General features: G+C 50.7%; 1 protein-coding gene across 2 annotated transcripts; it reads left to right on the top strand.

Moving 5' to 3' along the window:
• Positions 1-31,887: 31,887 nt before the first annotated feature.
• On the top strand, positions 31,888-52,249 carry LOC100286045 (kelch motif family protein). 2 transcript variants are annotated; one of them, NM_001414377.1, is made up of 8 exons: positions 31,888-32,173; positions 33,098-33,277; positions 39,995-40,224; positions 40,544-40,714; positions 40,937-41,042; positions 50,918-51,124; positions 51,750-51,875; positions 52,012-52,249. In NM_001414377.1, exons 1-8 carry the CDS (start codon positions 31,982-31,984, stop codon positions 52,075-52,077), a joined length of 1,278 nt encoding a protein of 425 aa, NP_001401306.1. In that variant the 5' UTR covers positions 31,888-31,981; the 3' UTR covers positions 52,078-52,249. The 2 variants fall into 2 exon arrangements, with proteins under 2 accessions (NP_001401306.1, NP_001152405.1); NM_001158933.2 differs by having other exon boundaries at positions 51,750-52,249.
• Positions 52,250-71,769: the final 19,520 nt, after the last annotated feature.

Below are 71,769 nucleotides of genomic sequence, written 5' to 3'. Positions count from 1 at the left end.
CAAGGGAGTAACTACTTGTTCTAGATTAGTTAATTTTTGTGAGCATTACTCTTTTGTCTCTTCTATTGAGCCTTTCAGGGTAGAAGAGGCCTTGCTAGATCCGAATTGGGTGTTGGCCATGCAAGAGGAGCTCAACAACTTCAAGAGAAATGAAGTTTGGACGCTGGTGCCTCGTCCCAAGCAAAACGTTGTGGGAACCAAGTGGGTGTTCCGCAACAAACAAGACGAGACACGGGGTGGTGACAAGGAACAAGGCACGACTTGTGGCAAAAGGTTATGCCCAAGTCGCAGGTTTGGACTTTGAGGAGACTGTTGCTCCTATGGCTAGGCTAGAGTCAATTCGCATATTGTTAGCCTATGCTACTCACCATTCTTTCAGGTTGTTCCAAATGGATGTGAAGAGCGCTTTCCTCAACGGGCCAGTCAAGGAGGAGGTGTACGTGGAGCAACCCCCTGGCTTTGAGGATGAACGGTACCCCGACCACGTGTGTAAGCTCTCTAAGGCGCTCTATGGACTTAAGCAAGCCCCAAGAGCATGGTATGAATGCCTTAGAGACTTTTTAATTGCTAATGCTTTCAAGGTTGGGAAAGCCGATCCAACTATGTTTACTAAGACTTGTGATGGTGATCTTTTCGTGTGCCAAATTTATGTCGATGACATAATATTTGGTTCTACTAACCAAAAGTCTTGTGAAGAGTTTAGCAGGGTGATGACTCAAAAGTTTGAGATGTCGATGATGGGCGAGTTAAGCTATTTCCTTGGGTTCCAAGTGAAGCAACTCAAGGATGGGACCTTCATCTCCCAAACGAAGTACACGCAAGACTTGATCAAGCGGTTTGGGATGAAGGACGCCAAGCCCGCAAAGACTCCAATGGGAACCGACGGACACACCGACCTCAACAAAGGAGGTAAGTCCGTTGATCAAAAGGCATACCGGTCTATGATAGGGTCTTTACTTTATTTATGTGCTAGTAGACCGGATATTATGCTCAGTGTATGCATGTGTGCTAGATTTCAATCCGATCCAAGGGAGTGTCACTTAGTGGCCGTAAAGCGAATTCTTAGATATTTAGTCGCTACGCCTTGCTTCGGGATCTGGTATCCAAAGGGGTCTACCTTTGACTTGATTGGATATTCAGACTCCGACTATGCTGGATGTAAGGTCGATAGGAAGAGTACATCAGGGACGTGCCAATTCTTAGGAAGGTCCCTAGTGTCGTGGAGCTCTAAGAAACAAACTTCCATTGCCCTATCCACCGCTGAGGCCGGGTATGTTGCTGCAGGACAGTGTTGCGCGCAACTACTTTGGATGAGGCAAACCCTCCGGGACTTTGGCTACAATCTGAGCAAAGTCCCACTCCTGTGTGATAATGAGAGTGCTATCCGCATGGCGGATAATCCTGTTGAACACAGCCGCACAAAGCACATTGACATCCGGCATCACTTTTTGAGAGACCACCAGCAAAAGGGAGATATCGAAGTGTTTCATGTTAGCACCGAGAACCAGCTAGCCGATATCTTTACCAAGCCTCTAGATGAGTCGACCTTTTGCAAGCTGCGTAGTGAGCTAAATGTCTTAGATTCGCGAAACCTAGATTGATTTATAGCATACATGTGTTTTATGCCTTGATCATGTTCCTTAATGCATTTTGTTGTTTATGGTGCTCAAGTTGTACAAGCACTCCCCGGACCTCACAAGTCCATTTGCAAGTGATGCACATATTTAGGGGGAGATGTGCTACAACTTGACCCTTTGAGACTAACTGTGTGCTTGACTTTGCTTAATTCAGTCTCAAAGGAGTTTTGAAAGGGAAAAGGTGGACTTGGACCATGCAAGACTTCCACTGCACTCCGATGAGAGAGTAACTCACTCCAAGTTCATATATGTACTCTTATTGACTTTTTACTCTTAGTTGAAAATTTTGGTGAGGCAATGGGGTTAAAGGGCCAAAATTGATCCCGTTTTGGTGCTTGATGCCAAAGGGGGAGAAAATAAGGCCAAAGCAAGAAATGGATCAGCTACCACTTGAGAATTTTGAAAATAGTAGAGCTAGAGTTTTTGTTTGTCAAAATACTCTTGTTTGTCTCTTATTGTCAAAACATTGATCTCTTGTGAGGAGAAGGCTTGATTATGGGAAAAGGGGGAGTTTTTGAATCTTTGATCAATTTCTCTTGAAATATCTCTCTTTATGTTTCAACAAGTGTGTTTGACTTAGAGATAGGAAATTGAGTTTGATTTGCAAAAACAAACCAAGTGGTGGCAAAGAATGATCCATATATGCCAAATTTGAATCAAAACAATTTGAGTTCTCATTTGGATTGATGTTGCACTTCATTTAGTTGCTTTTTGTTGTGTTGGCATAAATCACCAAAAAGGGGGAGATTGAAAGGGAAATGTGCCCTTGGGCCATTTCTAAGTATTTTGGTGATTGAGTGCCAACACAAGTGGACTTATGTTAATCTATGCGAAGTGATGGACAAAGTGCAAATCAAGTAAAAAGGTATGTTTCTAAGACTTAGTACATTGTTTTGGAGACTAATGTATTGTGTCTAAGTGCTGGAAACAGGAGAAATCAAGTTGGAAAAGAGATGGCTTTGTTCAGCCAAAGACAGCTCGGTCTGGGTGCACCGGACTGTCCGGTGCGCCAGGCCGGCGTCTGTCAACTGGCTGCTCTCGGGAAGCAATTAACGGCGTACGACTATAAATCATCGGATTGTCCGGTGGTGCACCGGACTGTCCGGTGAGCCAACAGTCGGCCGCGGAATCCGCGCGCGACGCGTGGCAAGAGCCAATGATCAGAAGGGGCACCGGACAGTGTCTAGTGCGCCAATGGCTCGGAATCTGCAACGGTCAGCTTCGCCAAATAAGGAAAGAGATCCGCACCGGACAGTGTCCGGTGGTGCACCGGACTGTCCGGTGCGCCATGCGACAGAAGGCAAGAATTGCCTTCTTGAAATGCTCTCAACGGCTTCTAGCTGCCTTGGGGCTATAAAAGGGACCCCTAGGCGCATGGAGGAGAACACCAAGCATTACTTGAGCATTGTTGATCACTCACACTTCATTCTTGCGCACCTGTTTGACATTCTTAGTGATTTGAGCTCCGTTCTAGTGAGAACCTCGAGATATTGTCTTGAGCTCAAGTCTTGATCTTGTGTGTGCGTATTTGCTGTGGATTTGAGTGTGTTGCTTCCCTCCCTTACTCTTGTGCTTCATATTGATTCTTATTGTAAGGGCGAGAGACTCCAAGTTGTGGAGATTCCTCGCAAACGGGGAAGAGTAAAGTAAAGAAGAACACTGTGGTATTCAAGTTGATCATTGGATCACTTGAGAGGAGTTGAGTGCAACTCTCGTCCGTTGGGACGCCGCAACGTGGAGTAGGCAAGTTTTGTACTTGGCCGAACCACGGGATAAATCCTCGTGTCTCTTGTGCTTGTCCTTATTGTGTCTATTGTGCTTCACAAGAGCTCTCCTCTCTACTCACTTGATTTCATTGTTCTAACTCTTAATCAAGTTTGTGGTGTTAAGTTTTAAGTTTTACAGGATCACCTATTCACCCCCACCCTCTAGGTGCTCTCAATAATATCCGGTCGAGATGCACATAAATAGAGTAAAGAACCTATCATCGACCGGTATACCTTTTGATCTACGAATTTACCTCCCGTGTTGAGGTCGAGATGCCCATTGGTTCCCATGGGTGTCTTGATGGGCTTGGCATCCTTCATCCCAAACTTGTTTAGAATGTCTTGAATATACTTTGTTTGGCTAATGAAGGTGCCCTCTTGGAGTTGCTTCACTTGAAATCCCAAGAAGTACTTCAACTCCCCCATCATTGACATCTCGAATTTTTGTGTCATGATCCTACTAAATTCTTCACATGTAGATTCGTTAGTAGACCCAAATATGATATCATCAACATAAATTTGGCATACAAACAAATCATTGTCAAAAGTTTTAGTAAATAAAGTAGGATCGGCCTTTCCAACTTTGAAGCCGTTAGTGATAAGGAAATCTCTTAGGCATTCATACCATGCTCTTGGGGCTTGCTTGAGCCCATAAAGCGCCTTAGAGAGTTTATACACATAGTTAGGATACTCACTATCTTCAAAGCCGGGAGGTTGCTCAACATAGACCTCTTCCTTGATTGATCCGTTGAGGAAGGCACTTTTCACGTCCATTTGATAAAGCTTAAAGCCATGGTAAGTAGCATAGGCAAGTAATATGCGAATTGATTCAAGCCTAGCTATGGGTGCATAGGTTTCACCGAAATCCAAACCTTCGACTTGTGAATATCCTTTGGCCACAAGTCGGGCTTTGTTCCTTGTCACCACACCATGCTCATCTTGCTTGTTGCGGAAGACCCACTTGGTTCCTACAACATTTTGGTTAGGACGTGGAACCAAATGCCATACCTCGTTCCTAGTGAAGTTGTTGAGCTCCTCTTGCATCGCCACCACCCAATCCGAATCTTGAAGTGCTTCCTCTACTTTGTGTGGCTCAATAGAGGAAACAAAAGAGTAATGCTCACAAAAATGTGCAACACGAGATCTAGTGGTTACCCCCTTATGAATGTCGCCGAGGATGGTGTCGACGGGGTGATCTCGTTGGATTGCTTGGTGGACTCTTGGGTGTGGCGGTCTCGGTTCCGCATCCTCTTTGTCTTGATCATTTGCATCTCCCCCTTGATCATTGCTGTCATCTTGAGGTGGCTCATCTTTTTGATCTTCTCCTTCATCAACTTGAGCCTCATCCTCATTTTGAGTTGGTGGAGATGCTTGCGTGGAGGAGGATGGTTGATCTTGTGCATTTGGAGGCTCTTTGGATTCTTTAGGACACACATCCCCAATGGACATGTTCCTTAGCGCGACGCACGGAGCCTCTTCATCACCTATCTCATCAAGATCAACTTGCTCTACTTGAGAGCCGTTAGTCTCATCAAACACAACGTCACAAGAAACTTCAACTTGTCCAGAGGACTTGTTAAAGACTCTATATGCCCTTGTGTTTGAATCATATCCTAGTAAAAAGCCTTCTACAGTCTTAGGAGCAAATTTAGATTTTCTACCTCTTTTAACAAGAATAAAGCATTTGCTACCAAAGACTCTAAAATATGAAATATTGGGCTTTTTACCGATAAGAAGTTCATATGATGTCTTCTTGAGGATTCGGTGTAGATACAACCGGTTGATGGCGTAGCAGGCGGTGTTGACCGCCTCGGCCCAAAACCGATCCGAAGTCTTGTACTCATCAAGCATGGTTCTTGCCATGTCCAATAGAGTTCTATTCTTCCTCTCTACTACACCATTTTGTTGTGGCGTGTAGGGAGAAGAGAACTCATGCTTGATGCCCTCTTCCTCAAGGAAGCCTTCAATTTGAGAGTTCTTGAACTCCGTCCCGTTGTCGCTTCTAATTTTCTTGATCCTTAAGCCGAACTCATTTTGAGCTCGTCTCAAGAATCCATTTAAGTTTCTTGGGTATGAGATTTTTCCTGCAAAAAGAACACCCAAGTGAAGCGAGAATAATCATCCACAATAACTAGACAATACTTACTCCCGCCGATGCTTATGTAAGCTATCGGGCCGAATAGGTCCATGTGTAGGAGCTCGAGTGGCCTGTCAGTCGTCATGATGTTCTTGTGTGGATGATGAACACCAACTTGCTTCCCTGCCTGACATGCGCTACAAATCCTGTCTTTCTCAAAATGAACATTTGTTAGTCCCAAAATGTGTTCTCCCTTTAGAAGTTTGTGAACATTCTTCATTCCAACATGTGCTAGTCGGCGATGCCAGAGCCAGCCCATGTTAGTCTTAGCAATTAAGCAAGTGTCGAGTTCAGCTCTATCAAAATCTACTAAGTATAGCTGACCCTCTAACACTCCCTTAAATGCTATTGAATCATCACTCCTTCTAAAGACAGTAACACCTACATCTGTGAAAAGACAGTTGTAGCCCATTTTGCATAATTGAGAAACGAAAAGCAAATTGTAATCTAAAGAATCTACAAGAAAAACATTGGAAATGGAATGGTCAGGAGATATAGCAATTTTACCCAATCCTTTTACCAAACCTTGATTTCCATCCTCGAATGTGATAGCTCGTTGGGGATCTTGGTTTTTCTCGTAGGAGGAGAACATCTTCTTCTCCCCTGTCATGTGGTTTGTGCACCCGCTATCGATGATCCAACTTGAGCCCCCAGATGCATAAACCTACAAAACAAGTTTAGTTCTTGACTTTAGGTACCCAAATGGTTTTGGGTCCTTTGGCATTAGATACAAGAACTTTGGGTACCCAAACACAAGTCTTTGACCCCTTGTGCTTGCCCCCAACATACTTGGCAACTACATTGCCGGATTTGTTAGTTAAAACATAAGATGCATCAAAAGTTTTAAATGAAATGTTATGATCATTTGATGCACTAGGAGTTTTCTTCTTAGGCAATTTAGCATGGGTTGATTGCCTAGAACTAGATGTCTCACCCTTATACATAAAAGCATGATTAGGGCCAGAGTGAGACTTCCTAGAGTGAATTCTCCTAATTTTGCTCTCGGGATAACCGGCAGGGTAAAAAATGTAACCCTCGTTATCCTGAGGCATGGGAGCCTTGCCCTTAACAAAATTAGACAATCTTTTAGGAGGGGCATTAAGTTTGATATTGTCCCCCTTTTGGAAGCCAATGTCATCCTTGATGCCGGGGCGTCTCCCACTATAGAGCATGCTTCTAGCAAATTTAAACTTTTCATTTTCTAAGTCATGCTCGGCAATTTTAGCATCTAATTTAGCTATATGATCATTTTGTTGTTTAATTAAAGCCATATGATCATGAATAGCATCAATGTTAATGTCTCTACATCTAGTGCAAATAGTGACATGCTCAGTGGTAGATGTAGAGGGTTTGCAAGAATTAAGTTCAACAATCTTAGCACATAAAATGTCATTGTTATCTCTAAGATCGGAAATGGAAGCATTGCAAACATCTAATTCTTTAGCCTTAGCAAGCAATTTTTCATTTTCAATCCTAAGGCTAGCAAGAGATATGTTCAATTCTTCAATCTTAGCAAGTAAATCAACATTATCATTTCTAAGATTGGGAATTGAAACATCACAAGCATTTGAATCAACCTTAGTAATTAATCTAGCATTCTCATTTCTAAGGTTGGCAATTAAATCATGTGATGTGCCTAGCTCACTAGTTAATTTTTCACATTTTTCAACTTCTAGAGCGTAAGCATTTTTAACCTTAACATGCTTTTTGTTTTCCTTGATTAGGAAGTCCTCTTGGGTGTCCAAGAGTTCATCCTTTTCATGGATGGAACTAATTAATTCATTTAATTTTTCTTTTTGTTGCATGTTTAGGTTGGCAAAAAGGGTACACAAATTATCCTCCTCATCACTAGCATAATCATCACTAGAGGACTCATATTTAGTGGAGGATTTGGATTTAACCTTCTTCTTTTTGTCGTCCTTTGCCATGAGTCACTTGTGGCCGACATTGGGGAAGAGGAGTCCCTTGGTGACGGCGATGTTGGCGGCGTCCTCGTCGGAGGAGGAGTCGGTGGAGCTCTCGTCGGAGTCCCACTCCCGGCAAACATGGGCATCGCCGCCCTTCTTCTTGTAGTATCTCTTCTTCTCCTTTCTTCTCCCTTTCTTGTCGTCGCCCCTGTCACTATCACTAGATAATGGACATTTAGAAATGAAATGACCGGGCTTACCACACTTGTAGCACACTTTCTTGGAGCGGGGCTTGTAATCCTTCCCCCTCCTTTGCGTGAGGATTTGGCTGAAGCTCTTGATGATGAGCGTCATTTCCTCGTTGTCGAGCTTGGAGGCGTCGATGGGTGTTCTACTTGATGTAGATTTCTCCTTCTTTTCCTCCGTCGCCTTGAATGCGACCGGTTGTGCTTCGGACGTGGAGGGGCCATCAAGCTCGTTGATTTTCTTTGAGCCTTTGATCATCAACTCAAAGCTCAAAAAATTCCCTATTACTTCCTCGGGGGGTCATTAGTGTATATCTAGGATTACCACGAATTAATTGAACTTGTGTAGGGTTAAGGAAAACAAGTGATCTAAGAATAACCTTAACCATTTCGTGGTCATCCCATTTTTTGCTCCCGAGGTTGCGCACTTGGTTCACCAAGGTTTTGAGCCGGTTGTACATGTCTTGTGGCTCCTCCCCTTGGCGAAGTCGGAAGCGATCGAGCTCCCCCTCGATCGTCTCCCGCTTGGTGATCTTGGTCACCTCGTCTCCTTCGTGCGCGGTCTTTAGCACGTCCCAAATTTCCTTTGCGCTATTCAACCCTTGCACCTTATTATACTCCTCTCGACTTAGAGAGGCTAGGAGTATAGTGGTGGCTTGGGAGTTGAAGTGCATAATTTGGGCTACTTCATCCTCATCATAGTCTTCATCCCCTACGGATGGTACCTATATACCAAACTCAACAACATCCCATATACTTTTGTGGAGTGAGGTTAGGTGATATCGCATCATATCACTCCACCTAGCATAATCTTCACCATCAAACATTGGTGGTTTGCCTAATGGGACGGAAAGTAATGGCGTATGTTTAGGAATGCGAGGGTAGCGTAAGGGGATCTTACTAAACTTTTTGCGCTCATGGCGCTTAGAAGTTACGGACGGCGTGTCGGAGCCGGAGGTGGATGGCGACGAGGAGTCGGTCTCGTAGTAGACCACCTTCCTCATCTTCTTCTTCTTCTTGTCACCGCTCCGACGCGACTTGTGTGAAGGGGATTCCTTTTCCTTCCCCTTCCCTTTGTTGTAGGACTCTCCCGATGGAGCCTCCCCGTGGCTTGTAATGGGCTTCTCGCCGGTCCCCATCTCTTTCTTGGCGTGATCTCCCGACATCACTTCGAGCGGTTAGGCTCTAATGAAGCACCGGGCTTTGATACCAATTGAAAGTCGCCTAGAGGGGGGTGAATAGGGCAAATCTGAAATTTACAAACTTAATCACAACTACAAGCCGGGTTAGCGTTAGAAATAAGAACGAGTCCGAGAGAGAGAGGGTGTAAAACAAATCGCGAGCAAATAACGAGTGTGACACAAGGATTTGTTTTACCGAGGTTCGGTTCTTGCAAACCTACTTCCCGTTGAGGTGGTCACAAAGACAGGGTCTCTTTCAACCCTTTCCCTCTCTCAAACGGTCCCTCGGACCGAGTGAGCTTCTCTTCTCAATCAAATGGGAACCAAACTTCCTGCAAGAACCACCACACAATTGGTGTCTCTTGCCTTGATTACAATTGAGATGATCGCAAGAAAGAATGAGAAAAAGAAGCAATCCAAGCGCAAGAGCTCAAATGAACACAACAAATCTCTCTCACTAATCACTAAAGCTTTGTGTGGAATTGGGAGAGGATTTGATCTCTTTGGTGTGTCTTGTATTGAATGCTAGCTCTTGTAAGGTGTAGAAGAGTGGAAAACTTGGATGCCATTGAATGTGGGGTGGTTGGGGTATTTATAGCCCCAACCACCAAAAATGGTCGTTGGAAGGCTGTAGTCACATGGCGCACCGGACAGTCCGGTGCGCCACCGGACACTGTCCGGTGCGCCCGCCACGTCAGCGGACCGTTGGGGTTCGACCGTTGGAGCTCTGACTTGTGGGGCATTTGGGCTGTCCGGTGGTGCACCGGACAGGTCCTGTAGACTGTCCGGTGCGCCTCCCGCGCGTGCTCTGACTCTAGCGCGCACTGTAGCGCATTTAATGCGGTTGCAGTCGACCGTTGCGCGCGAAGTAGCCGTTGCTCCGCTGGCACACCGGACACTGTCCGGTGAATTATAGCGGAGCGCCCTCTGTCTTTTCCCGAAGGTGAAGAGTTCAGCCTCGAGTGCCCTGGTGCACCGGACACTGTCCGGTGGTGCATCGGACACTGTCCGGTGGCACACCGGACAGTCCGGTGAGCCAGACCAGGGTGCCTTTCGGGTTGTCTTTTGCTCTCTTCATGTGAACCCTTTCTTGGTCTTTTTATTGGCTTATTGTGAACCTTTGGCACCTGTAGAACTTATAGACTAGAGCAAACTAGTTAGTCCAATTATTTGTGTTGGGCAATTCAACCACCAAAATCAATTAGGAAATAGGTGTAAGCCTAATTCCCTTTCAATACCCTACTAACGGAGCAATCGGCTTAAGTCGGCAATGACTTAAGACGGTGCAACATGCTCGCGCTTACTCGACCTAGGGTGGCCACTATACCCTACTAACAGAGCAATCGGTTTAAGTCGGCAATGACTTAAGACGGTGCAACATGCTCGCGCTTACTCGACTTAGGGTGACCACTATACCCTACTAACAGAGCAATCGGCTTAAGCCGACAACAACTTAAGGCGGTGTGACATGCTCACGTCTACTCACCTTAGGGCAACCACTACGCCTTACCAGCCAAGAGATTGGCATAAGTCGGGAAAAAACTCAAAAACCAGCACGCCGCAATTACTTCCGCAATCGTTCAAGATGATTATTACATCCTGACAACAGAAACAAATGTTATAGTTGTCAGCACCAGGGGCACATTTTAGCGCTCTATCCACCAAATATCCAAGCACAATGATCACACACACATATAATTCACAAATGCATTCAGTGTCTTCTAAATACGTCGCTACGGCGAAACATCTCTATTTGGCAATGTCTTTCGCAGGGGCGATTGAGGAAGAAGGGCGACTCAAGGCATCAGGCGCAGCCTTGCCGTCGGCAACAATGTCATCAGGAACAACTACACCAGGCCTTCTCATCAAGATCCGCCCCGCGCGAATGGCTTTTTCCACAGCCTTGTCGCGCTGAGTTTTCAGAATGGCGCAGTTGTCCTCTGCAACTTTGGTAGCCAGTCGAGCGGCCTCTAGCTCCTGGGCGACCGATTTCTTGGAGGCACGCTGTCACACCCAGTTTTAGAAGGCAAACCGAATGCGAACCATGTACGTGCCAGGATCATCAATTCACGTACACAACAGTTACATTAGGACTGGGCATTCGGTTCTTCGGTTCGGTTCGGTTCGGTTCCTCGGTTCTTGTAGAAATTCGGTTCCTTAAAAACTAGAACCGAAATAGCAAGATAAAGAAACCAGAACCGACTAGTTCGGTTCTCGGTTCTTCGGTTCGGTTCCTCGGTTCTAACCGAACTGTAACAGGCACTCTAAAATTCTGAATAACGACAACTTTTGTTAGAAATTTAAGCAACATCTCCCCACAAACAACGACAAGTGCACAATGACCATAATTTCATAGATAATACATTGATGATTAGAGGTTCAACATAAGTCGATAACACAACATCCGAAGTTACAAACACATGTAACAAATTGAATCTAATACTTTTGGGTTTTTCGGTTCTTTCGGTTCTTTCGGTTCTTTGGAGTGCAGAACCGAAAATATCTCATTTATTTCGGTTCTCAAAAAACCAGAACCGAATTTCATAACGGTTCCTTCGGTTCGGTTAGTTCGGTTCCGGTTCTCAGTTATTTCGGTTCGGTTCCTCGGTTCCGGTTCTTTTTGCCCAGGCCTAAGTTACATAACATGGACATCATCACAAAGTGCTCAAATAGTATTAAAAAGGGAAATAGTAGTCGATTACATCATATGTCTGAGACATCCACATAGTCTTTACAAATCATCAAAGTGCGGAAAAGAAACGTAGATAAACGCGGCCTTCACAGGCAGCCGACTGGGGGTTGCCGCTAACCCACGCCTAGAACTCGTCGTAGTCTTGGAACTCCTTGAAGTCTCCTTCCACGGCTTCGCCTTCTCCTGAGCAGGGGTTGCAATGCTGACAACCTGAGGATGGGGGGTTTGGTGTGTAGAGCAAGGGTGAGTACACATCAACATACTCAGCAAGTGTCCTGTGTGGTTGTAGTGGACTAGCTTTATGTGGGGGTAAGTCGAGCAGTTGCTTTTAGTTGGTCAGATTATTATTACTAGTAGAGAAAGCCAAGTTTTAGAGTTAACCCACATTATTAACCCAAACGTACTCCTTTCCAAACGGAAAGAGTACCACTAACCATTACCAGAGTCAAAACCAAGAACCATCAACCTCGTTGCCACCTATAATCCGACCATCTCTGATCAAGTACCACTAATCACTGGAGCTCCCTTGGCCGCTCATAACCGCGAGCACGGCTGATATATCAGTTTCAAACACTCTGCAGAGGTTGTGCACTTTACCCACAAGCCGTGATTTCCTTTCTGTCCGGAGATCATGACTCTCCATTGATCACTACCAAGGTGACCCAGCAGGGTTTCACTACGTAGCCTTTACAAAGATTCCCCGGGGCTGTAGTCACCCGTTAGTTTTCCTAAATGTACCGCACTCCTCCCCAAGGGACAAATCAACCTTGGCAGAGCGAGCCGCATACACCGAGCCCCATTGACGGCACGACGGCGAAGCGAACTACACCCCGAATCCTCTAATTATTCAGCTAAGGGCACCCCATTCCACCCTCATGGTTGCACTGTTTTCCCGGGCGGTCATCCAACGAACAAGTCCTTACGGAGAGGCACTCGAGAAACCGCTCGAGCCCCCTTAAAGGCCACAAGTATAACATCATAATAAGAAGGGGGGAAACAGCGTATCATTGATCATTCTCATCATGTTCATTGATTAGAGTGGAGCAATAGCATAAGACTAAGCAATAATAATCCAACCCAAATAGGTAAACAAGGACATGGATAACAAAGCTAGTCAATCCTTAGGCATAAATGTGTAATGCGGGAGGTGAATTAAAGAATGAATAGGACAGAGATAGGTCAAGGGACACTTGCCTCCACCAACCGACTGCTGCTCAGGGGCTTCTCCTGCGAGTTCTTCGGGCTCCTCGACCGAATCGTTCTCTATGCGAGTGCAGACATACATACATCCATCCATTCAAATTAGGAAACAAACAATACACCATACAAGAGAACAAGTAGATTAAACATGCATAGAATATGACATACGATATTACATTTACCATGGTTAGAAAGAAACGGGGGAAGGTCTCGCAGGGGTTAAAGCTTATGCTCGAGGCGCATTACGGGTAGACGAATAACTAGACGTTACGTGCTCTAGTTCTACTTAGCTCCAATAATAAGGATTAGCTACATGCACTAATAGAAACATGACCACTTTCAGTTGATCAACATTAAATGAGCTAGACGATTAACTATATGAATTAACTAACGTAACCAATTTCCAAATTGAGTTTCCTATTTCATTAATATGAACAACGTGATTAGCGCACATAAAATATACGGGGGAGGGTAGACGAGCACGTCTAGGGGTAGACGAGGGCACGGCGAGCCGTGCCAAGGCACCGCGCGCACCACGCGAGCAGCGCGCGTGCAAGACCGCACACACGCGCCGCGAACTAGCCGTGCAAACGTCGGGGCCGCGCGCCATAGGCACGCTGGGCCGAGCTCGAGGCCGCGCCGGGGCCGTCACGATGCGAGCAGGACATGCCGGGGCGGGCGGGCGGGCACGGGCGGGCGCGCCATGGCCACGTGCCATGGACGGGACGGGGCCGAGGCCGGGCGCGCGCGCAGGGCGGGGCAAGGGCACGCCGCGCGGGCGCCATGGCCGGCGAGGCCGGGGCGGGACGAGCTCGGGGCGGGCGAGCCGAGGCGGGGCACGGCCGCGGCGGGGAGGGCGCCGGTGAGCGCGAGGGTGGGCTGGGGCGAGCGCGCGCGAGCGGGGCGGGGCTCGCCGCGCCGCCATGGCCGGCCACGCCGAGGGGAGGGGCGGGGTCGCTCGCGCTGGGGCGGGGCGGACGGGAGCCGGGCGCCATAGCCGGCGAGCTCGAGGCGGGCGGGGCCAGGCGCGGCCGGGACACAAGAAGGGCGCCGTCGGGCGGGGGAAGGAGGAGGGAGGGGAGAGAGAATAGGAGAGGGGGAGGGAGGGGCTCACCGCGGGCGGGGATCGGCGGCGCCTGCGGTTTCGGGCGAGCAGGGTATCGGGGCGGGCTGGGCAGGGGAGAGAGATTTGGGGGGAGGGGAGGGGGATGACAGGCGGGGCCCGCAGGGGAGTGGAGAGGGATTTGGGGGGAGGGGAGGGGGCGGCTGGGCCCAAAGCGGGGGGCGGGGGAGGCGAGCTGGGATGCCACACCGCCGGCCCACAGCGCGAGACGGGGGGGAAGGGGAGAGGGGGCGTGGCTGGTTGGGCCGGCCGGCTAGCTGGGCCGTGCGCCCAGGGGGGCGGCTGGGCCAAAAAGGGGAGGAGAGGGAGGGGAGAGAAAAGAAAAGATTTTCCCTTTTTTATATCTATTTCCTATATGAATGCTTTCATATTTTCAACAATCAAAAAATGCATGGTTCGGCATGGTGCAGCAAATCAAAGAAATTAACTCTAGGGTTTACCATTATCACATGACTTAAAGTTTTGAAGACGGGTGAGGTTTTACCGAAAAGAAATGGGAAAGAGGGGTAACGCCTGAATTTAGCGAGCGATAGAGAAAAGAAAATATTCAACTCGCTAAATTCGGGGTGTTATAAACCTATCCCCCTTAAAAGAATCTCGCCCTCGAGATTCAGGGTTGGCTAGCAAAGAGCTCAGGGTATTTGGCCATTAGATCGTCTTCACGCTCCCAAGTTGCTTCTTCCTCTGAATGATGATTCCATCTGACTTTGCACATTCTGATGGTCTTCCTTCGGGTGACTCTATCTGCGGTCTCAAGGATTTGTGTTGGCTTCTCAACGTAGGTCAAGTCCTCCTGGACTTCAAGACCTTCAACTGGCAACTGCTCTTCTGGCACACGCAAGCACTTCTTCAATTGAGACACATGAAAGACATCATGCACAGCAGATAAATTTTCTGGTAGGCTGAGCTGATAGGCCACTTCTCCACAAATAGGACAGGGGCGGCCCAAGGCAAGGTGCTTGGTCGAATGTAACCTTTCTCTGACAGCTCATCAGTCTCCTTCTTAAGTTCAACCAACTCTGGTCCAGATATTCTGTAAGCTCTCTTAAAGATGGGGGCGGTTCTAGGAAGAAGCTCTATGGCAAACTCAACTTTCCGCTCTGGTGGCATACCCGGTAAGTCCTTTGGAAACACATCCGGGAACTCGGATACAACCTTGATACTCTCAATTGGGTCTGCTTCACTGCTAACGACAGCCATCTGATAACAACTTCCTTTCTTCGGCTCAGGCGGGACTAACTCGGTCACCACTTCCTCTCCTAGTGGGGACACCAACTTGATTGTCCTCTTATCACAACTGATAATTGCGTGATACTTATCTAGCCAATTCATCCCTAGGATGACATCTATTCCCTGGGTACCCATTACTATGAGGTTAGCGGGAAACGCTATCCCCCTTATTTCCACACATACATTCAAACAAATGCTATCGGCTCGAATTCTACCACCGGCTGAGTCAATTTGAATGGGGGTTGACATGGTAGTTATTGGAAGATTATGTGCTTCTACCCATGATGCAGTAATGAAGGAATGCGTTGCTCCAGTATCAAATAACACTTCTGCAATATGGGAGTCGACTGGGAACATACCTACTATCATGCCGGGGGGTCTCCTGAACTGCTTCAGCCTCCAAGTGGTTCAGTCTCCCATGATTATAGCGTGGCTGAGAGTGGTTGCCTGCTCCAGGCTGAGACACATTCTGCTTTGCTAGGGCATTGGGACCTGACTGCTGCTGGGCTGCCTTCTTCGGACATTGCATCACCCAGTGGCATTGCTCTCCACAGTGGAAACATGCTCTGTTTCCAACTTGAGCTAGTGTTGCCTGACTGTTATGCTGGGTTGCTGGGGCAGGAAGACGAGGTGCCTGCTGATTCTGCCTCTGGAATTGACCTCCTCCTGACTGATTGTTCTGACGATTCTGATACTGGTGCTGAGGATACTGCCTTTGGAACTGCTGATGCTGAGGTGGACGCTGGTTCTGCCTGAACTGCTGAGGTTGATTGCCTGAGAAACGAGGACGATTGCTGCTTCCAGGCTGGGGTCCACTGATCTTGCGCTTACGATCCTCCATCTCTTTACGCTTCCTCTCTGTCATGATTGTCCTGTCAATCAAGTGCTGGAATGTCGGGAAGGTGTGATTCATCAGTTGGTACTGAAGAGGGTCAACCAAGCCTCTCAGGAAACGATACTGTCTCTTGGCGTCGGTGTTGACATCTTCAGGAGCATAGCGAGACAACTGCAGAAACCTGTCCCGGTACTCACTGACAGACGATGACCCTTGCTTGAGGGCCAAGAACTCCTCCTTCTTCACTGTCATCAGACCTGCAGGAACATGGTACTGACGAAAGCTACCTCTGAACTCTTCCCAGGTGATGGTGTCGGGGTTGGCGTGGGTGGCGAGATAAGACTCCCACCATGACTGAGCTGCTCCTCTCAACAGACGGGGACCATACAGGACTTTCTCCCTGTCGTCACACTGAGCGGTATGCAACTCCCGCTCCATAGTGCACAGCCAGTCTTCAGCATCCATGGTGGATGACCTCTCATGAATTCAGCACGCTTGTCCCTGGGCATCTGAGGCATCTGAGGCTGAGGTGGGGCCTGCTGCTGTTGCTGCTGCTGAATGGCGGCCAGAGTCTGACCGATGGCTTGAACTGCCTGAGTCTGCATCAGGAACATCTGCTCGATGGACATCGGGGGCGGGGGCGGTAGTTGCTGTTGCTGAGGCACCTCATCCTGCTGAGCGGCTTGCTCTTGCTAAGCACGCCTTCCTCCTCTGTGTCTGTTCTCTGACATCTGCAGAATGCAATCACACATCAGAACTGATCTTGCAAATCTTGCAGCATAAGAAACGAGTATAGAATTCTCCATAACACTGAACAGATGAGCATCTTCACTGATCTCCAACACAGACCAACACAGCTTCTCAGATAAAGAGGAAAGTGGAGTAAAAGGCTTCCCAACTAGATGACTAACCCCATTAACATAACAGGTAAACCAAAATGCAGGGGATACCCACACTCTGGTACAGTCATTACAAAGATCCAAACCAAACATAGTTCATCATGACAACCATAAATGCACAGGATATAGCAAACTACCCTGTCTAACTAAGACTAACTAAGAGCGAGACTAATGCTAAGACTGAGACTAAGACTAAGACTAAGACTAAAACTTCTATATTAAGCATTTATTACAAGACTCCACACTGACGATCTATGGTTCCAAGTCTATCTTGGTCTTGCAGTCGGGATTGCCATAAGGCTGGTGGGCAGGGGAGGGGAGAGAGATTTGGGGGGAGGGGAGGGGGCGGTTGGGCCGCTCCTGGGCCCAAAGCGGGGGGGCGGGGGAGGCGAGCTGGGCCGCCACACCGCCGGCCCACGGCGCGAGGGGGGGAAGGGGAGAGGGGGCGTGGCCGGTTGGGCCGGCCGGCCAGCTGGGCCGCGCGCCTAGGGGGCGGCTGGGCCAAAAAGGGGAGGGGAGGGAGGGGAGAGAAAAGAAAAGATTTTCCCTTTTTTGATATCTATTTTCTATATGAATGCTTTCACATTTTCAACAATCAAAAAATGCATGGTTCGGCATGGTGCACCAAATCAAAGAAATTAACTCTAGGGTTTACCATTATCACATGACTTAAAGTTTTGAAGACGGGTGAGGTTTTAGCGAAAAGAAATGGGAAAGAGGGGTAACGCCCGAATTTAGCGAGCGATAGAGAAAAGAAAAAATTCAACTCGCTAAATTCGGGGCGTTACACACGCAGATCTTTGACGATGGAGTCCTTTCTTGACACCAACTGTCTAAGCCGCAGGACCTCATCTTGGGACACTTGCAGTTCGCGACGATGATGATCCAGATCTGACATAGTAAAGCGATGGCTTCTCTCCAAAATGGTTAAGGAATTGCTGGCATCACGATACAACCTATCCAGATTGTCACGAGACGCTGCAAGTGCTCGTCTCTCCTCCTACAAATAATAATCAACTATCAAGCATCCAATAAACAGTAAGCACGATAGAGCCAATTAAGTAAGTTTACCTCGTGAGCTGCCCTTTCAGAGTCAAGCTAAGCATTGAGAGAGCAATTCAAAGAATGTGCATCGTCCAAAGAAGCAGAAACCCGAGCCAGGTTGATCTGACCTTGAGAATACTTCTCCTCAAGCTCAGAGTACCGTCGGGTTGAGTCGGCTTGATGTTGAAGATGTTTTTCCTCAAGCTCAGAGTACCGTCGGGCCGTATCTGACAAAAGTAGTTGAAGAAGGAAACACGGTTAAAAACAGGTTGATCAATAATCCAAGGAAGAAACAAAGTTACCAACTAGCATTTGACGCCTTCAAATCAGCTATCTGTTTCTGAAGCAGTAATGGGTTCGACTGCGTGAGAGACAGAGCCCCTTCTGGGATAGTGGCACCGTGTAATCTCAACTGAGCGGACATTCCGTCAACCAAAGCCTGTTATTAAAGACAAATGAGTGCAGAGAAGATGATTTACCAGGAGGAACGACAGAACAAAAGAGCTGAGTTACCTGAAGATTAGAGAAGAATGAGGGTAATCCCAAGTCATGAGAAGTCGCGTTATAGCTCGACGAAGGAAGATCAACCGGAACAATTTGAAAAGCATCATCGGGGGTTGACTCAGTCCCACTAGCAGATATCATAATTCTTGCATCTGGCTCGCCAACCTCCAAGGCGACTTGCTTGCTCGAAGTCAAAGGAGTATGCATCGCCATTACCCCATCAGATCGTGGTGGAGACGACCCGACATGGACATCCATGGAGGTGTGGGAAGGATAGCTCACTTGGACACCCTTGGGGGCTGGGTTGTAGCTCACACCACCCACCAGAGCCGGATCATTACCGGCAACACCCTCGGGGGCTGGGTTGCAGCTCGTGCTACCCACCAGAGCTGGATCACTATTGGCGACACCCTCGGGGGCTGGGTAACCGCCAGCACCACCCTCGGGGGCTGGGTTTTCTGTAACAGCCACCTCTAAGGCTGAAGGATCCTTAGTCACCTCCATGGGAGTCGGGCAATCCTGACCAACTTCTTGACACCGAAGACTGCCTTCCAAAGTCGACGATATGTGAGACACTGCTCGGGATACCTATAATCCCACGTCTGGAATTTCAGAGCAAACATCCATCATGTCGCCTGCAGTCGGCTCTGACAACATATCTTCAAGAACGACATCCTCAAGGGCCTGATCAAAATCAGTTATGGACAATTCTTGAAGGCTGACAAGAGCAGACAGAGCTGGAGAAAGAATATCACTATCCCCCCTACTACCTCTGTAACACCGGCTATTTTTACGAATTAGCGGAACTTCTTCTTCCTCTTCTTCGTCCTCATAAAAAATATGGACAATAGCCGGTGCACGGTCACACCCATTGGGATCAGCTTCTGCACGGTTACACCCATTGGGTTCAGCTTCTGCACGGTCACACCCATTGGGATTAGCTTCTGCACGGTTACACCCATTGGGTTCAGCTTCTACACGGTTACACCCATTGGGGTCAGCTGGTGCACGGTCACACCCTTTGGGGTTAGCTTCAACAGATACACCACCATTGAGATCAGCCTCTGTAAGGACCTCCGCTGGTACTTCTTCACAAACAGGAGCAGAAGGGCCAGCATCCTGGTCCAAGCATGAGAGTCGCCGAAGCCGCCTCTTTTTCTTCTTCTTCTCCTCAACAGGCGCAGTTGGGTGGCTAACTTGGCGAGGACGCTTTGGGCGAATACCCTCAGGATTTTGGGTGTCCACTATTTTGTTAAGCTCTTGTACAACCGTAACAGCCATTGGTTCAGCATGGGCTGAGTCAGAAGATTCTCCAGCCAACATATTGAGTACAACATCTATTTCTGCATCATCTGGACTCGCCGGCATCTCAAAATGAACTTGCCTCTCATCATTGGGAAGATCACAAAGAGGAGCAACCAGAGCCTCAATGTCTTCAGGATAGGGTCGCACTCTAAGACCTAGACCACTTTCACCAGCATGAGGGTTGGACATGAAATTGAAAAAGGACTTAGGAGGTGGCAGATTACAAGCAGAGTAAGCAACAGGAGCACCAATATTTGATACTTTGCCCCTCAGGATCATGTCTAGTCGGCTCACCAGATCCTCAGTAGGAATTTTCCTATTGGTAACGCGAGTCGAGTCAGTAATGCCACTGTACAAGTAAGCTGGGTATGCCCTGTCCTTCAAAGGCTGAATGTTCTTAAAAACAAAGTCAGCAACCATAGCCTCGGCAGTCAGACCTCTTTCCTTCAGCAGACAGATTTCTGCAAGCAGAACCCTAGCTTCTGTTACCTCCAAGGCAGTGGGAGACTCAACCCAACTCGGAGTGCGTACATCTGGCTGTCTCCCCGACCGAGGGGGGAGGGACTTGCCGTGGTTTTCCACAATAAACCACTCAAGGCACCACCCTTTAATGTTGTCCTTGAGAGTAATGTCAAGGTGTTCTGTCTTCCTCCCGCGGCGCATCTCCAGACTTGCACCACCCATGAGCTGGTGCTGCCCCCAGCCATCCTAGGCCGACAGTGATACAAATACTTCCATAATCCGAAATGAGGAAGAATTCCGAGGTAGGCCTCACACAAATGTACAAAGATAGAAATTTGCAAGATGGAATTGGGATTTAGATAGGTCAGGTTTAGATTGTAAAAATCAAGGAGACCACGGAAGAAGGGAGAAATGGGAAGAGCGAGACCGCGGATGAGAAAAGGAACATAGACGACAGACTCATGGGTATCTTCTGCCGGAACAGTGACCCCACGGCAAATCCGCCAAAAACAAAGCTCTTTTGGAGGAAGAACTCCAACATCGACAAGGCAGAGGAGATCTGATTCTGAGACAACTGACATGTGGTTACCTGCGAACGGCAACTCGCTGTTGGGGTCGATGGGAGGAATGACTACCGCAGCAGAATTCTGGTTCTTCCGCTTGGGCGCCATCGCAATCTCACCGGCGGGTTGAACAAGGGCGAAATCAGAGGGAAACAGAGGAGTGGTTTGAGGCAGAAATGTGAAGTTAGGGCTCAGAACTCAGAAGCGCGCATTGTCGTGATATAAATGGGGTTTTCCCGGGTTGGGCACCGTTTCTAAAAAGTGCCAAGTCATCACCCGGGAAAACGAGATTTCCGACATAACTCGGCTGCTACCTCTAAAACGTCGACTACATCAAGCACCACTCGGCGGTTACCTCTAAAACGCCGACAGGGTCAAGCGTAACTCGGTTGTTGCCTCTAAAACACCGACGTCGTGAAGCACCACTCGGCTGCTACCTCTAAAGCACCGATAGTGTCTGTCCTAACTCGGCAGTTGTCTCTAAAACGCCGACGTGGTCTAGCGTAACTCGGTTGTTACCTCTATAACACCAACGTCATCAAGCACCACTCGGCGGTTACTTCTAAAAAACGCTGACAATGTCTGTCATAACTCGGCCGCTTTCTCTAAATAAATGCCGGTAGAACCAAGTACGACTCAACAGTTACCAGTCATTATCTCTAAAAAACGCCAGCAACGCTAGGCATGAAGACAAACTATCAATCGACTATAAAATAAGAACGACAGAAAAGCGAAAGGATGCTCGGAACAAGCGGAAATTTTCTTCAATGTATAGAGGAGGGAAGTTCTTCCACAAACTTAAAGACCAACTCATTATGAGTCAGTCTTTTTTCCCTTTCTCACTGCATTACATTACTACATCACTACACTACTCACACTACACTATACTACTAACTACTACTACATTATTCTACTACTACTAATACTATTCCTGCTACTAATTATCTATACTAGTATTTAAACCAGTGGCGCTTTGCCATTGGCCTTGTTGCTGCCGCCACTGCCCTTGCCGCCGTCGCCGTCACCCTTGCCGATGCTGCCTCTGTCGCCCTTGCCGTCGCCGTCGCCATCATCGCCGCCGTCGCCATCATCGCCGTCATCGCCTCCATCGCCGTCGTCGCCCTCGTCGTCGCCGTCACCGCCGCTCTCCTCCTCGGACGAGTCGGAGGAGTTTTCCTCGCCCTAGGAGATCTCCGACTCATCCGAGCCCTCGAGCCCGGAGCGCTCGATGGCCTGGATGTACGTCCACACCTCGGCAGCGATCCCCTGGGAATTGTCTGAGTCATCGAACGACACCGAGGGAGAGGCGTAGACCGGCGACCCCTCGGACTCGGAGGAAAACTCCTCCTCCGAGTACTCGGAGTCACCAAAGTCCTCCGAGGGGGGACTTGGCTCGCGCTTCCGCTTGTCGTCGGAGTGATGCGACGAACTTCCACCCTCCTTGTTCTTGCCCATGGTTGATTGGAAGAGAAGAGAAAAGTGGGAGAATAAGCAACAAACAGCCAGAAGATGTGTGAAGACACCAGCGAGGCAGGTAGTCTATTTATAGAGGCGGGAGGCAACCGCTCATCTCCTACCACGGTCACTGAACAGTCGCAAGTATTCAATAAGCAATTCAAATTGTATGGAAACAAGTCAGGCGGCAGACGCCGTTTCACGTAACACGACACCATTTGGACTGAGGTCAACTGCTTGGACGATATGATTACACCCCACGGTCACGTCAAGTTACTACTCAAGGGTAGTTTGCTAAACGCTCGGCGTACCAAGCCGTCCCTTGGTTACACCCATTGGGGAGGGGACGTCCAGGAATTTTCAATAGATTTTCCCAAGCAGTTACATCCATATAGTATACGCAATGAATGTATCAAGACAGAAGAAAGATATCGATGGAGATCAGAGGAAAGCCAAATATAGCTACTGAAGTACAAGTCTAATCAACAGAAGCATTGAAGCACAAAGCGAAATGAAGACCAGCCAAGAGCCATCTACCAGACGTCCAATCTGTCGCCGATCAAATAAATTTCAAACCTAACAGGACACGGGCAGATCACGCTGTTATTCTCTAAAACAGGAAACAAAGACAACATGCTGATCTCTAAAGCATAAGCTGATGATATAAGGCTGAGTTCTAAGCATGAGACGAAGATAAGATAATAACTTCTGAAAGCATGAGATGAAGACCTTTGAGTGGATTATTTTCAGTAATCCACTCAAAGCTCGGGGGCTACACCCATTGGGTGCACCTCCGGTGCATCCAATGAATCCTCAACCCCTAAAGACAGAATGCTGATCTCTAAAGCATGGGTCGGTGACGTAATGCTGATTTCTAAGGCATAAGACAAAGATCAACCAATGATTTCTAAAAAAGCATAAAATGAAGACCTTTGAGTGGATTATTTTCAGTAATCCACTCAAAGCTCGGGGGCTACACCCATTGGGTGCACCTCCGGTGCATCCAATGAATCCTCAACCCCTAAAGACAGAATGCTGATCTCTAAAGCATGGGCCGGTGACGTAATGCTGATTTCTAAGGCATAAGACAAAGATCAACCAATGATTTCTAAAAAAGCATAAAATGAAGACCTTTGAGTGGATTATTTTCAGTAATCCACTCAAAGCTCGGGGGCTACACCCATTGGGTGCACCTCCGGTGCACCCAATGAATCCTCAACCCCTAGGTACAAAATGTTGATCTCTAAAGCATAAGTTGGTAACCGAGCACTAGTTTTTGAAGTGTAAAAGTGAAGACCGTTGAAAGAGTTGAGGAAGGATAACAGAAGTTTGTTTTTATCGGATTGATTAGAGTTCAGAAGCAACACTTCGACAGGTGCACTTTCAGAGCATCCACGATCTAAAATCAAAGCTGTAGGCTGGACCTAAAATCTTTGGGCCGATTGTTTCAAAATCAACTCAAAGATTGGGGGCTTGTGGGGAACAGATATCCCCTGGGTCCACTAGAAGGTTAGAAGGCCTCGCGAAAGACTTTGGGCCCATTACTTCGCAAGGCCGTCCCTTTGTGGGCCAGGGGAGGAATCACTGGCAGAATGGATAGGCGCAAGATTGGATAGACTCGAGCCCAGAGGGCTCACTAAGTTTAAACATTATCCACAGTGTTGATCCGATTCTCCAGCGCAATGCCCTCATACGTCGGAACTAAACAAGGATAAGTCGGCATGGTTATAGGAAGATAAGTTCAGTCGGTTCACTATTACTTAGGAGCACGTAGTTATCATACCTGCATGTAACGCCCCACAGTTGAGTATATAAGGCCTAGGGGGCACCCCATCAAAGGACAACTCAATCATTAGCCATCTACTCTGTTCTCTAGCATCCTCCGAACTAGAGAATCCCCCTGTAATCCCACCACATAAAGATCCACACCAGGAAGTAGGATGTTACGCCTCTCCAAGCGGCCCGAACCTATATAAAATTGTCCACCGTCTCTCGTGCGCCCAGCACGAACCATCGAGCTACAGTCGGTAACACCGTCCTACCCAAAAGCACCTCGAGGGGTAACCCCGGGTGCGCGGTCGGGTCCCAAACACCGACATCTGTAAGGAAAATGGACCCTTGGGCCAATTCTATAAATATGGGGCAAGTTAGACTTGCACCAGCCTGCGGTGCACCGGACTGTCCGGTGCCCAAGCTGGCGCGCTCTCGGGAAAAACTTAGCGCTTCGCGACTATAATTCATCGGATTGTTCGGTGTGCATCGGACTGACCGGTGAGCCCACGGCCAACGATCGACTTCACCGCAGGATCCAACAGTCGACTGCCACCACGGTCATAAGCGGTCAGAGAAAGTCAACATGGCCAGGGCACCGGACAGTCTGGGTAACGGTCAGATCCAACGATCGACTTCTACAAACCCCAATGGCCAGCTGACGTGGCAGGCACCAGACAGTGAGTAGTGCCATGTTCGGTATGCACCGGACTGTCCGATGCGCCCGTCGATAGAAAGCTACCGCTTTCTGTCCAAAGGCTATAAATGTGGTGGGGGCTATAAATACAACCACAACCACCTCCATTCAGAACACCCACACATTCAATACATCCACATTCAGTACAAGAGCAAAGAATTCATTCCAAGGCACATTCAAAGCCTCAAATCTCCTCAAGTGCCATAATTAAGACACGTGATTAGTGACTTGAGAGAGTGTGATTCGTGTTTCATTTGTTGTTTGGTTTTTTAATCGTGCTTTCTTCATCTCCTTCTAAACACTCTAAGAGACTTGTAAAGCTAGCAAGAGACACCTAAGTGTGTGGTGATCCTTGTGGGTCTTTGTGATCCGTGAGATTAAGAAGAAGCACTCAATTAGTCTAGGTGATCGATTGAGAGAGGGAAAAGGTTGAAAAAGACCCGGCCTTCGTGGCCTCCTCAATGGGGAGTAGGTTCATTGGAACCGAACCCCGGGAAACAAATCGTTGTGTTCATTTGTGTTTATCATTAACTTGCGATTTGATTCTCCCTCTCCCCTCTCTCTAAAAGTTCTCTTGCTCACAATCCTTTGAGTTAGCTCCCAAAGTTATCCACATTGATTGAGCAACTCATAGCAAGAAGAACTCTCTTCCGCACTTCGTATTCATTATTATTTGTTTCTAATCTTAACCCCGGGTGAAGTGTGTGTTCAAAGTTTATAATTTATAGGTTTCGCCTATTCACCCCCCTCTAAGCGACTTTCACATGCCCAGACCATGAAAGTGGTACCGAAGGGTCTCTAGAAAGCACGATGCTGGATATGTATCCCTGCTAACTAGTGGGACCAGACAAACCTAGCTGCATGGACCTCAGCATTGGGGTCTACAGTGAGCCATACGCCGGAAGGGATGGGGCAATACGTCATACCAGGCATATGTCTACGCATGTTGAGAGGTGACACTAAGGGATGACGGAAGATGAAGCTGTACTGAAGACATCCCTAAACCTCACCTCGAGTTGACTCAGCTAGATCCACCAAGCACCGCTATGTCTATATCAGAACAACTACATGAACCCATTGACGAACAGATGAGATGCGACGGGGGTACGACGACACACGACCCAGCATATGAAACCATAGGGGTTACGAGGCCCAGAAGCAGAAGGTCGAACTCCATCCCAATAGAATACAAGTTTTCATTGTAATGTCTAGCCTTGAGCTCTAAAAGGGAAAGACAACCCCCATCCAAAGATATCCCCAGAGTTTCACACAAGCACCCTACTGTAACACGCTCCAAGCAATACTACTGCCAACACTGCACTGGACTAGGGTTCTGGCCTGAACCACTATAACCCACTCGTCTCATATCCACCCTCGAATCCCCCATAGCTCACCATTCGAAGTGAGCCCGTGCTAGCACCCGTGCCGAACACAAATCTTATTGTCCCCTGGTTCCAGAAACCACGACAGTTGGCGTGCCAGGTAGGGGGTAGGGCGCTCAGCCTGGCCCCTTACCAATGACACTCCGATCACCCAACGACGAGCTCGCTAAGGAGGATTCATCGACATATGGCGAAGGGCGGAAAAGCGACATCTCAAGATGCTCGCCATCGATCTCAAGCGATGCCTCAAAAACCGCACCGACGCCATCAGGAAGAAGGCAGTGGAGATGTCCCCTTTTTGGAGAAGTTTAAGAGGTTATGTGAGTTATCCTTTTATAAAAATATTTTAGTTCAAAATGCTCTTCAAAATAATCTGTCCGACCTTAAATTTAGAAGGAGAATTCTAGGGAGATCGCAAGGTTGCTTGAAAACCTTAAGGGCTCGTTCGCTTTCACAGGAATAAACATGGATTCGTTCCGGCTCGTCAAAATCTATATAAATTAGAGAAGTAATCCGGCTAGGAATCAATCCGGAGCTCTAATCCCTAACAACCGAACAGGGCCTAAATTGCGTTGTGAGAACACCAGGCTATCAAATTCTTCGGATAAGACCATTTGGGCTCTCAGTGCCAAAGGCTTTACTATCAAGTCAGTTTACTCTCAGCTGAGATGCGACTCTATTAAAGTTTCCTTCAGGTTTTTATGGAAAATAAAACTTCCACAAAAGATTAAATTTTTTCTCTGGTTGTCGGTTAGAGACAGAATCCTTACCAAAGAAAATCTTAGAAAATAGGGTGGGTGGGCTCGACAGACTGCTGCTTCTACGACATCTGTGAGTCTGTGCAGCACCTTTTTCGAATGCTCGGTTGCAAGTTACATCTAGAGAATTATTCAAATTGCCTTTAACCTTCATAATATACCAAAGAATATGAACCATCTCTTTGGTAACTGGATCCGTTCTTATAAAAAGATGATCGAAAAATTGATGCTAGTTGGTTGTGGGGTTGTTTTATGGGCTATCTGAAAGACGAGAAACAATTCTTATTTTGATAACAAAATCCTTTCTAATCCCACTAATGTGATTTATCTTTGTTACTTTTGGATGGACTATTGGGCTGTGTTGCAGACCAAGACAACAAGAAAGAGGGTGCTGGAAGGAAGCCATCTGGTCCGAAGGACGGCAAGTGACTTCTTCGACCGGAAAGGACGGCAAGTGACTTCTTCAATCGGGCGAGAGGCTGGGCTCTAGTGGCCAGGAGGATTTTGGCGTATGTCAGATGTTGTAGTTCACAGTTGCTGTCTCAGTTCTAGGCCTTGTGATAGTCTGGCGTTTTCTTTTCTGGCGCATGTGTGGCGCGGTTAGGTTTTAGGGCATGTTTGGTTTGTGCCTAACTACGCCACACTTTGCCTAAGGTTAGTCGTTCAAATTGAAGAACTAACCTTAGGCAGAAAAGTTAGGCAAAGTGTGGCAAGTTAGGCAGGGAACCAAACATGCCCTAATGTTCAGTCTTTGACTTTAAGGCTGGTGGTTTTGTTTGTGTATTCTAGGGTTGTGAGGATAGTGTCTCCTCAGCCAACTCATTTGGATGTTCCCATTAGTAACTCTGTTTGTTTCTATTTCGTAATGAAATAGGGGGTCTCCCCTTTCGTAAAAAAAATCAACTAACAAGTAAAAAAAGGTTACTTTAAAATTTTATTTTATAATCTATATATACCTAGAATTGGGCCCTATAGATTTAGGGGCCAGCACCTCTGGCCCACCCTCAGGGTCGACACTGGCCGAGACGAGCCTCTGCCCCACCCTCAGGGTCGTATGCGGGTCCAACCCAAGACGAGGTTCGTGGGCCCCTATTTCGTAACATATAAATAGAGAGGTGTGGGTTGATGGCTCAACACGAGATTCACTTCCGTCTACGTTTCCCCACCTCAACCTTAGACCGACCTCGAGAGGAGGGTGTCAGCAATAGGAAGCTCACCGCCGGCGATATATCTTTCCCGACCATCGCTGATCTAGCGCAGATCTTCACTGATGAACATGACGACGTCGAATCTAATAAGGTACGATCAATGTTTGTGATTTGATCTAGTGATTAGGGTTTTTGGGAGATCCAAAAAAGCTAACAACAAGATGAAAGTAGGTGAGCCCTCTAATGGACAGGAGTAGGCAGATATCACACTCTCTTATCCCTTATAGTCCTTGTGTTTGGTTGTGGTACAGCTAGGACGGGATCGTCCCCTGACGTCCTCTCTCGTCCCTCCAATTTTGAGGGACAACAGGGGACAACACTAGATAGTACTGTCCCAACCCTTGACCCAGAACCAAACAACTTAATTTGAGGGATCGTCCCATCCCATCCCGTCCTGTCATTGCAACCAAACGCACCCTAAAGGAAAGGGGTAGAGTAGCGTATGAAAGGGATTGATCTTGATTCAGAAGATAGCCAGAGACGATCTAGGGACAATTTCGTCTAGATCTCCCTATAACCTAAAAGGGAGGAAGGGCCAGTCAAGGAGACCGGTTGATATGTGGGTTGATATGTGAGCACATAATATTCTTCACATATGCTATCATTAATTCACAATACATGAAGAGGACGTAGGATATTACACATTACAGTCCAAACATCTATAGATCTCATGTGTGCCCTAGGCTCTCTTTGGAACACAAGAATATGAAAACATAGGGAAAGGAAAAACACAAGATTATAGTTGGCTATGAATTGCAATCCTATAGAAATTAAGAACCCATGAAAATTTCTCACCTAGCCTTTGATGCTATGTAGGAATTTGAAGGAGAGATAAGAGTCATAGGAATTTTTCAAGAGGTTAGACCTCTTGTTATTTTCTCTAAAACTTATATGGAGGAAAGAAATCTATAGAGATTTCAAAGGAATTGATGAGATTAAATCTTCTGTTCCAAAGGTTCACGTAGAAAACTTTTCTATAGGAAAATGAATCCTTCCAAAAATTCTCCATATTTTCTTTGTTCCAAAGGGGGCTTTAAGCAATATGTGCCTCTTGCAAAAGTGAGAAGAAAACCGAGATAAAGGTCTAAATTGTCCGCAGTAGATCATGTAAAATAAGTGATTTATAATGCAGATTAAATTATATTGTTTATGTTTAAAATCTCTACTACTTATTAAGTTAGCAATAGTAGTCTGTCTTTTTGTGTTCTGCCATTCTGCGATCTCAGCCGTCCATTCTACCGTTCTACAATCTCAGCCGTCCAATCCCGCACACCAGTTTTCCGCGCGCAGAAAAAAAAATCAAACTATGGCTACCTAGGGATCCTAGCCAACATGACTCATGTTGAATTGTGTACAACTTCAACTAAAACGTCTTTTGTGTTTAACCCACCGTCCACTCTGTATGCTCACTGAGTCTAAAAAAACATTTATAGCTTGGCCCCTGATCTTTCTGGAATTTGGGACGCAGTCCAGGAAATAAAGAAAATAGGGAAAAGGAGTTTAGAAATTGATTTTTAGTTTAAAAATAATTGCAGAAACCCATTTAATTCATGGAAATTTCATATTAAATCCAAATGAGTTCATTCCAATTTCTATAATTCTATATTACTATTTTTATCACATAATACCTCTGTTTTGTCATGAAAACAACAATAAAATTGATTTCCTAATTAATCCTATATCAAATACATAGAAACTTTGGAAATTCGTAACTTCCCCATTTTAATTCCAAATTGAATCGTTCCAGTTATGTTAGTCTCGTATGAATATTTACTACGCAGTAACAACATTGATTATACCATGTTTCATACTTTTATAATTAGATATTTATTTATCTTATGTTAATTGGGTTAATCTATGTCTATTGGATTAATTTATTTAATATATTAATATAGTATTCTAACTTTGTGGTTATATGATGTTTGACCATTAGTCTTGCAAACACACACTTACCTTTTTGTTTAAGCAAAAGCGTATGGTGGTACGTGTCCAAAGACTAACGATGTACGAGAGAATTTCTTCCGGTATGTGTGAAACGTGCTCTCCAGTAATGAGACCATACAAATCGTGATATATATCAAAGTCTGCATGATACTGATGGTTGCAATGTAGTGGTGAAACAGATAGATTATAAATAACAAAATTTATGTATGGCCAGAATCACAAATTGATTATGAAATATTTTCTCATAACGGTATAACACATATTTTGTATATAAGTTATCGTAGTATACTGGTATTATATATTCCCGTTGCAACGCACGGGCATTCAGCTATCATGTATAGAAGTCTGCACGGTACTGTTGGTTGCAATGTAGTGATGAAATAGTTAGATTGAAATAACAAAATTTATGTATGGCTAGGATCACAAATTAATTACGAAACATTTTCACATAACAGTATAACACACATTTGTTCATAAGTTATCATGATATTAAATATTTCCGTTGTAACGCACGGGCACCCACCTATATGTGTTTATGTCTACATCTATGACAGGAAACACATCTACTACATCTCTCTCCAAGCTCACTTGCTACCATTGCACAATGCGTAGTAGTAGATAAGTATCACCGATATTCTTGAATTATATTTTTGGATGGAGGTAATATTATTTAAAGAAGAGCTTTGCATGCTATTTCTTTTGTTTGAATAATGCATTATACTTAAATTCCCTTTTTTGCATATGTCAAATTTTTTGTTCGTAATATTTTTTTTCCATGGATCAGACTTGTGAGTCATTTTCATAAACCAACGCCAAGCATGAATCCATGTTTCCTACTTTAAACCCCGAACAAACTCCATGAGCAGGAGGCATTCTCGTTGTCGTCGCTCATCGATGACGAGAAGAAGCTTGGCGACTGTCAGTTCGACCTCTAAAAGCAGTCTTACGTGGTCGCATGCGCCGCTGTGTACGACAAGCTCCCGCGAAGCCGCCGCTTGGACGCGGTCCAGAGCAGCTGCACCGCGCTGTCCATCGTTAAGCAGGGGGGCCTCATGGTTGTCGCCAACGTCGACGACTCTCGGGTTGTTCTGGACACCGCATCCGACGACGACGCCATCACGCCGTCCAGCTCATCGTCCACCTGAAGCCCAACCTGCCACGTAAGTCGCTACTGACTGGACATGAATTCTTGTGCGCTGGGACGATGGACGTTGCTAACGTTGTGTGAGTGTCCTCGAACATGATGTATGTAGTGGAATAGCGCATTCGGTGGTGCAACGGCCACGGGTACTACCTCGCCGATGAGCCCGGGGTGCACTTCGTTTGGCAGCCCAACCAAGAGTTATCGGTACTCGTCATGTCGCGTGCGTTCGACGACTACTATATCGAGGATTGTGGCGTCGTCTTGGCGCCGGAGGTGACACAGAGGAGGATCGACAACAGTGACCAGTTCGTCATCCTCGCCACCGATAGGATAGCTTTTGTGCCGGCCTGCCTTTAATTCTCTTCGCAAACACATGCACACTTACCTTTTTGTTTAAGCAAGAGCATATGGTGGTGCGTGTCTGATGACTAACGATATACGAGGGAATTTTTCCGGCATGTGTGGAACGTGCTCGCGCTCTCCAATGATGAGACCATACAAATCGTGGCATATATCGAAGTCTGCATGATACTGATGATTGCAATGTAGTGGTGAAATAACTAGATTAAAATAACAAAATTTATGTATGGCTAGGATCACAAATTGATTATGAAACATTTTATCATAACAATATAACACAAATTTTGTATATAAGTTATCATAGTATACTGGTATTATATATTCCCGTTGCAACGCACGGACATCCAGCTAGTAAGGGATAAAAACACGGATGGATTGGTTAAGAAGACGAAGAAATTAGAAATATATAAAGTGTTGACAAACAGTATAGATAGAGATCGCGCCGATCCAACGGGAATGTCACCGACGCGACGCGCTCCAGTCCCCTCCATCGCTGCGTCCACCTTCTGTAGTCCAGTTGTAGCCGCTTGCCGATGGCGCGGCCGGCGGCGAAGGCGCGGGTGCCGAAGCACTTGGTGGCGCTCGCCGTCGTCGCCATCCTCGGCCTCGTACTCGTCGCTGACTACCTCTGGGCTTCGTCCTCCGCGTCGTCCTCGGCCGTCTGGTCCTCCAGGCTTAATCTCCACACCGGACCCGCCGGTTCGACGCCGCCCGTCGCGAAGAAGGTGAAGCCTCCCCTTTCTCACGCCCAATGCTTAGGGATGCGAGATTGCTGCCGGCTTGCCGCTGTGGCTCAAGCGTCAGTCCTCCGTGGTAGGGTTGGGGAGCGTATTACCGACGCGCGTACGGGATTGAAAGGATCTGGTGGGAATCAGGAACGTATTGGGAAACGTATGCACAGCTGAGCTGAGCATACTTTGCTTGATTGGGGAATTTACTCAACCTAATGCAGTCCATTTATGTGCGCGCTTCTTAGGAATGGAAGTACTCTGGCTGTGATCCTTGGGTATAGTAGGCCTTTTTCCTAATGCTACAGCTTCTGCTTGTGGGTTATGTGCATTAGTTTTCAATTAGCATAACACAAACACTTAGCTGCAGATCCGCTTGAGTGATGTAGTATCTATAATTTCTATAGGTTGTCATAGTAACAAATCAATTTTCTTTTTATAAACATATTCAACACTTCTCTGCAATCTAATTTGAAATCGAGGTCCTATGTGTAAAAGTAGAATACACGGGTACACCACCAGAAAATTAAGGGAGTTGTCCTTTCAGTTTTCCATGGTCAGAAATATGTTTGTCCATTCACATTTGTTGTCATACTTTTGCCTAGACGACATTAATTTAGCATAATAACAACTGTAGATAATATCTCGCATATGTCCAATTGACATGAATTTTGCATCACACATTTTTTGCTCGAATCATTCGGTATCATACAGTTGTAAACAATGTGTAAATTTCTGTTACATGCTTGGGTGTTTTGCATTATTTTTGTCTGTAATAACATGCTGTGAGGAATTGTTAGTTATCACTTGGTCTAAAAAGTCTGTTACGTTGGATTCTATTTGCAACTTTATTTTTTTTATTCTTGTCACTTTGCTACAATGCCCTCTCTCAGGACTAGTCATTTTTATAATCTTGTACAGATTAAGGAGGACAAGAAATCTGTAGGTTCGACTGGCATAAATGCAACTTTTGCGGACTTGCCAGCTCCAGAACTGAAATGGGAGGAGATGGCTGAAGCACCTGTGGCCCGTTTGGATGGCGCTGCTATACAGATTAAGAATCTCTTATATGTATTTGCTGGGTATGGCACCATTAACCATGTGAGAAACCTGCCTGATATCTTCCATTATCCTATATCATCATGCTTTGTGTTCCAATATATCTTCTTTTCTACACGTTTTGATATGGAGCAGTTATATTCTCTTGCACATGATGATTTCACTTTATATTTTGGAAGGCATAACAGAAAAAGTATTTGTCAATGTAGATTTGAATGATACCTCATGATAGTTCCTTATATACTCTTGCATTCATTAAAGGACGTATTACCAAGTTGCTAAGTTGTGAAATAGACTGATTGCACTTGTATTATACCCTATTCATTCAATTTTAGTAAGTTACCTGAGTTACTGAGATTGCCAAGCTCTAGCTAGTCCTGACCATTCAGCATGTATTCATGTATGCTCTTACATAATGAAATACACATGAATTACTTGTGGTATATATTAGTTTTTGTTAGAGTATATGTGCTATGTGTCTAGGCCCATGTGGCCCATGTACAACATTTCAACATGGTATCAGCTAGGGTTTCTTTCCTTCCCTCATCTCCTCTGCCCTCCAGCGCCGCCAGACACGTCGCCGCCGCCGGCCTCCGCTCGCGCTAGGGCCCGCGCTGCCGCGGCCGTGCGCCACCTCGCCGGGCCGCCCGTGCGCCGCCCGCCAGGCGCTCGCGGCTGTGCGCCGCTCCGTCCGGCGCCCGCGGCCGTACGCCGCCCCGCCCGGACCCGCGCGCCGCGCCGCCTGGCCCGCCCCGCCACGCGCGCGTCCAGGGCCCCGCGCCAGGGAACCCGCCTGCCCTGCTGCGGCCAGCGCCGCCGCCGCCGCCCTCTACCGACGTGCGCGGCCGCCCTGAACCCATGGCCGGCGACCCCCACTTCCCTCCCCTCTCTTCCTCCTCTTGGGCGCGCGCTGCCGCCCCTGGCGCAGGCGCCGTCGCAGCCGCTGCTGCTCCTCCCGGCCGCGCAGGCGCGGGGTCTGGCGTCCTTGCCGCCGCCGGCGCGGGGGACGCGCGCCCCCCAGCAGCCACCGCTGCCTCCCCTGCCCCTGGTGCGCGGCCCCCTGCAGCCGCCGCTGCCTCTGCGCTCGGGCCGGCGTGGGCAGCAGGGCCTTGTGCCGCTGCTGGGGCCTTCGCCGCCGCGCGCGCCGCCTCTGTCCTTACTGCTGTGGCGGGTGCGGTTCCGGTTGGAGTTGCCGGTCCGGAGGAACCTCCCCCTCCGATCCCCCCTCCGTTGGTCGTCGATCCGCCGCCTCCTCCACCGGCCTCCCACCAGGTTTACACCGTCGCCGCCCTCACCGCTGCCCGTGCGGAACATGCGGCGCGACAGGCCCGTCTGCGGGAAGCGGCCCTCGTGTGGGAGCGCGAGCGTGCGGCCGCTGACGCTATCGCTGCTCAAATTGCCGCGGCGGAACAGCTCCTCGCTTCGCCTGCGGCGTCCGACGGCGGGACCACCTCTTCTGCCACCGTGGGCGGCATGTACGGAACCGAGCCCCGCACCACCACCACGATGCTCTGGCATGACCCGGCTGACCCGCTCGTGGCTCAGCTCCACCTTCAGGCTGGGAGTGTCCAGAACATTCGCCTAATGGTCCCCGTCGTCCTGGAGCCAGAGTCGTCGTCCTACGCACGCTGGCGGGACCTACTCCTCCTCACCCTTCGCCGCTACGCCCTGGATGATCACGTCCTCTCCGACCCCACCGGCGTGGCGCCGACTGCTGCGTGGGTGCGCCTCGACAGTATCGTGCTCACCTGGATCGTGGGGACGATCTCCGTCGACCTCCACAGCCTCCTCCGGAACCTTCCTCACGCTCGGGCTGTTTGGCTGGCCATCGAGGGCCAGTTCCTGGGCAACGCCGAGGCCCGTGCTCTCCGCCTCGACGCGACCTTCCGCACCTTCGTCCAGGGGGACCTCAGTGTCAGTGCGTACTGCCGCAAGATGAAGACCATGGCAGACTCACTTGGTGATCTGGGCTGCCCCGTGGAGGACCGCGTCCTCGTCCTCAACATCCTCCGCGGCCTCAGCGATCGCTACACCCACCTACGGTCATTGATCATGCGCCAGAGGCCCTTCCCTACCTTTCTCCAGGTCTGCGACGACCTCGCCCTGGAGGAGATCACTCTGGGTGCTCAGGCTGCATCGATCTCCGGCCCGGGGTCCTCGTCCTCCTCGACTGCTCTGGCGGCTTTCACCCCGACCCGTCCACCTACTCCGTCACAGTCTGCCCTTGGCCATCGTCCTCCCGGGCCGAGTATGGGCGGCGGGGGTCGAGGTGGCGGAGGTGGGGGCGGTGGTGGTCGTCGACGCCGTGGTGGACGCGGTGGCAGTGGTGGTGGCAGTTCCGGCGGTGGTGCCCGTGGCAACGCACCGGCGTCGGGACCCCTGCAGGGTGCGTCTTGGCCCACTTACCACCACCCATGGTCAGGGCGCATCTCCATGTGGCCGTTCCAGGGGCCAGGTTCTGAGGCTCGTCCCCCGGCGGCCATGTTCGCTGGTGCGCAACCGGGGTTCGCCTTCGCCTCTCCGTCGCCCTGGAGCTCGACGCCTGCCGCTTCAGGTTCTGAGGCTCGTCCCCCGGCGGCCATGTTCGCTGGTGCGCAACCGGGGTTCGCCTTCGCCTCTCCGTCGCCCTGGACCTCGACGCCTGCCGCTTCTTCGTGGACCACGCCGCCGGCTACTCCACCGTCCGGGCTGGTTGGTTGGGACGCGGCCGCCCTGGCTGCCTTCCAGACTCCCACTTTGACTCCGCCGATGGGTCCCGAGTGGATCGCAGACACCGGTGCTACCTACCACACCACTCCCGACCCTGGTATACTGACCTCTATTCGCCCTCCTTCTTCCTCTCTCCCCTCGTCCATCATGGTGGCGAATGGCTCGTGTCTTCCTGTCACATTTATGGGTGCCGCCGGCCCTCCCGGCTCTTTTCGCCTTCCCGATGTCCTTGTCGCTCCTTCTTTGGTCCACAATCTTCTCTCTATTCGTCGTTTTACTGCTGATAATTCTTGTTCTGTCGAGTTTGACTCTTCTGGTCTTACTGTGAAGGACTCGGCAACTCGGCGCCCCCTCCTCCGATGTGACAGCACCGGCCCCCTCTACACCCTTCGGCTTCCGCACGACACATCTTCTTCGTCTTCGTCACCTGACCCAGCTGCTGTTTTTGCTGCCGCCACGTCTTCTACCACCTGGCATCGTCGCCTTGGCCACCCCGGACGCGATGCCTTGATTCAGCTTACTCGTAGTGCCACTATCCCATGTACTAGATCCCATGATGAGCATCTTTGTCATGCGTGCCAGTTAGGCCGCCATGTTCGTCTTCCTTTTTATTCTTCTTCCTCGCATGCTACTCATGCCTTTGATCTTGTACACTGCGATTTGTGGACTTCACCTATTACCAGTATGTCAGGCTACAAATACTATCTTGTGGTGCTTGATGATTTTTCTCATTATGTGTGGACTTTTCCTTTGCGTGCCAAGTCTGAGACTTTCCCCGCCCTCCGCCACTTCTTCGCCTGGGTGTCCACTCAGTTTGGCCTCCCCATTAAGGCCGTTCAGTGTGACAATGGTCGGGAGTTCGATAACTCCACCTCCCGCGACTTCTTTCTCTCCCACGGGATGCAGTTGCGGATGTCTTGCCCGTATACCTCCTCCCAGAACGGCAAGGCTGAGCGCATGATCCGCACAACCAACGACACCATCCGCACTCTCCTTCTCCAGGCGCACCTACCGGCACGTTTCTGGGCTGAGGCCCTCCACACCTCTACCTACCTCCTGAACCGTCTCCCTTCTACTGCGTGCCCTGCCCCCACTCCTCACCAGGCACTCTTCGGTTCCCCTCCGCGCTATGACCACCTCCGTGTCTTCGGGTGTGCTTGCTACCCGAACACCGCTGCCACTGCTCCTCACAAGCTCGCACCCCGTTCCACCCTCTGTGTGTTTCTCGGGTACTCCCCGGACCACAAGGGCTACCGCTGCCTTGACCTCTCCTCTCGCCGGGTCCTCATCTCTCGCCATGTGGTGTTTGATGAGTTCGCATTTCCCTACTCCTCCACCACACCACCCTCCTCCGACCCTGACCTTGACCTCTTCACTCTCTTTCCGACTGACGCGGTGGTCGAGCCACCTATTCTTCCTCTCTCTACAGATACTCGCTCACCGCATGTCGGTTCTCCTCCCGGCCCGGTGCCTTGCCCGGGTCCGGTGGTGTCGCCTACGGTGGTGTCGCCTCTCCGCGGAGCCCCGTCTCCGATCGCCCCCGGGCCGAGCGGGGGTGGTGGGACTGCACCGCCTACGGGGACGTCGGTACCAACCCCTCCGGCTCGCTTCGCGCAGCCGGTGCGGGTCTACCAGCGTCGACTACCGCCGCCGGGGTTCGCCCCTCCACCGCCGCCGTCGCCGCCACCGCCACCGGTGCCTTCTCCTCCGGTGGCACCGCCGGTGGCCCAGTCCCCGCCAGGGACACCTACACCTCCGCCGCGGCCACCCGCGACACGTGTCGAGACGCCGGTGTACCACCCACCGCTCCTTCACCGCGACCCGCGTCACGTCCACCCGATGGTGACGCGGCACGCGGCTGGTACCCTGCCGCCCCGAGTCCTGGCGGCCACGACCGGAGACTCGCAGGTTTCTCCGGTACCCTCCTCCGTCCGCACCGCCCTGCTGGACCCCCACTGGCGTCGGGCGATGGAGGAGGAGTACGCGGCGCTCGTCGCCAACCAGACGTGGGATCTGGTGCCCCGTCCGCCCTGCACCAACGTCGTCACCGGCAAGTGGATCTGGACGCACAAGCGGCGGGCCGATGGTACCCTGGAGCGGTACAAGGCTCGCTGGGTCCTTCGGGGCTTCACTCAGCGCCCCGGAGTCGACTATGATGAGACTTTCAGCCCGGTTGTGAAGCCGGCCACCGTCCGCACGGTGCTCTCGCTGGCCCTTGCTCGCTCCTGGCCAGTTCACCAGCTCGACGTCAAGAATGCCTTCCTGCACGGCGCCCTCACCGAGACCGTCTACTGCTGTCAGCCGGTGGGGTTCGTGGACTCCTCTCGCCCTGACATGGTCTGCCGGCTCAACAGGTCCCTCTACGGCCTCAAGCAGGCCCCCCGGGCGTGGCACTCCAGACTGGCTACGTTCCTGGTGACACTGGGCTTCGTGGAGGCAAAGTCAGACACGTCTCTGTTCGTCCACCACCATGGAGCAGCGACTGCCTACTTGCTCCTCTACGTGGATGACATTGTCCTCACCGCCTCCAGTCAGTCACTTCTTCGCCGCCTCGTCGACGCGCTCCAACGGGAGTTTCCGGTCAAGGATCTGGGCGTGCTTCACCATTTCCTGGGTGTCACTGCTGAGCCTCGGCCCTCAGGACTCCTACTTCACCAGCGCCAGTACACTCTTGACATTCTGGAGCGGGCCAAGATGATTGACTGCAAGCCCTGCTCTACCCCAGTCGACACGCAGGCGAAGCTCTCTGGGGCCACAGGTGACCCTGTCGAGGACCCCACCGGGTACAGGAGCCTTGCCGGTGCCCTTCAGTACCTCACCTTCACTAGGCCGGACATCTCCTACGCCGTGCAGCAGGTCTGTCTCCATATGCACGACCCCCGAGAGCCTCACCTCGCGGCTCTCAAACGCCTCCTTCGCTACCTCCGGGGCACCGTCGACTACGGGCTGCTTCTCCACCGATCTACCTCCTCCGAGCTGGTCGTCTACACCGACGCTGACTGGGCCGTGTGCCCGGACACTCGGCGCTCCACCTCCGGCTACGCCGTCTTCTTAGGCGGCAACCTGGTGTCCTGGTCGTCTCCCGCTCGAGTGCCGAGGCGGAGTACCGTGCTGTGGCCAACGACGTGGCGGAGGCTGCGTGGCTCCGGCAGCTCCTCGCCGAGCTCCACAGTCCCCTCTCCAGGAGCATGTTGGTCTACTGCGACAACGTCAGCGCCGTCTACCTCTCCACCAACCCGGTGCAGCACCAGCAGACCAAGCATGTAGAGATCGATCTACACTTCGTCCGCGATTATGTCGCCGCCGGTGCCGTTCGGGTCCTCCACGTCCCGACCACCTCCCAGTTTGCTGATATCTTCACCAAGGGCCTTCCGTCCTCGACCTTCGCCGAGTTTCGCTCCAGCCTCAACATCAGTAGTGGCTAGTTGCGGCTGTGGGGGGATCCTATGGTGTACTGTACGGTGTGGTTACGTCTTCCTTTTTGAGTCCTGTCTGTGAACTCCGCTGCGACGGAAGTTCAGACAGCGGGGGGGTGTTAGAGTATATGTGCTATGTGTCTAGGCCCATGTGGCCCATGTACAACATTTCAACAGTTTTTGCTCTGATTCCATCTACATAACAAGTAATAACATCGCAAAGGTTCCTTTTCTATGCAATTCTATTATTTGTTATGTAGATGGTATCAGAGTAAAATTAGGGAGGAGGGTTAAACTTGGGGATTTGCTGGTGTGTTTTCTTAGCTTCTTTGGTGATAGGAGCCTAGCTTGGCACCCCTTTGTAAACTATTTCCTTTTCCTTTTCATGTAGGTGACTTGCATGTAAATTTCTTCTTTATTATAGAAATGGCACTATGGCAGTTTCATGCCGTTATAATATACTAACATTGCTGGACTTTTAATTCTATGTAGTAATTGCAGAATATAAATGTCACCCTGGTGTTCTATTCCATGTTTTTTTCTTAATTGAAAAAACTGCATTTAGATGTGAGTTATTTCAATATGTTAAGCAAGTTGCCTTCCTTAAGGAATATTCTTTTCTTTTTTCTTTTAGGTGCATTCTCATGTTGATATATACAATTTCTCGGATAATACATGGGGTGGAAGATTTGACATGCCCGAAGACATGGCACATTCACATTTGGGGATGGTTACTGATGGAAGATTCATCTATGTGGTAACTGGACAGTATGGTCCACAATGTAGGGGACCAACAACTCGAAATTTTGTATTGGACACAGAAACAAAAGAATGGCGTGGCATGCCACCATTGCCAGTTCCTAGGTACTATCTTCTTTTGTTTTTTAAAATTGGGGCATCCATGCATTGTTCATCTATCCATTACTTGCACTTGAAAGTTGTTGGTCCCATGCAGAGTAGGGTGGCACACAGGTACCACCATAGAACAAATTTACTAGAAATTTCCATTTTCACCATATAATGTTGTATTTGTAATAGATGCATAGAAGTTTGCACCACTAGATTTTAACTGTAGCTCTGCCCCTGATCCTGCTATTGCAAATACTGTCTGAATATTTGGTCAACTTGTAGGCTGTAAAGATCTTGAACCAAATATATTTCCAACTAAAATTCTTCTGTTTAGATATGCTCCAGCAACACAACTTTGGAGAGGCAGACTTCATGTGATGGGTGGCAGCAAGGAGGATAGGCATGAACCTGCGCTTGAACACTGGAGTCTCGCGGTAAAGGATGGGAAAGCATTGGAGAAAGAGTGGAGGAGCGAGAAACCAATACCGCGTGGAGGTCCTCATAGGTCTCGAACTTTCCCTTCCTATGTTATCAGCAGTTGTCATTTTCATTGGAAAGCATGCTGCTAGATACCTATGCCCTAGGCTGTCTTGGCAGTTTGGCGCTTTGCACTTCCACTTATGCTCTGGGCAACATTTATGCTTCTAGGAAATGTTTTCTATATTTGGTTGCATCATACTTTATAAGAAGTTGCTGAAGTTATAAAGAAATTGCCTTTTACTTCCAGGGCTTGTGTAGTTGCAAATGATAAACTCCTTGTTATTGGTGGTCAAGAAGGTGATTTCATGGCCAAGCCTGGGTCTCCTATATTTAAATGTGTTAGAAGAAGTGAGGTATGTTGATATGCAACTCATTATAGCTAATTGATGCACATTATGTTGTCCTTATGTTTTAAGATCAACTGAGATCAATTCCCTACGTTAAAGACAACTTAACTGTTATGACTGGAAAGGTATATGTGCGCCGGCCTAAGCAGCCAGAGGAAGATAAGCTCGCTGAGCAGATAAATACTTAGATAAGATAGATAGAGTTTGTTTAGATTTCCTTAAATAAAGGTAGTTTGTTTAGATCCCTTTAAATGGAGGAAGTTCTGTTAGGCCGGGCAAATATATAAGCCCTCTATGGTTTTAGTCTGTAATTAGGAAAGATCAATCAAAGAAGAAGGATTGAGTCTTGCCTTCCATTGTGTTCCCCATTGTCTCATCTGTATTCTACTCCACACCGGCGCTAGCACGACGTTTTCCCAGCCTTCTTCCTCCAAGCCTTTCCCCAGTAGCCACTCATACAATCTTCGCAGCCGGGCCAAGTCTACCAACCTGGTATCGGATATGCCAGCATCTGAGGAAGCCGAGACACGACCTCCGCTGCTCTCCAGCCGTCCCTGACGGCGATCACCACCACGCTCGGTGAAGTGCAATGTCAACTGAGTGACTTCGCCAAGCAAATGTCGTCCATCTCTTCTCGTGTTGCCGCCGTGGAAACAACCACCATGGCGCCAGCAACCACCATGCCACAGGACTTTCCCTACGGCATACCCGGGTACGGCGGTGTTCCCACACTACCGACTGGCATCCCGGGCGCCGCAACATCCTCCACCATAGCAGCCGCAACCATAATTCCCACCTCCACGCCATATTCCCAGACTACATCCACATCTCCCTTACCCATCCATCTGCTACCTGTTCCCCATTTCCCATCTCCTCTTCCATCATTCCCACGAACCAGCCACATGCAGACCACCATCACGGACGCTCCTACTATGGCAGGCGTGCTTAGATTCCATCGCTTGGAATTTGCCACCTTCAGGAAAGGGGGATCCCATCAGCTGGTTGAATAGGTGTGAGTAGTTCTTCATCGACCAACGTACATTGGAAGGTGTGGCTTGCATCCTACCGCATGACGGGCATCGCCCGAACATGGTACTCCCAGCTGCAGCGCGATGAACCTCCTCTATCATGGGCTCGTTTCAAGTTCCTCTGTCAGCAACGCTTTGGACCACCATTACGGAACAATCCACTAGGTGAGTTGGCACACCTTCCTTTTTGTTCCACGGCGGATGATTATCAGGAACGATTTTGGGATCTCCTTGGACACATCACACCTCTCACCCAAGAACAGAGGGTTCGATTGTTCACAGCAGATCTCCTAGAGCATATTAAGATTGATGTGGAACTTATGGCTCCAAAGGATCTTAATCATGCCCTAAGTCTGGCACAGGCGTACGAGAGAAGATATCAGGCTCTGGACAACTACCAGACTGCTCCTCCATTCAAAGGAATGCGTCCACAGCAGTGACCGTCCATCCCTGTCCCAGCTCAACACTCCCAAGTGACAAGCCCAACCCCAACAGCTCCACCACGACAATTCGAGCGTCTCACACCAGCAGAAATGGCAAAGCGACGCAAGCAAGGATTGTGTTATAATTGTGACGAACAATATGTCGGGGACACCACTGTCCTCGAATGTTCTATCTGGAGGTCACGAACTTTGAAGAAGACATAGGAACGAAGGATGAGTCCACACTAGAGAATCCAGCACCCATCATTTCACTCCATGCCTTAACAGGCATCCGCTCAGAGGGCACCATGCAGCTGCAAGTAGCCATTAGGGGATACGCCCTCACAACTCTTCTTGACACGGGCTCCACCCACAATTTTGTCAGCCTCAAAACTACAGATGGGATGCGTCTCACATATAGTTCCAACCAAGGATTTCAGGCCACAGTAGCAAATGGCGAGACAAGATTAACTGCCATCAGATTGCTAACAGTATAGGTATGACCATTGCCGATGAAGAGTTCTTAATGGATGCTTACGCCATCCCCCTGGATTGCTTCCTTTGACATTATATTGGGTGTCACATTTCTATGCACTTTGGGACCTATACTTTGGGATTTGGATGATCTGTGTATGGCATTCTGGAGGAGAGGACAACATATTCTCTGGAAGGGACTGGGTTCGCAGCGCTGGGACATCCCCATTAGACCTGCAGTCCGGTCACTCCAAGCAGACCCCAAACCCATGATGGATTGTCTACTACAGCAGCTTCACGAAGTGTTTGATACACCTAGCGGCCTTCCCCCAGCAAGGCGCTGTGATCACCGGATTCATCTCCTCCCAGGGACAATACCAGTAGCAATACGACCATACAGATATCCACAACTCCAGAAAGCTGAACTTGAAGCCCAATGTAAGGCCATGCTCCAACAAGGCATCATCAGCCACAACACATCGGCTTTCTCGACCCCAGTATTGTTAGTAAAGAAAATTGACAATTCCTGGCGCTTTTGCATCGACTACAGAGCCTTGAATGAGAAGACAGTAAAGGATAAGTATCCTATACCTGTAGTCGACAAATTGTTGGATGAACTTCAGGGTGCAAGATTCTTCACCAAATTGGATCTCCGTTCAGGCTATCACTAGGTCTGTGTTCACCTCGATGATGTGCACAAAAGAGCCTTCCGGACACACCATGGTCATTTTGAATTCTTGGTCATGCCATTTGGTCTCTCCAATGCCCCGGTAACATTCTAGGCCCTCATGAATGAAGTGTTGGGACAGTTCCTTCGGCGATTCGTGCTCATATTTTTTGATGACATTCTCATTTACAATGCATCATGGTCTGACCACCTCATACATGTCAAGGCGGCTTTGGAGTCCCTGAAAGCCAATAGGCTATTTTCTAAGCAGTCTAAGTGCTCCTTTGGAACCACAACCGTCACCTATCTGGGGCATGTCATTTCTGCAGAGGGAGTTGCCATGCATAGCGCCAAGGTGGAGGTTATCACATCCTGGCCACAACCATAGGCACCACGAGGACTGCGGAGATTTCTAGGGTTGGCGGGCTACTATCGCAAATTTATCAAAGGTTTTGGAGTGATCCTTGCACCACTAACAAAACTCCTAAAAAAGAGGGATTCTAGTGGAGCCTAGAGGCAGACGAAGCATTTGAGGCACTGAAAAGAGCTCTCTACAACCCCTGTCTTGCAACTACCAAAATTTGCCAACTCTTTCATTGTTGACTGTGATGCGTCGGCTTAGGTTTTGGCACCGTGTTGCATCAAGATGAGGGACCAATTGCCTTTTTCAGCCGCCCCTTTGCAGCCCGACATGTCAAGCTCGCTGCATATGAGAGAGAACTCATTGGACTGGTTCAAGCACGCCATTGGCGTCCATACTTGTGGGACAGAAAGTTTGTGGTACGTACAGACCATTTGAGCCTCAAGTATATGCTAGATCAACGACTCTCAACTGTACCTCAGCATCAGTGGATTAGTAAGCTATTTGGGTTCGACTTCAAGGTGGAATATAGGGCAGGCCGACTAAATACAATAGAAAATGCTCTCCCACGCAGGGACATCACCAGTGGATCGGTCAATATGATCTCAACACACACCTTTCAACTCTACAAAGACCTCCAACAAGACTGTGCAAGCAACCAAGAGTGTCAGCTCCTGCACAATCAGATCAGTAAGGGGCAGCAGGGTGCGCCATGGCTATCACACCCGGTTTTAGAAGGCAAACCGAATACGAACCATGTACGTGCTAGGATCAGCAATTCACGTACACAACAGTTACATAGTTGGACATCATCACACAGTGCTTAAATAATAACATAAAAGAGTATTAATTTGATTACATCATGATGCCCGAGACATCCGCATAGTCTTAAACATAAATCAAAGTGCGAAAACGAAACGTAGCAATACACGGCCTTCACAGGCAGCCGACTGGGGGTTTGCCGCTAACCCACGCCTAGAACTCATCATAGTCTTGGAACTCCTGGAAATCCTCCATCACGACTTCATCTTCTCCTGAACAGAGGTTGCAATGTGGACAACCTGGTGGTTTTGGTGTTGTAAAGCAAAGGTGAGTACACATCAACGTACTCAGCAAATGTCCCGTTTGACTGAATTGGACTAGCTGTATGTGAGGTGAAACTTAGAGCAATTGCTTTTAGTTGGTCAGATAATTATTACTGGTAGAGAGCCAGGTTTCAGCATTAAACCCAAGTTATTAACCCAAAAGTACTCCTTCCAAACGGAAAGAATACCAGAAACCATAATCATAATCATCACCATCAAAACCATAATTGTCCTCATCATCATCTGTAATCATAGTATCTCTAATCAAAGGAGCTCCCAAGGCCGCTCATAACTGTGAGCACGACTGATATATCAGTTTTATAACACTCTACAGAGGTTGCACACTTTACCCACGAGCCGTGATTCCCTCTCTAGCCCGGGCTTACAAGATCCTTGTTCACTCCCGAGGTGAATGGCTAGGGATTCACTACGAAGCCTTTACAAAGATTTCCTGAGGCTGTAGCCGTCCGTTAGGTTTCCTAAATCTACCGCACTCCTCCCCAAGGGGCAAACCACCCTCGGCAGAGCCAGCCGCATACACCGAACCCCATTGACGGCACGACGACGAAGCAAACTACACCTCAGTTCCTCTAATTAATTAGCTCAGGGCGTCCCTTACCACCCTCATGGCCGTGCTGTTTTCCCGGGTGGTCATCTAACGAACCAGTCCTTACGGAGAGGCACTCGAGAAACCGCTCGATCCCCCTTAAATATCACAATGCCATCATCATTTCCAAAAGTAAACATCGTATCATAAATAATCTCATCATGTTCATTGATTAAAGTAAAGCGTTAGCATAGAGCTAATCCGAAAATGATCCAACCCAAATAGGTGAACAATGACAGGATAAACAAAGACTAGTCAATCCTTAGGTATAAATTATGTAAATGCGGGGAGGTGAATTATAAAATGTATAGAACATAGATAGGTCAGATGACACTTGCATTCACCAAGCAGCTGCTGCTCAGGGTCTTCGCCTGCAACTCCTTCGGACTCCACCAACGGACCGTTATTTATACGAGTTCAAACATACATTCCACATTCTTAACATAGAAAGAATCAATACACCACACAATAAAGTATAACAACTAAACAGACGCGTGGCGCAGGGCTTGGATCTACGACTATGTGAGAAAAGAAACTATGACGGTCGAAGCTACAACCGAGAGACATAGCTCTTTCATTGAACAGTTATGGACTAAAATACTTATCTCACCATAGTCACATCAATTGATATTCGTGCAATGCATAAATAAAATTGGCACTAGGTCCTGATTAGTTTGGTATTCGATTAATCGCCGTTACACTACACACTTAAATTAATATACACAATTCTAGGTGAATTTAAAAAGGATTGTCACACGGCGAAGCGCGCGACACAACGCGTGACTTAAACGGAATTAAAAAGGATTGTCGCGCGGCGAAGCGCTCGACACCACACGTGACTCCAACGGGGTTTAAAATGTTACGACGTGCGTTGGAGTTGCGTGCACGGGGACAGGGCGCGCGCACGGGGACAGGGCGCACACACGGGAACCGGGCCGCGCGCCGGGGGCCGGGGCCACACCGGTGGGGCCGCGCCGACAGGGGGGCACGCTAGGGGTCGAGCCGCCGGGGAGCCGCGCCGGGGGGCCGCGCGCGCCGGGGAGGGGCCGGCCAGGGCGCCGCGCAGGGGGAGGAAGGGAGGAGGGAGAGGGGAGGGAGGAGAGGGTAAGTTCACCATGGGCTCGACGGACGGCATCAACCGCTCACCGGGATCCACCCTAGGGCTGGGAGAGAGGAGGAAGAGGGAGAGGGTGGTTACTCTGCGCGGGAAAGAGAATGGGGGGAGGGGGGCGCCTGGGCCGGGCTGGGCCACGACGTGGGCTGGGCTGGATCGCGGGGCCGATTCTCTCTACTTGATATCGCCTGCTTCTAATCAAGTTATTCCGCGAATCGAAAACCAAAACTAGACGAACGCACGCCTAGGCACAACCTCAGATAGAAATAAATATGCTCCGACATGATGCAGCAACAATATCAACTTAGGGTTTTGTTTACACGCGATACGGACACCAGTCTCTATATTGCTTTGAAAATTGGAGAAAGGAGCGAAACAAGAAGAGAAAAAGAGAGTAATGCCTGAATTTGGTGAATATTGGAGAAGAAAATTTATACCCTCAAATTCAGGGCGTTACAATGGCAGATCAGAGATGGACTCATAATGCATGGCAATCGGATTTTTGTACCACAATCCTCCAGCATACTTCCAGCTATCCTGCACACAGCCCACTCCGCAGGTCACGGCGGCATCCAGAAGACTGCAAAGGTTGAGGGCAGATTTCTTTGTTCATAGACAGAGCATTGATCAGGAATTGAGTCCGTGTGTGTTCAGTTTGCCAGCAAAACAAAACAGAGACACTCCACCTTGGAGGTACCAGCTCAGATTTGGTCAGACATCTCAATGGATTTCATTGAAGCCCTCCCAAAAGTATATGGCAAATCAGTCATTCTTTTCTCGAACACACAGGAGAACTACGTATCATTATATTAAGAAGAAATAGGGGGTGGTCTATAGGAGACCAAAGTACAAAATTGCCTAAAGAGGCAGCCAATAGAGAAAAGGGGGAGGAGGTACAGAATATATAAACCACAAACCCTTAAACTAGGGCCATAACCTTCTAAGGGCTGCCGCTCCTGCTAAACTCCAAGGCTTGACATCTTCACTTCTGCTTTGTAGGATTCTAGACATGCTTGGGGAGGCTTCATCAAAGACACATTCATTCATGTGTTTCCAAAGCCTCCAAGCCACCAGAATCACTAATGAATTGAAACCTTTCCTTTGTTCTTTACTCAATTGGGTCTCAGATTGTCTCCACCATTCCTGAAACACTGTCACTTCCATTCCTGGACTCAGATTTTGCAGCCCCACCTTGGACAATACCTGAAACCAAAGCTCTCTAGCAAAAATACAAGACTGCTGATCACAAAGTAGGCATTTCTCCGGGTGATCCAGACCTCTTCTGGCCAATCTATCAGCTGTCCAGCATCTATTGAGGGTGGCTAGCCAGATGAAAAACTTGCATCGAGGTGGTGCCCAGGTTTTCCATATCCTGCCAGCCGGCTCAAAGTGAATTGAACCCGTGAGAAAACGGTCATATGCAGATTTCGATGAGTATTGTTCAGAGGCTGAAGGCAACCAAATATGTTAATCAGGCACCTCAGTTTGGAGTTGAAAGCCTTGGATTAGGTCCCAGACCAGGAAATATTCTATGAGGGTTTGGGCAGGCAAACTGCCAGATATATCATTAACACATCTGTTATTCACCAATGCTTCCTGGACTGTTCTGCAAATCTGAACTCTTTTGGGAATTCTGCTCACAAGGGCTGGGGCAACCTCAAGGATGGATTTCCCATGAAGCCATCTATCTGTCCAGAATAAGGTCGTGGCCCCATCACCTACCTGGGAACAAATTGACATTGAGAAGAGTGCTGCTGCATTTGGGTGCACTTTAATGTCAACTTCATTCCAGGGTCTATCAGGTTGTGTTTTCCTAAGCCATAACCATCTCATGTTTAAGGCCCAACCCAGCACTTCCAAGTTGTGTATGCCCAGTCCTCCCTGATCTAGGGGCCTACAAACCCTGGCCCATCCAACAGTGCAGTGGCCCCCTTTGATGTTTGTCCTTCCTTTCCATAGGAAACCTCTCCGAATTCTACCAATTGCCTTGATGACCCACTTCGGACATTGGAGGGCTATGAGATGATAAATTGGTATAGCGGTAAGCACAGATTTGACCAAGACTGCTCTCCCCGCAGGATTAATAAGAGCAGCCTTCCATCCTGGGAGATTGTTTGCAATCTTATCAATGAGTTCAAGGAAGGACCTTTTTGGCAGCTTTTTAACAGAGATTGGGAGGCCCAAATACTTACAAGGAAAAGGGATCATATTACTAGGCATTACTTCTTGCGCAACCTCAAGATGTTGGTCACCACACTGAATGGGAGTCATGCTACACTTGTTTAGATTAGTGATCAGCCCTGAATCTTCCCCGAAAACTCTCAGAATTTCCTTTACCACTTCAAATTCTTCAACACTAGGCTGTAAAAACAAAACCACATCATCTGCATAAAGGGAGACCCGCTGCCCATTTCCATGCCTTAGCAGGGGTTGTAACAATCTCAAATCATTGGCCCGAGTAAGTAGGGAATTCAGCACATCCATAACCAAAATCAGTCATTCTTACAGTTGTCGATTGATTCTCCAAATATTCCCACTTCATTCCATTGAGTCATCCATATACAACAGCCACAGTAGCAAGGGCATTCTTTGATGAGATTGTCCGACTACATGGGTTCCCAAGCTATATAGTCAGTGACAGAGATCCAGTGTTCACAGGACACATTTGGCGGGACCTTTTCAAGCTAGCTGGCGTCAAACTAAGGCTCAACTTTTCATCCACAGACTGATGGACAGTCCAAAGTGGTCAACAAAACGATCGCCATGTACCTACGATGCATCACAGGAGATCGCCCTAGGGCCTGGGTTGACTGGATTGCTTGGGCTGGATATTGCTACAATACCTCTTATCACTCGGCCCTGAAGACAACCCCGTTTAAAGTGGTCTATGGCAGAGAACCCCCTCCACTCATCCCATACCAGCAAGGAGCAACAGCAACACCAACTACCGAGGAAATGTTTCGCGAACGGGACTGCTTTCTCGCTGAGGTCAGAGACAGACTCCTACAGGCCCTGGAGCATGCTAGGCGATTCTATGATGGCCATCACAGTGATCTTGAGTTCAAGGTGGGCGACTGGGTCTGGCTACGCCTGTTACATCGACAGGCACAATCACTGTTCAACCGACCTGAAGGGAAACTTGGGCCAAGGTATGCAGGGCCTTTCCAAGTTCTGGAACGCATCGGCTCAGTGGCATACCGTCTAGAATTGCCTAAAGGAGCCTACATCCATGACGTGATGCTTTCCATGTGGGACTCCTCAAACCCTTTCAGAGGATCACCTCCTGTTCTACCGCGAGCTCTGCCAATGATGGAGAACGTAGGCTTCTGCCCATACCACAGAAAGTTCTCAAAGCTCAACTTCAGCGTGGTAAATGGCACATCCTGGTCCAGTGGAATGAAGAGCAGCCAGAGCAAGCCACATGGGAGCCCCTACATCAGTTCATATCCACAGTTTCAGCTCGAGGACGAGCTATTCGTCGAGGGAGGGAGATATGTTATGACTGGAAAGGTATATGTGCGCCGGCCTAAGCAGCCAGAGGAAGATAAGCTCGGTTGAGCAGATAAGTACTTAGATAAGATAGATAGAGTTTCTTTAGATTTCCTTAAATAAAAGTAGTTTGTTTAGATCCCCTTAAATGAAGTCATGTTAGGCCGGGCAAATATATAAGCCCTCTATGGTTTTAGTCTGTAATTAGGAAAGATCAATCAAAGAAGAAGGATTGAGTCTTGCCTTCCATTATGTTCCCCATCGTCTCATCTGTATTCTACCCCACACCGGCGCCAGCACGACGTCCTCCCAGCCTTCTTCCATTGAGACATCCATATACACATGCTGCACCTACTTTGTTCAATAATTAATGAACCTAATTTCACCAGAAAATAGATTCGCATCGTCTGCATTGCTTTATTCAAGAAAAAAAAGCAAAAGATAAAGACATTTAGTTTGATTTAACTATGAAGCTATCATATATCATTGCCATGATTGATGGTTTTGAGTTGGTACCAGAATCAATCCAAAAGTACTAGTAGTTTCACTATTTTCTCAGTAACCTTCCTGTTTGCACTATTTGTTTATCCTTGTTATTGCCCCTCTTTTTGAAAATTACATTCTGTTTGGGCAGGTTGTGTATAGTAATGTTTATATGCTTGATGATGGAACGACTTGGAAGGAACTTCCACCTATGCCAAAACCAGATTCACATATAGAATTTGCTTGGGTGAATGTCAACAATTCTCTTGTTATTGCTGGAGGAACGACAGATAAGCACCCAATAACTAAAAAGATGGTGTTGGTTGGTGAAGTATTTCGGTTCAATCTGGGTACGCTGGTATGTATTTTATCCCCTTTGTTTCTGTGTGTTCTGTTTCTTGTAAAGATAATTCAGAAAAGGATGGCAAATTGGAGGAAACTGAGCATGCTCGTTGCAGTTCTATTTCTTGTTTCTTGTCGGTGGGTTTTCATGCTTCTGTTAATAGCATCAGATGGTAGTGCAACAGTATTTTGCTGTCTATTTAACACAAAAGCAACTTAAATCTCGTTAAACTTTCTATTGCTGAAACTTACATTCCATGATGCTTAAAAAGTACATAATTAGGCGGGTAACAGGAGCAACTTAAAGAGACTAGCCAGATCATTTTGTAAAGGTAAATTTAGCTATTATTAGAAGAAAACCGCTTCCAATAGACTTTGTAAATGACTCTTGGAATTTAGTAGCTCTCCATTCATCCACTTTCGCTCTTTCTTTTTGGATAGCCTTTCACCCGTCATTCGGCCTACAGAGTCTGTTGGATTAGCCTACTTTTTTTTGTGAAATCTATTTTAGAGAGTAGCTAAATCAGTAAATTTGGCTAATCTTTTTGACTAATCTCTGGGAGTTGCTCATGTATCAAAATCACATTTTGTAAAACATTGTGGCCCTTGGTATGCCGTCATTATTGAACCTTTATCTGCAGGAATGGAGTGTGATTGGGCGGTTACCTTTCCGAATCAAGACCACATTGGTAGGATACTGGGATGGCTGGCTGTATTTCACTTCTGGGCAACGAGACAAAGGACCAAAAGACCCGTCTCCTAAAAAGGTTGTTGGGTGCATGTGGAGAACTAAATTGCACTTGTGATTTCCTTTAAAAGAACTAAGCCGTTCTTTGGTTTTATGGTTTACAAAACTGTTTCAATCCCCTCATGGGCGAGTTCTTTCTTGGTTATATATCGTAGGTGAAATGGGTGGCGTTGGGGACTGTCTGCCATTGCCACCGGTGTGTTGTATGTTTATTCTTTTAGTTAGGATCACCAACTTTTGCACCATTTTGTACAGAGAGAATCGATCTGTCCAGGTGCTGTCGCAATCTTGTAAGTTGTAGCGTGTACCTTTTTTTTTATTGAGCTCTTACACTCATCTTCTAAAATTAATCACAACTTCAACTTGAGCCATTCTTATGGTTGACTTGGGCTCTCTTTACTTTCGTATCACATGCTTTCTGTTAGTGACGGAAGTATTTCCAGATTCCTGGTACTCCACGTCCGTGTTAATATCATAAAGTAGCTGGGTGATTGGGTTGTCATGCGATCAGATATGCTGGAATTATTGCGGTCCTTGCATTCAACTTGTAACTTGTCTGTGACGTGAAATGCTGGGCTTGTTACTGTTGATGACCACAGATTCCATTCCATGAGTACCTCCACTGACCATGCTCGTATAAGAGTGAAATTTACCCCCGTTTCTGAACTTGTATTGCTGTGCCATTCTGGTCTATCTCTACTACTTATTAAAGCGGTAAGTGGTAGGTTGTCATTCCGTGTTCTGTCATTCCTATTCCCGTACTGTCTTTTCCATTACCCCTCCCCGCACTGTCTTTCTCATTCCACCCTTCCTGCAATTCTCATTCCTACGTGCATCCCACACCTAGCTAAAATTAAATTAAAAAAAACACAAATGTGGCTTCAATGTGATTCAAACCTGCAACCTCTCAAGCAAATGTGCTCGTAGCTACCACTACACCACATGTGTGTTTATGTTAATATTTGTTACAGTAAAAATATATACGACATCTCTCCCGAAGCCCACATGTTACCTTTGCACAATGTGTAGTAGTAGATAATTATCAACGAGATTTCTGAATTATATTTTTGGATAGAGGGAGTAGTATTTAAAAAAGAGCCTTGCATGCAATTTCTTTTGTTTGAATAATGTTTTCTACTTAAATTCTTTTTTATATGTGTGACATTTAGTCTCCGTAATATTTTTCCATGGCTCTGACTTGTGAGTCATTTTCATAAACCAACGGCAAAGATGAATCCATGTTTCTTACTTGGAAACCCCGAACAAACACCACTAGCAGGAGGCGCTTGCGTTGGCGTCGCTCATCGACGACGAAAAGAAGCTTGGCGACTGACAGTTCGACCTCTGGAAGCAGTACTACGTGACCGCATGCGTCGCTGTGTTCGGCAAGCTCCGGCGCAGCCGCTTGGACGCAGTCCAGAGCGGCTGCACCGCGCTGTCCATCTTCAAATAGGGGGACCTCATGGTCGTCGCCAACGCCGGCGACTCTCGGGTTGTTCTGGGCACCGCATCCGACAACGGCGCCATCATACCGTCTAGCTCATCATCCACCTGAAGCTCAACCTCAGTCACTACTGACCGGCCATGAATTCTTGTGCGCTGGGACGATGGTCGTTGCTGACGTTGTGTGAGTGTCCTCGAACAAGATTTATGTAGAGGAGTAGCATATCCGGTGGTGTAACGGCTAGGTGTACTACCTCGCTGATGAGCCCGGGGTGCACTTCGTTTGGCAGCCCAACCAAGAGTCATCAGTACTCGTCATGTCGTGCGCCTTCAACGACTACTATATCAAGGACTATGACGTCATCTTGGCACCAGACGTGACGCAGAGGAGGACCGACAACAATGACCACTCGCCATCGCCGGGGTAGCTTTTGTGCCGGCCTGCCTTTAATTCTCTTCGCAAACACATACACTTGCTTTTTTGTTTAAGCAAGCGTGTATGGTGGTGCGTACCTGATGACTGACAATGTACGAGGGAACTTCTACCGGCAGGTGTGACACGTGCTCTTCAATGATGAGACCATGCAAATCGTGTCATATATCGAAGTCTGCATGATACTGATGGTTGCAATGGAGTAGTGAAACAACTAAATTAAAATAACAAAATTTATGTATGGCTAGGATTACAAATGGATTATGAAATATTTTTTATAACAATATAAGACACATTTTGTATATAAGTTATTATGTTATTATATGTTCCCGTTGCAACGCACGGGTACTCACCTAGTAAACAGTGAAAGTGTGCCACTTAAGTCCTTAATCTGCGTTTGGGTCTCATTAGCCATCCTAACGGGCTTGTACACCGGAGATCCGAGCCACCTGACAATACCGTGGATCGCTCATTTGCAAATAGGCCATCCTTCTAAATTTGGTCGTCCCGTCGTTTAAGCTCCCTATCTGGATGGAGGCGGCGATGGGCGCAGAGAGGGCTTCAAATCTTCGGCGAGTGGAGGTTTTTTGCGGAAGAGAAAAAAGGATGGCCATTGAAAGGAGGCACGTGGACGTATCCCACAAACCACCCTGTTTGGTTTAGCTTATTTGGATGTGGAGAGAATCTGAGTATCTTGAAGATTATATGCGAAGGAAGATAAAAAACCCATAGAATTTAGGATGTAGAAAGTGACGGTTTTCTACTATCTCAACGACTCAACCAACCGATTCTTTGTTCACGTTTATTTTAAACGATTTTGACTAAAGTGATTTTTAAAGAAGCGGGCTGAAAAGCTGGGTGTTTCACAGTCTGCAACAGGGTAAATGAAGGTAGGGCCGCCATTGCAGCGAGAAGGGAAAGTAACCCCCATGTATGGTGAGTTCTTCTGAACTAGTTCTCCGTTTAGGTTTGGGTTGTAAATTGGTAGGGTTGGTGTTTAGGGTAGGCAATATCAGTATGAGATTGAAATGCATCAACTTTTCATTTCATTTAGGGTTAATATCGATCGGTTTTAGTATAGTGTTGTCGTTTTGTGTTTGGTCGGTCAAAAATAGGGAAATTTGCTTTTTTCGGTCGCTTGTCGTTGCCGCTCATCAAAATACCCCGTTATTTATCGCACTCATTCAAAATAGAATACCCCGTTATTTTCCATGGATCTAATAATTTGAAATGTCACTTTTACCCTCTATATGCACATGCCTTCTGTAATATTTGGAGTTCCGATAATGACTAACTAGTCTGTACTACTTATTAAGGCGGTAAGGGGTAGGCTGCCATTCTGTGTTCTGCCATTCCTATTCTCGTACTGTCTTTCCCATTACCCCTCCCCGCACTGTCTTTCTCATTCCCCCTCCCTGCAATTTCTATTCCCACGTGCATCCCACGCCTAGCTAAAATTAAATTAAAAAAACACAAATGTGGCTCCAATGGGATTCGAACCACTACACCACATGTGTGTTTATGTTAATATTTGTTACAGTAAAAATATATACTACATCTCTCCCAAAGCCCACATGCTACCTTTGCACAATGTGTAGTAGTAGATAATTATCAACGAGATTCCTGAATTATATTTTTGGATGGAGGGAGTAGTATTTAAAAAAGAGCCTTGCATGTAATTTCTTTTGTTTGAATAATGTTTTCAACTTAAATTCTTTTTTATATGTGTGACATTTATTCTCTTAATATTTTTCCATGGCTCTGACTTGTGAGTCATTTTCATAAACCAACGCCAAAGATGAATCCATGTTTCTTACTTGGAAACCCCGAACAAACACCACTGGCAGGAGGCGCTCGCGTTGGCGTCGCTCATCGACGACGAAAAGAAGCTTGGCGACTGACAGTTCGACCTCTGGAAGCAGTACTACGTGACCGCATGCGTCGCTGTGTTCGGCAAGCTCTGGCGCAGCTGCCGCTTGGACGCGGTCCAGAGCGGCTGCACCGCGCTGTCCATCTTCAAATAGGGGGACCTCATGGTCTTCGCCAACGCCGGCGACTCTCGGGTTGTTCTGGGCACCGCATCCGACAATGACGCCATCACACCGTCTAGCTCATCATCCACCTGAAGCTCAACCTCCCATGTAAGTCACTACTGACCGGCCATGAATTCTTGTGCGCTGGACGATGGTCGTTGCTGACGTTGTGTGAGTGTCGTCGAACAAGATTTATATAGAGGAGTAGCACATCCGGTGGTGCAACGGCTAGGTGTACTACCTCGCTGATGAGCCCGGGGTGCACTTCATTTGGCAGCCCAACCAAGAGTCATCAGTACTCACCATGTCGTGTGCCTTCAATGACTACTATATCAAGGACTATGGCGTCATCTTGGCACCAGAGGTGACGCAGAGGAGGACCGACAACAATGACCACTCGCCATCGTCGGTGTAGCTTTTGTGCCGGCCTGCCTTTAATTCTCTTCGCAAACACATACACTTGCTTTTTTGTTTAAGCAAGCGTGTATGGTGGTGCGTACCTGATGACTGACAATGTACGAGTGAACTTCTACCGGCAGGTGTGACACGTGCTCTTCAATGATGAGACCATGCAAATCGTGGCATATATCGAAGTCTGCATGATACTGATGGTTGCAATGGAGTAGTGAAACAACTAAATTAAAGTAACAAAATTTATGTATGGCTAGGATTACAAATGGATTATGAAATATTTTTAATAACAATATAAGACACATTTTGTATATAAGTTATTATGTTATTATATGTTCCCGTTGCAACGCACGGGTACTCACCTAGTAAATAGTGAAAGTGTGCCACTTAAGTCCTTAATCCGCGTTTGGGTTTAATTAGCCATCCTAACGGGCTTGTACACCGGAGATCTGAGCCACCTGGACAATACCGTGGATCGCTCATTTGCAAATAGGCCATCCTTCTAAATTTGGTCGTCCTGTCGTTTAAGCTCCCTATCTGGATGGAGGCGACGATGGGCGCAGAGAGGGCTTCTAATCTTCGGCGAGTGGAGGTTTTTTGCGGAAGAGAAAAATGGATGGCCATTGAAAGGAGGCGCGTGGACGTATCCCACAAACTGCCCTGTTTGGTTTAGCTTATTTGGATGTGGAGAGAATCTGAGTATCTTGAAGGTTATATGCGGAGGAAGATAAAAAACCCATAGAATTTAGGATGTAGAAAGTGACAGTTTTCTACTATCTCAACGACTCAACCAACCGATTCTTTGTTCACGTTTATTTTAAACGATTTTGACTAAAGTGATTTTTAAAGAAGCGGGCTGAAAAGCTGGGTGTTTCACAGTCTGCAACAGGGTAAATGAAGGTAGGGCCGCCATTGCAGCGAGAAGGGGAAGTAACCCCCATGTATGGTGAGTTCTTCTAAACTAGTTCTCCGTTTAGGTTTGGGTTGTAAATTGGTAGGGTTGGTGTTTAGGGTAGGCAATATCAGTATGAGATTGAAATGCATCAACTTTTCATTTCATTTAGGGTTAATATCGATCGGTTTTAGTATAGTGTTGTCGTTTTGTGTTTGGTCGGTCAAAAATAGGGAAATTTGCTTTTTCGGTCGCTTGTCGTTGCCGCTCATCAAAATACCCCGTTATTTATCGCACTCATTCAAAATAGAATACCCCGTTATTTTCCATGGATCTAATAATTTGAAATGCCACTTTTACCCTCTATATGCACATGCCTTCTGTAATATTTGGAGTTCTGATAATGACTAACTAGTTAATCCAACCCACAACAGTAATTTACATCTTTAGCTTTGGCATGCCATTGGAATGAAGGCATGCCATTGGAATAAAATTGATGCTCGGTCTGTGACTAGAGGGGCTGAGCAATTCTGAACAGGGTGTACCACACTTTTTGATTCCGAGTAGTTGTGAACCATTGGGGGAGGTGATGAGATTCTCTCTAGATATAACATGAAAAATAGGCCGAGCTGATACAACTGGAATGAGATATTATATTTATGAAGGAAATAAAATAGTAAATGCGATTTTTTGTTTCTATGCATGCAATTCATTTTCTTTCATTGCATATTCTTTCCATCATAAATTCGTGTGCATGCAGTTGGTAACAGATTTTTACACAGTATACCGAATTGCATAATTATCTACACAGTGTAGCATATTTAGTATCAGTATATATCATAAAATGATCATTACGAGTCTAGCTGCATGGCTGTTGCAGCGATCCTAAATTTATAGAGGAAATAAAGCATTTAAAATAAAACTGTCACACATATCTTTCCTAAATTTACGCGCATGCAAGTGAACGTGTTTGACACATGCATGCATATTGCCATAATTTTTGGATTTGTATAACCGCATGCATGCGCCTGCCATGTTTTTCGGATCTGCCATAAAAATAGGATCATAATAACAATCTATTAGAGCTATCAACCTCTCACATTGGCTCGGTATATACGTGTCGGCGTTTCGAGACAGGGGGGTCCCTAAGCCGACGAGTGAGTGTGCTGCGTGCCCCAGCCCAGATGGGTCGAGCGCGTGGGCGAGCGCGAAGGGGGGAGAGGCGAGGTGGCCGGAGTCGAGCGTGAGAGAGGTGGAAGTCCCGCGGCCTTCGTGTTCGTCCCGCGCCCAGGTCAGGTGCGCTTGCAGTAGGGGGGTTACAAGCGTCCACGCGGGTGAGGGAAGCGAGCGGCCCCAAGAGAGCGCCTGTCCCGTCCTCGGTCCCGCGCGGCCAACCCTCTCTAAGAAGGCCCTGGTCCTCCCTTTTATAGTCGCAAGGAGAGGATCCAGGTGTACAATGGGGGGTGTAGCAGAGTGCTACGTGTCTAGCGGAGAGAGAGCTAGCGCCCTAGGTACATGCCAATGTGGCAGCCGGAGAGGTCTTGGCACCTTGCTGGCATGATGTCGTGGCTGTCGGAGGTGCGACGGAGCCTGGCGGAGGGACAGCTGTTGGAGCGGTCGAATCCTTGCTGACGTCGCCCTGCTTCCATAAGAGAGCTGGGGGCCGCCGTCGTCACAGAGCTTGTGGAGCGCCATCATTGCCCATCCGGCAGAGCTGGCCGGATGGGACGCCGGTCTTGTTCTCCGTGACCCGAGTCGATTCGGGGTAGGATGATGATGGCGCTTCCTGTTGACGTGGCGGGTCTGTGCCCTAGGCAGGGTGACGTGGGGGCTCCTCCGAAGCCGAGGTTGAGACTGTCCTCTGTTGCCGAGGCCGAGCCCGAGCCATGGGGTCGGGCGAGGCGGAAGTCGTTCGGCCGAGGGTAGGGCGGAGTCCGAGCCCGGGGGTCGGGCGAGGCGGAGTTTCGTCGTCTTCCGGGTCTTAGCCTGAGTCCGAGCCCTGGGGTCGGGCGGAGCGGAGTTCGCCGTCTTCCGGGTCTTAGCCCGAGTCCGAGCCCTGGGGTCGGGCGGAGCGGAGTTCGCCGTCTTCCGGGTCTTAGCCCGAGTCCGAGCCCTGGGGTCGGGCGGAGCGGAGTTCGCCGTCTTCCGGGTCTTAGCCCGAGTCCGAGCCCTGGGGTCGGGCGGAGCGGAGTTCGCCGTGGCGCCTTTGGCAAGGCCTGACTGCCTGTCAGACTCACTCTGTCGAGTGGCACCGCAGTCGGAGTGGCGCAGGTGGCGCTGTCCTTCTTTGCGTTAAATGCTCCTGCAACTTGGTCAGTCGGTGTGGCGATTTAGTCAGGGTTGCTTCTGAGCGAAGCCAAGGCCTCGGGCGAGCCGGTGATGTGTCCGCCGTAAAAAGGGGGGCCTCGGGCGAGACGGAAGTCTCTCGAGGTCGGCTGCCCTTGGCCGAGGCTAGGCTCGGGTGAAGCGTGATCGAGTCACTCGTGTGGACCGATCCCTGACTTAATCGTACCCATCAGGCCTTTGCAGCTTTATGCTGATGGGGGTTACCAGCTGAGAATTAGGCGTCTTGAGGGTACCCCTAATTATGGTCCCCGACAGTAGCCCCTGAGCCTCGAAGGGAGTGTTAGCACTCGCTTGGAGGCTTTCGTCGCACTTTTTTGCAAGGGGACCAGCCTTTCTCGGTTGCATTTCGTTCCGGTGGGTGCGCGCGAGCGCACCCGCCGGGTGTAGCCCCCGAGGCCTCGGAGGAGTGGTTACATTCCTTCGAGGTCTTAATACCTTGCGTAATGCTTCGGCTGGTCTGGTCGTTCCCTCATGCGAACTGGCCGTAGCCCGGGTGCACGGTCGGGGCCCAAGCTCTCGGGCTGGTATGTTGACGCTGTCAACGGTTCGGCCGGAGCCGGTTTTTGCGAGAGCAGCCCCCGAGCCTCTGCACAGGGCGAGAGGACGATCAGGGACAGACTCGGCTTTTTACATACGCCCCTACGTCGCCTTTCCGCAAGGAGGAGGGGGGGGGGGAGTGCGCCATGTTACCCTCGATGGGCACCGAACATGGTGTCTCCGGCGAGCTGCAAGCGGGTAATCCGAGTGGACGTCCGTGCCCCGTTCGTTGGGGGTCGGCTAGGGGCCCAGAGGCACGCCCAAAAGTACCTGCGGGTGATTTGCCGGACCCGGTCCCCTGGCGACGGGGTCCGAGGGCTCGATGCCTCCCTCCGATGGGATTCTGTTACAAGATCGTTCCCGCTGGTCTCGGAAATGTCCTAGGGTACCTCGGGAGCGCAGCCCGAGCCTCGTTTATGTATCGAACGTACCCCTGGTCATCCCTCGCTCGGTGTCTGAGGCGACTGTGAACCCTTCGGGGGCCAGCCTTCGAACCCCTGATCAGTAATGGGCGCGGAGCCCGAGTAGCCTGAGGCGGCCATGGAACCCTTCGGGGGGCTGGCCTTCGAACCCCTGACCAGTAGTGGGTGTCGGGCCCACGCGATCTGAGGCGACTGTTGAACCCTTCGGAGGGCCAGCCTTCGAACCCCTGATCAGTAGGGGGGGCTCGGAGCCCGGTTCCTTCGCGGAGAAGGATCCTTTTCGGGGTATCCCCCTTTCCCGGTCCCTGTTGCAAGAGATGGAGAAAGAGGAAAAAGGAAAAGGATACGAAATCGAACGACGTGGCGTACCTCTTTTTGACGCGGTTATTACGGCGAAGGCGAAGCGTCGCGCGCTTCTCCCGCCAGAGGCGCCGCGTGTCCCGCCGCGGAGTTAGTGCGACGGGGCGTGTAGTTGGCGGGGAGGCCGTTGCGCGTGCGCAATCCGTTCGAGGAACGGGTCACGGGTGCACCGTCTTCACGCCGTGAGAGGAGGCTCTCTTGTTGTCCCAGGATGAGACGTGAGCCTGGCTGACGACGTGACTGCTGCGCCCGCCCGCCTGCCACCGCCATTACTGCCGGCCCACTTTCGGTCGCTTTGACCGACGCGCCAGGCTAGCGCTGCCGGGTCGCCTCGAGTCGCGGCATAGGCTCCGCAACCGAAGAGGCGCGACGGTGGCACGAGTGGCGGTGCGGTTGCTTGCATGCAGCAACTGGCGCGCCGGTTGCTTGACGCGTGGGCCTGGGCTTCCAAGCTGGCGTGTCAGAAGTCGGAGAAGCGCGTCCACCTGGCGCGGTTGCACGCCGCCTGCATGGCTGCCCGCCCCTTCCGCCCGTTGGTCTGGGCAAAAGTGGGGGGTCGCTTGTAACCGCTGGGCGGTCGTGCGCACCACACGCGGCGGTTTGGCTTCTTCTGCCCTGAGCCGGTTTGCATGACATGCGGGACCCAACCCCCGAGTCGTAGGGGAGGGCCTTGGAGCGTGTTGGAGAAGACTTAGCCCGCGGCGTCTGGGGGCGCACGTAGGGAGAGTTGCCTTTAAAAGGAGGGAGACTCCTTTCAAAAGGCAACCATGTCTTCTTCCTCCCTTATGCGCCGTGTCTTTCCATCTTCCAAGCCTCCGGATGGGGGGTATCCGCTGCCTTTGTGCCTCCTCGTTGGAGGAACGCAACTCCATGGGAGTTGGTACCTCTCAGCCATCGTTCGGCTTCAAGGATTTTCATCAGCCGGCCCGGCCGCACCCCTACGCCGGCGATCACCCAGGATGGTGACCACCAGTTTCTGGGTGGGGAAGAGCAAGCCGGGCTGCGATCTTGGTCCCACCCTCAGCTTCAAGGATGTTCATCATCCTTGCTGGGGTGGGGGCCACGCTGAGCCGGCGCTCTACCTTTCGCGCGGGTCCGCGGGTCACCCTTTTCCGCGGCGTTTGGGGGTGGAGGCGCTTGCTGGCCCTGCGGATGGCGCGGACTTAGACAGCGTGGGGGCTGATCGACGGCGGGCGTCGTCACCTCCAGCGTGTCGGAGTCGTCGGCCGGGCTTCCGGCGGCCCCTCCTGCCGGAGGGCGACCGCCGCGCCGTGTGTACGGGAGGACCACCCACGATGCCGCGCGCTGTTAGGGCGGCGTTCGTGTTCTGGGGTGGTCCTGCTTTTGCACTGGGACGGCGCCCTCGCGCAGAAGCCGATGCCCCACTCGTCTGGGAGGATTTGAGTGGGGATCTGCCGGGGGGCTGGTGTCCCCTGCCGTCGGTGCCGAGGCGGAGGCGGATCGAGAAGTCCTCGTCGCCGACGGGATCACTACCACCACCCGCGCCCCGGGCCACCGTGCCGGCGTGCTTGTCCTCGCCCCTCGAGCGTCGGCGGGAGCGAGGGCAAGATCACAGCAGCGCCGGCCCACTGTCGTCGTAGTCAGAGTGGGCGGCGGCGAGCCGCCCGTCGGTCTTCTGTTGCTCCGCAGGCCTTCCCCATGGAGTGGGGTCGTTCGTACCCGCGGAGGGGGAACCGGAGTTCCGTTTGTAATGGCATCTCGAATGCCAGTGTTTTTTGTTCATTGTGGCTGTCGGGGCCTGAACATGTATGTAATTTCGGCACGGAGCCGTGTTTTTTCCTCATTTTCGAGCACTAAGTCTCGCCTGTTGATTATCTGAACCGCTTTACCAAGCATGAGTCGCTCCGTGTCAAGGTGACGAGTGAGGTATCCGTATCCCGGAGGCGTAGGAATCCCTCGGCCCGTTCGGCCTTGTTGTCTGGGGCTCCTCTAGCTTAGTTAAAGAGACCCCTCGGCCGCCCTTCGATGGACCGAGGCCAGGGGTAGCGATATCAGTATGAACAGAGGCGGAGTTGGCTCGAGAATGGGAACCTGGTTGGCCGGAGCCTAGTCGTGTTGTCCGTCAGCGGAGCCGACACCAAAGTCGATCAGCCGAGGCCTCGGGTCGGGCTGGCGCCCTTGGAAGCCGGTTGGCCGAGGCCCCAGGGGTAACCGGCTGAGCCGCCTGCTCGGGCCGGATTCCCGGAGGAGTCCCTGGAGCGCGTCGCCGTCCGAGGCTGGGTCGGACTTTGCTGAAGACGCCGTCGATGCCGAGGGTGCTACGGCTCCCTTCAGCGTGAAGACCCGAGCCTGCAGGATCAGATCGTCTTGTAGCGTGTGCCTTCTGCGGCCGCCGAGGCCAGAAAACACACCCTCGCCGTGCTTGCGAAGCTGCGTCTTTTTTCCTCTTGTTTCAAGCATCTGGACTCTCTGTCGGTAACAGGGATGTTTGTGCGAGCGAGAGTTGCTTCTCGCGGAAGGGACGAGTGAGGTATCCGTATCCCAGAGGCGTGGGAATCCCTCGGCTCGGTCGGCCTTGCCGCTTACGCGTACTTTCACCCGTCCATGAGGCCCTGTCCCCGACTTAGTCGAGAAAGCTTGAAGGACTGCTTCGGCAGGAGAGCTTCCGAACGTGAAGACTTGTTCGGTCCACGGAGTCGCTTTATCCGAGCGCGAGTTACTTATCGCAGAAGGTGATGAGTGAGGTATCCGTATCCCGGAGGCGTAGGAGTCCCTCGGCTCGGTCAGCCTTGGCTGCTTACGTGTACTCCGTCGTTTCCAGGATCCGCTTTCCGAAGTAGTCAAGAGGCACGAAAGAAATCCTGCTAAAAAGAGATCCTTTTTCGAGGAAAAAATCGACGCAGAGGGGGTCTCCCCCCTTTTAGCCCCCGAGGGAGGGTCGGGCTTTGCCGAGGCTAGGCCGACCCTTCCTTGACGACTAAACTTTGCGTAGGTGCGAGGTATATGAACAACTTGGAAACATCTTAAGGGTAGAAGCGACGTAGCTGTTTGATGTTCCAAGCGTTGCCGAAGATCTCGCCTTGACTTTTGGCCAGCTTGTATGTTCCGGGCTTCAGAACTTTGGCGATGACGAATGGCCCTTCCCAGGGGGGCGTGAGCTTGTGCCTCCCTCGGGCGTCTTGCCGCAGTCGAAGCACCAGATCGCCCACCTGGAGGTCTCGGGACCGGACCCCTCGAGCGTGGTAGCGTCGCAGGGACTGCTGGTACCGCGCCGAGTGTAGCAAGGCCCTGTCCCGAGCCTCCTCCAGCTGGTCCAGCGATTCTTCTCGGCTAGCTTGGTTGCTTTGATCGGTGTAGGCCCTCGTCCTCGGGGAGCCGTATTCCAGGTCAGTGGGCAAGATAGCTTCGGCCCCGTAGACCAGGAAAAACGGCGTGAAACCCGTGGCACGACTCGGCGTCGTCCTTAGGCTCCAAACCACCGAGGGGAGTTCCTTCATCCACCGCTTGCCGAACTTATTGAGGTCGTTGTAGATCCGAGGCTTGAGCCCTTGTAGAATCATGCCGTTGGCACGCTCTACTTGCCCATTCGACATGGGATGAGCCACGGCGGCCCAGTCCACCCAGATATGGTGATCCTCGCAAAAATCCAAGATTTTTTTGCCGGTGAACTGGGTACCGTTGTCGGTGATGATGGAGTTCAGGACCCCGAAGCGATGGATGATGTTGGTGAAGAACGCCACCGCCTGCTCGGACCTGATGCTGTTCAGAGGTCGGACCTCGATCCACTTGGAGAATTTGTCGATGGCGACCAGCAGGTGCGTGTAGCCCCCGGGCGCCTTCTGCGAGGGACCGACGAGGTCCAGACCCCATACAGCGAAGGGCCAGGTGATGGGTATTGTCTACAGAGCCTGAGCGGGCAGGTGGGTCTGCTTCGCATAGAATTGGCACCCTTCGCAGGTGCGGACAATTCTAGTGGCGTCAGCCACCGCCGTTGGCCAGTAGAAGCCTTGTCGGAAAGCATTCCCGACAAGGGCTCGGGGTGCTGCGTGATGGCCGCAAGCCCCCGAGTGTATTTCTTGCAGCAGTTCCCGACCTTCGGCGATGGAGATGCATCGCTGGAGGATGCCCGAGGGGCTGCGATGGTAGAGCTCCTCTTCATCGCCCAGCAAGACGAATGACTTGGCGCGTCGCGCTACCCGCCGAGCCTCGACTTGGTCGGGGGGTAGCTCTCCTCGGCGAAGATACTGCAGGTACGGGGCCTGCCAATCACGATCTGGCGTGGCCTCGCTCTGCTCTTCCTCGACGTCCAGTGCCTCGCCCTCGGGGGCCGAGGGTACCTCGGGCTGTGCCGAGGGTGCCTCGGGCCGAGCCGAGGGTACCTCGGGCTGAGCCGAGGGTACCTCGGGCTCGGGCGCGTCGTCGAGCTTGACAGAGGGTTGATGCAGATCCCGGGAGAAGACGTCCGGGGGGACCGTCGTTCGCCCCGAGGCTATTTTAGCCAGCTCGTCTGCGGTTTCGTTGTAGCGCCGAGCGATGTGGTTGAGCTCGAGCCCGAAGAACTTGTCTTCCAGGCGCCGAACCTCGTCGCAGTAGGCCTCCATCTTCGGGTCGCGGCAGTGGGAGTTCTTCATGACTTGGTCGATGACGAGCTACGAATCACCGCGGGCGTCGAGGCGTCTGACCCCTAGCTCGATGGCGATCCGCAACCCGTTGACCAGAGCTTCGTACTCGGCCACATTGTTGGACGCCGGGAAATGGAGGCGCAACACGTAGCGCAAGTGCTTCCCGAGGGGCGAGATGAAGAGCAGGCCCGCGCCGGCTCCTGTCTTCATCAGCGACCCGTCGAAAAACATGGTCCAGAGCTCCGGTTGGATCAGAGCCGTCGGCAACTGGGTGTCGACCCATTCGGCCACGAAGTCCGCCAACACCTGGGACTTGATGGCCTTCCGAGGGGCGAACGAGATCGTTTCGCCCATGATTTCCACCGCCCACTTTGCGATCCTGCCCGAGGCTTCTCGGCACTGGATGATCTCCCCCAGGGGGAAGGATGACACCACAGTTACCGGGTGAGACTCGAAGTAGTGTCGCAGCTTCCGCCTTGTTAGGATCACAGCATACAGCAGCTTTTGAACTTGTGGGTAGCGGATCTTGGTCTCGGACAGCACTTCGCTGACGAAGTAGACCGGCCTCTGAACGGGCAATGCATGCCCTTCCTCTTGCCTCTCGACCACGATCGCGGCGCTAACCACTTGAGTGGTCGCGGCGACGTAGACCAAGAGGGCTTCTCCATCCGCCGGGGGCACCAAGACAGGCGCCTTCGTAAGGAGCGCCTTCAGGTTGCCGAGGGCTTCCTCGGCCTCAGGGGTCCAAGCGAAACACTCGGCCTTCCTTAAGAGGCGGTACAGAGGCAGACCTCTTTCGCCGAGGCGCGAGATGAAGCGGCTCAGGGCCGCGAGGCATCCCATGACCCTCTGTACACCTTTTAAGTCCTTGATGGGTCCCATGCTGGTGATGGCCGCGATCTTCTCCGGGTTGGCTTCGATGCCTCGCTCGGAGACGATGAACCCTAGGAGCATGCCTCGGGGCACCCCGAAGACACACTTCTCAGGATTGAGCTTGACTCCTTTCGCCTTGAGACATCGGAATGTCACTTCAAGGTCGAAGAGGAGGTCGGAAGCCTTCCTTGTCTTGACTACGATGTCATCGACGTAGGCCTCGACTGTGCGACCGATGTGTTCGCCGAACACATGGTTCATGCACCGCTGGTACGTCGCGCCCGGATTCCTCAAACCGAACGGCATGGTGATGTAGCAGTACATGCCGAACGACGTGATGAAAGAAGTCGCGAGCTGGTCGGACTCTTTCATCCGGATCTGGTGATACCCTGAGTAGGCATCGAGGAAGGACAGGGTTTCGCACCCAACGGTGGAATCCACGATTTGATCGATGCGAGGCAGAGGGTAGGGAACCTTCGGACATGCTTTGTTGAGACCAGTGTAGTCTACACACATCCGCCATTTCCCCCCTTTCTTCCTCACAAGCACAGGGTTGGCAAGCCATTCGGGATGGAATACCTCTTTGATGAACCCTGCTGCCATTAGCTTGTGGATCTCTTCGCCAATCACTCTGCGCTTCTCCTCGTCGAATCGGCGCAGAGGCTGCCTGACGGGTCGGGCTTCGGCCCGAATATCCAGCGAGTGCTCGGCGACGTCCCTCGGTATGCCGGGCATGTCCGAGGGACTCCACGCAAAGACATCGGCGTTTGCGCGGAGAAAGTCGACGAGCACTGCTTCCTATTTGGGGTCGAGCCCGAAACCGATCCGGATCTGCTTGGTGGTGTCGCCACCGGGGTCAAGAGGGACGGCCTTGACCGTCTCCGCTGGCTCGAAGTTGCCGGCATGGCGCTTCACGTCTGGCACCTCCTTGGAGAGGTTCTCCAGGTCGGCGATGAGGGCCTCGGACTCGGCGAGGGCCTCGGCGTACTCCACGCACTCCACGTCGCATTCGAACGCGTGTTTGTACGTGGGGCCGACGGTGATGACCCCGTTGGGGCCCGACATCTTGAGCTTCAGGTAGGTGTAGTTGGGGACGGCCATGAACTTCGCGTAGCATGGCCTCCCTAGTACGGCGTGGTAGGTTCCTCGGAACCCGACCACCTCGAACGTCAGGGTCTCCCTTCGGAAGTTGGAGGGCGTCCCGAAGCAGACGGGGAGGTCGAGTCGCCCGAGGGGCTGGACGCGCTTCCCAGGGATGATCCCGTGGAAGGGCGCAGCGCCTGCTCGGACGGGGGATAGATCGACGCGCAGGAGCTTGAGGGTCTCGGCGTAGATGATGTTGAGGCAGCTGCCCCCATCCATCAGGACCTTGGTGAGCCTGACATTGCCGACAACGGGGTCGACGACGAGCGGGTATTTCCCCGGGCTCGGCACATGGTCGGGGTGGTCGGCCTGGTCGAAGGTGATGGGCTTGTCGGACCAGTCTAGGTAGACTGGCGCCGCCACCTTCACCGAGCAGACCTCCCGGCGCTCTTGCTTGCGATGCCGAGCCGAGGCATTCGCCGCATGCCCTCCATAGATCATGAAGCAGTCGCGGACCTCGGGGAACTCTCCTGCTTGGTGATCTTCGTTCTTGTCGTCGTCGCGGGCCCTGCCACCCTCGGCGGGTGGCCCGGCCCTGTGGAAGTGACGCCGAAGCATAACGCACTCCTCGAGGGTGTGCTTGACGGGCCCCTGATGGTAAGGGCACGGCTCCGTGAGCATCTTGTCGAAGAGGTTTGCACCTCCAGGGGGCTTCCGAGGGTTCTTGTACTCGGCGGCGGCGACAAGGTCCGCGTCAGCGGCGTCGCGTTTCGATTGCGACTTCTTCTTGCCTTTCTTCTTGGCGCCGCGCGGAGCAGACGCCTCGGGAGCCTCTTCCGATGGGCGGCCCTGGGGCTGCTTGTCCTTTCGGAAGATAGCCTCGACCGCCTCCTGGCCAGAGGCGAACTTGGTGGCGATGTCCATCAGCTCGCTCGCCCTGGTGGGGGTCTTGCGACCCAGCTTGCTCACTAGGTCGCGGCAAGTGGTGCCGGCGAGGAACGCGCCGATGACATCCGAGTTGGTGATGTTGGGCAGCTCGGTGCGCTGCTTCGAGAATCGCCGGATGTAGTCCCGGAGCGACTCCCCCGGCTGTTGCCGGCAGCTTCGAAGGTCCCAGGAATTCCCGGGGCGCACGTATGTGCCCTGGAAGTTGCCAGCGAAGGCTTGGACCAAGTCGTCCCAGTTGGAGATCTGCCCCGGAGGCAGGTGCTCCAACCAGGCGCGAGCAGTGTCGGAGAGGAACAGGGGGAGGTTACGGATGATGAGGTTGTCGTCGTCCGTCCCACCCAGTTGGCTGGCAAGGCGGTAGTCCTCGAGCCACAGTTCCGGTCTCGTTTCCCCCGAGTACTTCGTGATAGTAGTCGGGGGTCGGAACCTGGTCGGGAATGGCGCCCGTCGGATGGCCCGACTGAAGGCCTGCGGACCGGGTGGTTCGGGCGAGGGACTCCGATCCTCCCCGCTGTCGTAGCGCCCCCCACGCCTGGGGTGGTAGCCTCGGCGCACCCTTTCGTTGAGGTGGGCCCGACGGTCGCGTCGATGGTGCTCGTTGCCGAGGTGGCCCGGGGCCGCAGGCGCGGTGTTGCGCGTGCGCCCGGTGTAGACCGAGGCTTCCCGCATGAATCGGGAAGTCGCGGCATGAGGTTCCGAGGGATATCCCTGCCTTCGGGAGGCAGTGCTCTCGGCCCGTCGGGCCACAGCGCCTTCGAGGAGATTCTTGAGCTCTCCCTGGATTCGCCGACCCTCGGTGGTTGATGGCTCCGGCATCGCGCGGAGGAGCATCGCTGCGGCTGCCAGGTTCTGACCAACCCCGCTGGATGCGGGCGGCGGCCTGACCCTGACATCGTTGGCGACGCGGTGCTGGAGACCTTGGGGCAGGTGACGTATTTCTCCGGCTAGGGGTTGGCCCGCCCATGCCTGTCCGACGTCCCGACGGATCGGCTCAAGCGCTCCTGTTCCCTCGTTGAGCCTGGCCTGCGCCTCGCGGACTTGCTCGAGTTGTGGGTCGTAACCCCCCGCCGGAGCGGGGACCACAGCTAGCTCCCGTGGGATGTCGGCGCGAGGCACCGGCCTAGGAAGATCACCATCCTCCGGCATGCCGAGATGGTTGCCTTTGGAGGGATCCCCTAGCTCGATGTGGAAACATTCGCGGCTTGGGCCGCAGCTCTCGTCGCCAAGGCTGCGGCTTCCGTCGGAACAGTCGGAGAGGCAGTAGTCACATGCGGTCATGAAATTCCGCATGGCACTGGGGTTGCCAAGTCCGGAGAAATCCCAACAGATGCTGGGATCGTCATCTTCCTCGGACCCAGAGGGCCCGTAGGTCGAGACGTCCGTCAGCCGGTCCAAAGGCGACCGCATACGAAACCCCAGTGGGGTTGCACTCGCCTCAATGAGAGCGCCCGCCAAAACGAGGTCGTTTGGCGGGTTGAGGCCGAGTCGAAATGACGCAAGATGGGAGTTAGTTGGTACCTTTTGGTCGACGAGGAGCGACGTAGTCACATCGGGGACTGGTTGCACCGTCATCTCAGGTACGAGGGCGACGTCCTGCAGGCTTTCCGCGAGCGCGCTGGCGTCGTCTTCTTGTTCGGGGTCGGCGTGTCACGGGGGGACGGCGCTTGCCTCCGTCTTGAACGCGAGGTCGACGTCCGGCGTGCCTTCCGTCGGGGCGTCGGGGACGTCGATTCGCTCGACGGCCAACGAAGCGCGGCCTCCCGCCTGGCATTGACGGCCCCGCCTCCTCCTCCGTTGGCGGGGGAGAGAACGGAGCGAGCTCGAATGTTGCTCTTCCACCACGCGGGGAAGATGTCGTCGATTCCGCCGCCGGCGGGCGGGTTGTCGGCCGCCATTGTCGTTGTCGCGCGGCGGTGGAAGAAGTATCATGTCGTAGCTGCCGTCGAAGGACATGAACTCAAGAGTCCCGAAACGAAGCACCGCCCCGGGCCGGAGAGGTTGCTGGAGACTGCCCATCTGGAGCTTGACGGGGAGCTGTTCGTCAGCACACAGCAGGCCCCTACCTGGCGCGCCAACTGTCGGCGTTTCGAGACAGGGGGGTCCCTATGCCGACGAGTGAGTGTGCTGCGTGCCCCAGCCCAGATGGGTCGAGCGCGTGGGCGAGCGCGAAGGGGGGAGAGGCGAGGTGGCCGGAGTCGAGCGTGAGAGAGGTGGAAGTCCCGCGGCCTTCGTGTTCGTCCCGCGCCCAGGTCAGGTGCGCTTGCAGTAGGGGGGTTACAAGCGTCCACGCGGGTGAGGGAAGCGAGCGGCCCCAAGAGAGCGCATGTCCCGTCCTCGGTCCCGCGCGGCCAACCCTCTCTAAGAAGGCCCTGGTCCTCCCTTTTATAGTCGCAAGGAGAGGATCCAGGTGTACAATGGGGGGTGTAGCAGAGTGCTACGTGTCTAGCGGAGAGAGAGCTAGCGCCCTAGGTACATGCCAATGTGGCAGCCGGAGAGGTCTTGGCACCTTGCTGGCATGATGTCGTGGCTGTCGGAGGTGTGACGGAGCCTGGCGGAGGGACAGCTGTTGGAGCGGTCGAATCCTTGCTGACGTCGCCCTGCTTCCGTAAGAAAGCCGGGGGCCGCCGTCGTCACAGAGCTTGTGGAGCGCCATCATTGCCCATCCGGCGGAGCTGGCCGGATGGGACGCCGGTCTTGTTCTCCGTGACCCGAGTCGATTCGGGGTAGGATGATGATGGCGCTTCCTGTTGACGTGGCGGGTCTGTGCCCTAGGCAGGGTGACGTGGGGGCTCCTCCGAAGCCGAGGTTGAGACTGTCCTCTGTTGCCGAGGCCGAGCCCGAGCCATGGGGTCGGGCGAGGCGGAAGTCGTTCGGCCGAGGGTAGGGCGGAGTCCGAGCCCGAAGGTCGGGCGAGGCAGAGTTTCGTCGTCTTCCGGGTCTTAGCCCAAGTCCGAGCCCTGGGGTCGGGCGGAGCGGAGTTCGCCGTCTTCCGGGTCTTAGCCCGAGTCCGAGCCCTGGGGTCGGGCGGAGCGGAGTTCGCCGTCTTCCGGGTCTTAGCCCGAGTCCGAGCCCTGGGGTCGGGCGGAGCGGAGTTCGCCGTCTTCCGGGTCTTAGCCCGAGTCCGAGCCCTGGGGTCGGGCGGAGCGGAGTTCGACGTGGCGCCTTTGGCAAGGCCTGACTGCCTGTCAGACTCACTCTGTCGAGTGGCACCGCAGTCGGAGTGGCGCAGGTGGCGCTGTCCTTCTTTGCGTTAAATGCTCCTGCAACTTGGTCAGTCGGTGTGGCGATTTAGTCAGGGTTGCTTCTGAGCGAAGCCAAGGCCTCGGGCGAGCCGGTGATGTGTCCGCCGTAAAAAGGGGGGCCTCGGGCGAGACGGAAGTCTCTCGAGGTCGGCTGCCCTTGGCCGAGGCTAGGCTCGGGTGAAGCGTGATCGAGTCACTCGTGTGGACCGATCCCTGACTTAATCGTACCCATCAGGCCTTTGCAGCTTTATGCTGATGGGGGTTACCAGCTGAGAATTAGGCGTCTTGAGGGTACCCCTAATTATGG

The sequence above is a fragment of the Zea mays genome, chromosome 2, assembly GCF_902167145.1.
Source record: "Zea mays cultivar B73 chromosome 2, Zm-B73-REFERENCE-NAM-5.0, whole genome shotgun sequence".
In the NCBI taxonomy this organism is placed as follows: domain Eukaryota; kingdom Viridiplantae; phylum Streptophyta; class Magnoliopsida; order Poales; family Poaceae; genus Zea; species Zea mays.
This window is presented reverse-complemented; position numbering and strand designations above follow the sequence as displayed.

Excerpts from the sequence above, each read along its gene's own strand:
- LOC100286045 (NM_001414377.1), top strand. The coding sequence starts at position 31,982 with ATGGCGCGGCCGGCGGCGAAGGCGCGGGTGCCGAAGCACTTGGTGGCG. Across the intron at positions 33,278-39,994 it reads GGTATGGCACCATTAACCAT|GTGCATTCTCATGTTGATAT; the intron begins GTGAGAAACCTG and ends TTTTTCTTTTAG. Across the intron at positions 51,125-51,749 it reads GGTTCAATCTGGGTACGCTG|GAATGGAGTGTGATTGGGCG; the intron begins GTATGTATTTTA and ends CTTTATCTGCAG.